Below are 59,949 nucleotides of genomic sequence, written 5' to 3'. Positions count from 1 at the left end.
CACACTAAAGATCAAGGATACACAGTCCCGTAATTTCAAATGAATAAATATCGTATGACTTATAAATGAAGTTTTATTTTTTATCCTATAACTTTCACTTTTGTTATTGAAATTATATATATATATATATATATATATACGTGAAAATGAGCATTGCCGACCCAGACGTGAGAGAAGGAGGAAGAAAGATGAGAGAGGAATGAGTTAGAGTGGGGAGGACGGTGAAAAGAGAAAAAGTATTTTTTTTTTTAAAAAAAGTCTTAAATGACTTCAATATAACTAAAACAAAAGAGATATAAGTTTTTTGTGTCCTAAAGTGTTGGTATCAGATAGTAAATTACTAATATACTCCAACTAAAATATAGGCATGAGTATGTTACCAATCCCCTTGTATAAAAGTCCTTGTTTATTATTTCACCTTAAATTCATAAAATTTGACAGTTGGTGATCATTGTCAAGGATGTTGAATGCATGCGGTGAACTTTGACAAATAGATGAATCCTCAATCCTACCTCAAGTGGCATGAGTTCTATATAATAAAATATTTCTCCAATCTCTCTCATGAACGTTGAAATCCAGAATTATAATATGTTATTTTTTTATCTACAAGAAAGCCAACTAATATATATATATATATATATATATATATATATATATATATATATATATATATATATATATATATATATATATATATATATATATATATATATATATATATATATATATATATATATATATATATATATATATATATATATATATATATATATATATATATATATATATAATATATTTATGTGAACATCTGAGAGCTATAGTATATAAGAAGCCAGGCTCGTAGAGAAAATTTGTCGCCATAGAAACTAAACTTTGCTCTTCTCCTCCGAGATATCATATATATACGGTACTAGTAATGGAAGATAATAACTTCTTGGATTCTAATGGTGATGAAGAGATCAATGTGAAGGTGTGATTTTCTTTGCTCTAAAATCTTTTATTGAATGTGTTTCTTTCCAAAGAACTTTGATGCTTTTTGAAATTATATATCTATTTCACATTCGTATTCCATTTCTGGGTATCTGTATATAATTAGCTGCTTCAACTTTTTTTCCAAAGTAAGGTAGTTAATTTAATTTACTTATAACTCATTCACACGTGTGGCTGCAGGAGTGAACGATCTTTACAGTTAGGAATTAATGGTGCGTGTATGTCGATTTTAATTAGCCTAATTTCTATCATAGGACCATTGAATTTGATCAATAAATCACCTCAAAATTCAAAAAGCATATCTTGATGTGTTTTTCGGATGATTTGTTTGTTTCTACACATGGTGAGAATTAGTCATTTTTCCCATTATTGAGTCAAATATCTCATACTTCAGATAGTGTTAATGAAATGTTTTGTGAGCTACAATAATGGGTAATAGGTTCTTCTAGAAGATTGAAAAATTAGTTTGTATGTACTTTGCAGCGTGAATTATATAGTAGCCAAGGTATTGGATTGAATCCTACTATGAATGAGGAAGCAGACCGACTCACCTTAAACATTTTAGCGTGTGTTTTGTTTTTAATTTTTAGAATTAGAATAGAGTCTAAGTAATAACGTAAAAAAAAAAAAGAGAGACTAAGTAATAAATATTTTTAGGTTAACGCAAGGATTTTTTTGGTTTTATGCTTTTTTTCTTCTCGTAATTAATGTATGTAATGAATATAGGCAACTTTATTTTTTTGACTTAAATATGTTTTTATTTATTATATATACTCGATTTTTGTGTTTGATTTCTGATAAATTTTTCATTCGAATTGACTTCTTGATATTTGAAAAATCCTGTTTTAGATCTCGATCGTTAGTTAAGTAATGACATGTCTATTAAATATTTGATAGCACGATTTGTGGTGACTCAAAAATTGTTTTTGTTCTAAAATCAAATTTAAATTTTTTGACGGTTAAAAACCGTCAGAATCAATTAAAGTAAAAAAATAAATGATAAACTTCTCTTAATCATTTCGTTAAACACCTCCAACGTCTCCCCCACCATATGTAGAGTGAGAGAGGATGTTGATGATGCTGACATGGTTCGCGTTCGGGTTTCCAACGTTGTCGTCCTTGGAGGTGTCGAACTCCATGCCAACATAGTTTGAGACGTTGTCGTTGGCGGCAAGGACAAGGAGGCCGTGGCCATCACAGAGACAAAGAAGGAGAACTTCGTGGAGAGGGATGTGGGGTCGGAGAAAGCCAGGGGCTCGCGATGGCGGAGGATGCTAGAGAAGGAAGGGGTGGGGCGTGTGAGTTGCACATGGGAGTCGCCATTGTCGACAGCGGCAACAAAGACAACGTGGGCGTCGCAAAGGAAGTAGATGTTATCGAGGTCTAAATTGGGGGGTTGTTGGGTCAAAGAAGAAGAAGGTTGAACGAGGAGGATTAAGAAGCAGAGAATTATGTAAGGGTCTCTTTTGGATTGGATCGTGACGTAGAGGCGGGTGAGGTTAGTGAGGAGGAAGAATAAGAGTGAGAGAGGATGTATATGTAGCTCGAGATGCAGAGTGAGAGAGGTTGGTGATGTGTCACGCGTGAAAAATTTGTGTTGTGAAATTTTTACAATTTATAAAATGAAAGGCAAACACAAGAAGAACAAGAAGATGATGCTGGAGTTAAAACTGCGTTTTTCAACTTGTTATTCGGGCAAGAGAGAAGAAGAAGAAGAAGAAGAAAGAAATGGAAAATTTGAAAATTGTTTCATTTCTACTTTGGAAGATGAAGAAAAATGAAATTTTACCATACCTAGCGATTTTTAACAAATAGTGTCAATTTTTGAGCCGTCACAAATCGTCTTATCAAATATTTAATGGGCATGTCATCACCTAACTTGTAGCAAGAGTCTAAAATAAAACTTTTCAAATATCAAGGAGCCAATTCAAAATAAAAATTTATCAAAAATCAAACATAAAAATAAAATATATATCATGAATCAACAACATATTTAAGTTTTTTTTAAAGCAACTATAGGCAACTTTTTGGTATTGTGACCATAGGAAACTAAACACACGCTAAGAACATTATCCTATATGATAAAATTATGTTTGGACGTTTGGGCAACCGATCGATGGTCAGATCAGTATATTTTGGGGGAAATTATAAAAAAAAAATTAAAAAAATGCAAGTACACCAAAAGTAGTTATATATTTAAAGAGGTATTTAATGATAAGTAACTACTTTAATAATTGATTAGCTTAATTGCATTTTGTTGTCCTTTTAGTTTGGGCTATGTATGATTTTGATCGTTCAAGCTTCTTTTTTTCAAATTAATTTTCTCTATATTTAATTTTAAAGTTAAAAAAATTTGGTCCTTCTATTATTTTTTTTCCTACTTGAAACTCCCAAATTCTCATTTTTATCGTATCTAAATATTTGAGATTTATGATTAATTTGGGATATAAAGTCGTTTTATAAGTTTAAAGGTTAAGAATTTGGTAGGAATTTTGAAAGATTTTGTAGGAGGTAGGATTGAAGTTCGTGGAGAGAAAAATGAATTTATTTTTATTTCAATTGAAATGTGATATTTTAATTAGTAAAATTAAGCGGAAAAAAAAAGAAGATTTTGATCTAGCAAATAAAAAATTAAAAATTTTAAGTGAAAAAATTCCACTTGAATTAAGTGTGCTGGGGAAATTAAAAGACTGTATTATCGTGTCTTACATAAATTAATATACTATAAACAGAAGCTAGTATATGGAGAACCCCACACAAAGCACCAACTGTCTCTATTTTATGCCCGTGCTCAATTCAACTCATCATATGAATGAAAGTCAATTGAAATGCAGAATATGATTGTTCAGACAAACAATGGTTGTATGCATGCATATTGTCGACAACAGAAATAAGAAAAGTTGCGGTTGGCTCAATACATATTATATTACAGTACATGTATAAGAATATATATATATATATATATATATATATATATATATATATATATATATATGTAAGTCTTACTTTTAATTGATTAGTCTCACTAATGATTTTATAATTGAAGATATGTTGGAAAGTATATATATATATATATATATATATATATATATATATATATATATATATATATATATATATATATATATATATACCGGCCACATTTTTTTTATTTTTATATTTTACAAAAATACACCACGTGTACGTGGCTTATTATTACAAATGTTGCCCAGAATTGCACTGAGATAATGTACTTGAACTCCTATTATATCTTACGGGAAAAAAATTCTTTACCCAATTAATTAACTTTCTGAATTTCTTAAAATTTTAAGTTTTATTCTTTAAATAAAATGTTAGAATGAAGGTTTTTGAAGTTTTTAATACCGTTATAACGTTATAATGTATTGTTATATGGCGATATGATGGCCTCTAGAACTGCCATATATTATATTTTTAATTATTTAATGGGAGTTATTTTCTGAGGACTAAAAATCACTAAAAAAATATATCTCATAATAGTGTTTACTTTTAAAAGTTATTTCCTGCTATTAAAAACCTCCAAAACTGGTCCCTAACACATTCAAACTTGTATTCTTCCAAAATGAAACCTCTGAACGTACAAGACGATAAACTTGAAACACTATACAACTGAAACATCCAAATCAAACTTGTTTTCAACTTGAACCAACAAAAAAAAAAAAAAAAATAGAAACACATATCACGTTCATAACATCTGAGCTACAGGCGAGGGTTTGAGGGTGGAGTCCTTGGAGGAAGATTAGATTTAAAAGAGGGATACTGAGAGCGTGAGGGTGTTCCTTTTTGTGTGGGAAGATCAGATCTGAAAATCTTGCCCAGTTTTAAACTTCACTATTTTGATGGTGATGATGAGAATGGTTTTGGTTATATGTTTTCGTGTCTCTAGAGTTGATGACTCTTTTGCTTGATTCTTTCTTTTTTAATGTTGATCATGCAATCTATCTTGTGTGACCTAGTTTAGTCACTGCAAATAATGTGTGATTAAATTCTGGCAGTTAAAAGTCATAAGAAAATGAACTCCCAGTTAAATAATTTAAATACAACAATGATAGTTTCATAGCCTGTCCGGTCGTCATTTAACATAGGAACTAAAAATCGTGACACAAAAAAGCTTCAAGGAACCTTGTTTAGTTAATATTTTTTTTTAGAGACTAAAACTTAATTTTTTTTAAAAAAATTAAGACTAAAAACTTAATTAATCTTTTAAAAAATTAATAATTTAGAATATTCTCTTATAATATGTTCTTACACATCTTAATTTCTACTTATTAAATAAATAAAAAAACACTAATGCCTTTTATATAAATTTATTTGAATACTTCATAAAATATTAAAAAATAAAATAGAAAGTAAATTTATTACAATTAAATATACATTCTTACTTTTCTCCCATTGGAAAAAATATATTTCAGCTTCTCCTTTTCACTGAGGAACCGATTTTTCTAACAAAGGGGGAGGAGGGATGGAATTAATTAACCGTGTTTTTAGATAGACAAAAACAATTTATTTAGAACTAGAATATTGTAGACCTTAAAGCTGAAATTATGTTAGAATATATGCTTCTACTTTTCCTCCCTATTTTCTGGAGAAATGTTGAAAAACTAGCACACACGAATAATTTGGTCAAAAGTCGTCTTTATATGTTTTTGGTATAGGTGGGATGGTCACATCGACACTGGAGTTCACGAAAGGCATGATATTTGTACAGTATGTAATGTTTGTTTCACATTACTGTATTACACTTCTTTTATATTTAATTTCCTTATAAAATTTCAAATTAGTGCAATGATATTATAATTTTAGAGGACTAATAAGAAGGATTACATTTATTAATGAAATAAAAAAAACTTGTTATTGATTTATATTATCTTAAAATAATGAAGTTAAATTTAAATTCCTAAAATTAATTATAATTATAATAATTAGGTTAAAAGTTAACTCAGAACAAGATTTTATTAGTTGCCCTACTTAACCCGGCTCAAATTAATTAAACAATTAATGTGATAATTAAGTAGTCCTAAATCAAGATAAACACTTTCAACGCACAGTGTAGCTATGGAGTCAACCCAAAACCCAGAAGTGTAAAAGACGCATGCATAGTATACTATACACACACGCTTACACCAACATGATAACCGTTTTTTTTTTTTTTCAATGCACAAAAGTATAAAGTAATCAATTGCATTTTGACCATACGTGTTTAAATCTCATAAGAAATCTCATTTTTCAATTGCACTCATCACCCAGGAATTATTATATACTCGAATTACCTTTCATTCCTTCATCTCTTTTCCTCTCTCGATCTGATCACATAAAAAAGTAGTAATCACTTGCTAATATTATACTATATAGTCTTAATTATAAATATTTGTCTCTTGTATATGTGTTGTCATTATTTCATGCAGAATCAAGATCTTGAATCAGCTAAAGGGGAAACAATGGGAGAGGCTAGAGAAGAAAACAAGATGTTAGAATTCTTTGAGATTCTTCAACAAGATAAACCTGAAGATGCTACAAATGCTAAAGGTGTGTTTAGCCATGATGAGGAAAATGAAGAAAGTGAACTTGTGTCACTTTCTCTTGGGATATCAATATCAAAAGGCAAGCCTACCAAGGATGAGAAAATATTGAAAAACAAAAATGGAATTGAAAAGACAGAAGATGAGGATGTGCATAATAAAAGACTTGTGCTTGGGTTAGATATCAATTTGGACCCTGTAGATCAAGATGAATTGACTGCAAATAATTCCACCACTGAAAGTAGCTTTGTTGGTGAGAGAGGGAAGGAAGAGGAACCAACTGAGATGTGGCCACCCAGTAAAGTTTTGAAGACAATGAAAAGTGTGGATAAAAGTGAAGTTTCTCAACATGATCAGCCCAAGAAGACTAGGGTTTCTATTAGAGCCAGATGTGATACCCAAACGGTTAGTAACATGTTTATTGATTAATGATGTTATGTAAGATAGTGATATATTGCTTATTCTTGACAATATATGGCTAGGATTGATTTTATTGCATGAACACGTTTAAATGAAATATTAAATTCAAAGAAATCAATCCTAAAGAAAACAAATATTGGAAGAGAAAATAAAAGCGTAAGTTAGGAAGGTGTCAAGATGCAAGGTTAGTCTAAAAAACTTGCAACCGGATTATTATCATTTTTATAATATTGCGATATTGTTTTTAATTAATTTATAAACAAAAAAACTGAAATTAAAACTTGCATGATTTATTCAATTTTTATACAGATGAATGATGGGTGCCATTGGAGAAAATATGGACAGAAAATGGCCAAAGGAAATCCATGCCCCCGAGCTTACTATCGATGCACTGCTTCTCCATCTTGTCCTGTAAGAAAACAGGTATGAATCCTCTAATGACTTGTTTTGAATAATAAATAAACATAGCAGAATAGAAAACAATAAATTTTGTTTTCGATGGGCATATAGAAAACAATGAAAATTAACAATTAGTCTAGATACATATGATGCATGCATGCAGTCATGTATTTAATAATTAATTTTATTTCTTTCATTTTCTTTACTCTTTCAATTTGTTTCTCTTAAGTAGTATCTCAATTTTCACTATTTTATATATTACATTGGACTAGATTAGATAGATTAATAAAAATTGAGTTGCTAATTTAATTGTGCCATGGGATGGGAAGCCTAATAGCTAGTAAGGTACTCTATTTCCTCTAAACTTCACTACACTATCACACTTCAAATCTTTTTAACTTCTAGCACTTTGTACTTGGGCATTCAAGTGATTAGTTAGTAAAAGTAAAGGTAGATTTATCAGGTTTGAATAGTACTGGTTTTCTTAACTTTTTTATTGATGTTATGACATCAAATTAAGCTGAAATTAGAATCCAAAAATTGGTGTGTTTGATATAAGTTACTATAATTAGCTTACAAGGTTTCAGCTCTTAACTTATATAGCTTATAAGCTAATTTTACTAAACATGTTATTAATTAATATCATTTTCTTGTAATTAATTAATTTTCAGGTGCAAAGATGTGCTGAAGACATGTCCATATTGATTACCACCTATGAAGGAACTCACAATCACCCTCTTCCTATGTCAGCCACTGCAATGGCCTGCACAACTTCTGCTGCAGCTTCCATGCTCCAATCTCCCTCATTGAGTTCACAACATGGATTAGTTGATTCAGCTATATCCTCCATCATCAACTCTAGTGCTCCTTATTACAACCCTAATAATGCTCTAAACTTCTCTACACACCAAGTTTCAAGACCACAACAATTCTACTTCCCCAACTCATCCATTTCAACCTTGAATTCTCACCCCACAATCACTTTAGATCTTACAACACCTCCAACTTCTTCCTCAAACTCAAGCTTCACTTGCATGCCAAAATACTCATCAACAAACCTTAACTTTTCCTCAGGTTTCTCTCCTCTGCATTCTAGCATGCCGCAATCACCTTGGAACAGTTATAGTGGTTACTTCAACTCTGGAACACTTTCTCAAAATAGACACCATGGTGGTAATTACATGTTAAACACGGGAAATCAAAATCAACCACATTCTCTAGGGCATCTCCATCAACCTATTTACATGAGCAACAATAGTACCATTTCTCAGCATTCTTTCCCTAATCCCATTGTTGCTGCAACTGAGGCAATAATCACAAGCAACCCAAAATTTCAATCAGCACTAGCAACTGCTCTCACAGCATATGTTGGCAATGAAGCTAGTGGTGGTAGGTTAAGAGAAAATCATGTTCTTGAGAATGCAGAACTGATGAACTTAAAGCTGCTACGCAGTGAAAATAGTATAGGAAACTCAAGTATATTTCCACTACCACTACCGGAGCAATGGAAGTGAAACAAAACTTAAAGCATTGTGTATGTGTCTGTTTGTATAAGATGTTGGTAGAGTTGATTTCAATTTTAAATGAGAACCGAAGAGGTGAAAAAGGAGCTTGACATAACCTACAAAGGACATCCATGAAAGTTACATCTATGGTTTTCCAGGTTTTGTTTTGGCAAATAGAAAGGAATGACTCAATGTAATTTTAGTTTTTTTATTTTTTAAAATCTATAATTTTGATTTTCTTATTTTAAAATAAAGACATGTAATTTTTATATTTTTAAAATCCATAATTTTAGTTTTTTATTTTAAAATAAAGATATTTAATCCTCCAGTTTTATAAAATTTATAGTTTTGATCCTTCCATCAATTTTAAAAAGTGTTAATTGATAAAAAAAAGTCAATCAGGTGTGATCCCAATTTAGTAACATGACACAAGATTATTTATTTAATTTATGTTATGATCAATTAATATCTTAACAATCAAGGTTTCCAGTTTAGCGAATGACTAAAATTAAAGATTTTATAAAAAGTAAGATACTAAATACTCTATTTTGAAATAAAATAATTAAAATTGTAGATTTTAAAAAATAGAAAAATTAAATATCTCTATTTAAAAATAAGAAGATTAAAATAATAAATTTTAAAAAATAAGAAAGCTAAAATTGCATCGAAACGAATATTGAAGGGCATTGATCAGCAGTTTTCAAGGTTGTTTGATTCACAATTGCCAAATTTCCATTGAGATTATAGCACGGTGTAATACTATTTACTATTTCCCTTTGTATAATGAAGTTGTTATTTTGTAGATAACATTTATTTATTATTGTTGTTGAGGTATATATGGATGGGATTTTATATATATATATATATATATATATATATATATATATATATATATATATAAAGCAATCATTGCCCATGCAATTTGGCTTGATAAAGTTCCCTTGAGGTTTGAGGGGGAGTCTCTACTCTAGCATGCAGCTTCTAGCGAGACTCGACGTTAATTACGGTAACAAGTGAGCAAAATGTGAAAGAAAAACAAACATGGTAAGCATTTCGGAATGGTGAGAAGATGACAAACTGCTTATAATGAAATAGGATCAAACTACCTTTAGTTAACTGCCTCTAATTCTATGCATAAGATAGCTTTAAATTTTAATGGCTTCATGTAAGAATTACGAAGTTTTTTTTTTTGTTCATGAAGGAAAAGAAAAGCAAAACACAAAAACTACACTACATAACGTAAGTTATTTAATTTAGACAGAGATATTAAATTTGGTAATAGTTTATATAACTTTTCAGTGTCATCTTAAAAAATATTGAGATTCTATTTTTTTTAATATCTTTTTATCTAATTAATTAATATTAATACATCTCCACTTTAAAAAAAAATAGTTAATATAAAAAATCAATTATGAAATGAAAAACTAGAAAACACCCACGTAGTTGGTGCACTGGTTCCGTCCATGAGCCATTGGCTTACGGGTGAATTTTGGGCCTGCTAAGTTTTGCTGGAGACGTTTGTTGATGACAAAATCCAGAGGTAAGAGTGTCTGAATCTGTTTTCCAATAGCGGGTGAGAGTGATCATCTAAAGGGATGAAAAACAATTAGCAGTTAACAAATGGTTCAATCAGCCACTGACACATGTAATATAACAACACTTGGCATTGCTAGCAACCCCCAGCAGTCATTCAAAAAAACCACACATAACTGCTTTTCCAATAGACCACAGAATTAAAACTCCAACAAGGGTCTGAATCTGTTGGCATTCATTCACATACTGACAGGTACGTCATGTTCAATCTATCTCCATTTATTTATCTTTTCATATACAGTTTCATGGTTCCAAATCAAATTCTGTTATTCATGCATTATAACCATTTCAAGCACTAAGTTCAATCTATGGTTTCATGATTTCAAATCAAAATCTGTTGTTCAATCTACATTTATTTATCTTTCCATATATAGTGTCATGGTTCCAAATCAAATTCTGTTATTCATGCACTAGAAGCATTTCAAGCAGTAAGTTCACTCTGTCTACATTTATTTATCTTTTCCTGGTTTCATGATTTCAAATCAAAATCTGTTGTTCAATCTACATTTATTTATCTTTCCATATATAGTTTCATGATTTCAAATCAAAATCGGTTTCATTTTTATGCATCCTATAATAAACAATTTCTCAACCAAATATTGTAATTCAAATTCATCCGTTATGATACACGAATTATTTTGATTTAGCCATTCCAATCAAACATCATATTAGGTGGAAATGCCAATTATGGCCTAGTGTTCTATATGATATAGGAGATGAGTAATTATGATTACTAGTTCTTCCAGACGATAAATAGATCGAAGAGTTACATTGTTGAATCTTGCAGGGGTATCATACCAAGTCACTTTCCAATATGAGTATAACTTCCAACCAAAGAAAATGTAATACATAGAATTGCCACATGAAACCATACTATTAAGCCATCTAGGATTTCCAGTCACTTGTCATTCATTTTCATATTCGGGAGAAACAAAATCCAGGGGGTGATTAAGATGAGAGAGATGAATGAACCAAAATGACAACAGAATCTGTTCATCTTAACAGTTCAAAAGCATTGTGTTGGGTGTGGTTGCAAAAGCTGTTTAAAAATGTGATAACATCCCATGATTCCTGCTAACTTTTGACACCAGAAAGTGATAGCTTTATTTTTTATGTAAACCATGCTGAGGGTCTAGATATTTCTACGTCTACAATTCTGTAATTTCAAGAAAATTATCGAAACATTAATTAATAGCAATACATGTCTTTAGTTCCAGATATGGCGCAAGAACAAGAGTACAGAACCAGCACCACACTTCCAAAGTGTGATACCTATTTCGAAACCATACAATCCAGAAAGAAGCTACCACTGTCTCTGCAGGAGACCTTGACAGATGCATTTGCAAAGATTCCTGTTTCTTCTTTTCCAGCAGTTCCTAGTGGAAAAGGTAAGGAGGGGCTAACCATTAAAAAGCATTCATTCCATCACTGTTACCTTATGCATTTAATACCTTCATGGCCAAAAACACTAACATGTAAAATACTTTGGTAGTGATTGAAATTCTAGCAGACACGCCCATTGGTGAAGCAGTTAAGATTCTATCTGAAAGCAACATTTTATCAGCTCCAGTTAAAGACCCAGAAGCAGCTAATAGTTCAGATTGGAGAAGAAGGTACCTTGGCATCATAGATTATTCAGCAATCATTCTCTGGGTGCTGGAGGGTGCAGAACTTGCACACAAAGCACTATTGGTAGGTACAGCAACAGCTGCTGGAGTTGGTGCAGGAGCCGCTGGTGCTATGGGAGCGCTAGCATTGGGAGTGACAGGTCCTGCAGCAATTGCTGGGCTAACCGCTGCTGCAGCAGGTGCTGCACTGGCAGGTGGCATTGCTGCAGATAGAGTGGTGGCTAAAGATGCACCTCAAGCAGCTGATAACCTAGGAGAGGACTTTTACAAAATAATACTGGAAGAAGAACCCTTCAAGTCAACAACGGTAAGCATGATAATGCCAGAGATTCTGGAACTGCATATTCTTGGCTTTTATGCTTATGTAAGCATTTTCTCTCTTGGTATTGATGGGTTGGGAAGAAATATTTTTAAGTTAGGATATCTCACTAATAGAGGAGGCCAGTGCCAGCAGAGCTAGGCTAGTTAGCTATTTATTTGGCTTTTGTTGTGTTTGTAGTCAATCATATCCATTTCACAGAAAAATGGTGGATGTATTCTTGCATAATCCATTTGGGAATTTTTTTATTTATTTTTACATTATTGAGCTAATTATAGGTCAGCAAAATTCTTTCCTTACCTCCACATTGGAAAGAAAAAGATACATTTATGTTGATTTTTGGTTTCAGGTGCGATCAATAATTAAATCATACCGATGGGCTCCTTTTGTTCCAGTTGCAAGAAATAGTGCTATGTTGACTGTCCTGCTGCTTCTCTCAAAGTACAGGCTGAGGAATGTACCTGTGATAGAAACAGGTAAGCCTGACATTGTAAACTTCATTACTCAATCAGCAGTTGTCCAAGGTCTCGAGGGATGCAAAGGAAGAGATTGGTTTGACTGCATTGCGGAAAAGCGTATAGCTGATCTGGGACTTCCATTTATGTCTACTGATGAGGCAAGGATTGGTGTTTTAAATTTTAAGCTTCCCTTTGCTTAAAGGTTTTAAAATCTTCATTTTTCTTCCTGTCCAGGTTATTAGCATCCAGAGCAATGAATTGATTCTTGAAGCTTTCAAGCAGATGAGGGATAATAAAATTGGTGGTCTTCCTATAGTAGAGGGGCCAAAGAAGAGAATTGTTGGAAACTTGAGCATACGAGACATCAGACACTTACTTCTAAGGCCTGAGCTTTTCACCAATTTTAGGTAAGACGAAGTAAAAAATCTTGAATCTGCATGGGATACTTCTTTGACAACAATTAGTAAGACATATATGCCACTCTCTAACAACTCCAAAATCAGATGAAAATGTATTTTACAGTTTCAACAATAAAATTCACTTTGGGAGAAGACGAGAAGCATATAAAACTGGTTATGAGGGAAACTCAAAAATACAAGATAGTTTTCAGTAAAAACAAAATAGAAGATAACCAAACAAATTATGACAAATTTAAATAGAATATAATCAACCAGGGCTATATGATTATCTACTTAATATAAAAGGGCATGAGTGTGTCTGTATGAGGTGATTTTCATTTTTAAAATTGAGGAAAACAAACAATAAGTGCACCTCTGGTCATTACAGAAGCTTGTAACATGTAACTGAACTAATTGCTTAACTGAAATGTTCTCCTTTACTGCTCCTCTATTTTGACTTTCAGGAAGTTGACTGTGATGAATTTCATGAACAAAATTGTCTCGTCATCCCTTCAAACTGGAAAAGTTACCCAATCCATAACATGCAAGCCTGACTCAACACTGCAGGGTGTGATCCATACTCTTGCTTCTCAGTCTATTCACAGGATTTATGTAGTAGATGGGCAGGATGAAGTAGTTGGAGTCATTACACTGAGAGATGTGATCTCTTGTTTTGTCACCGAACCTCCTTACAATTTTGACGATTACTATGGATTTGCGGTGAAAGAGATGTTGAATCAGTGATTTTATGGAAGTTTAAATAGATGAAACATTCCAAACGTAACAAACTCTTATGTTATCTGAGAAAACATTTTATTTTAATTTTTACTGTTTAAGTATTTTTCATGCAAGTTCTATCATGCTAAAGCCAGAGAGTTTGTCCAGTCCCTTATCCGTGATCACCCCTCTTATTCTTTCTACTTCCTTCCATCTTCCCAGTCCAGCATATATGTTAGACAATACCACCAGAGGAGCAGGGTTTTCTGGTTCTACATCTAGAAGCTTCTTGGCCATTTCTTCCCCAAGATTGGAATCTAGGTAACACCTACAAGCACCAAGCAAAGAAGCAAAAACAGATGCAGGAGGCTCTGCTAATTCCTCCATCAGGTCTTGAGCTTCACTCAATCGACCAGACCGACCTAAAAGATCAACTATGCAACCAAAATGCTCAGGCTTTGGCTGCAAGCCATACTCTATTCTCATCATTCTGAAAAAATGCAACCCTCTATCAACCTGACCCGTGTGGCTGCAAGCAGATAAAACACTGACAAATGTTGCACTGTTTGGTCGAACCATTTCTTCCAGCATTTCATCAAAGATTTCAAAGGCAGACTCATAGTCTCCATTTCTTCCATACCCACCAATCATTGCATTCCAAAATGCCGGATCATCTGGTTTTGCATCATACTGATCAAAAACTCCTCGTGCCCAAGAAGCAAGCCCACATTTCATGTACATATCAACCAGAGCAGTTACCAAAAAATCATCCCTATTGATATCAGTTCTTAAAGATAACCCATGTATCTCTTTTCCATGCTGTAACATAGATGAATCTGCACATGCTGACAAAAGGCTAGTAACAATTTTCAAACATGGAGCCACACCAACAGACTGCATTTGCCCAAAGTACTTAAAAGCTTCCCCACACTCCCCTAGTTGTGCAAACCCACTGATCATGGAATTCCAAGTAGCTGAATCAGGCTTCAACCCTTCAGATTCCAGCCTTTGAAACATATCAACAGCTCTCTCACTCTCTTTATTTAACATCATTCCCGCAATCATGGAATTCCAAGTGATCAAATTTCTCCTATTCCCTTCCACCCCTGTGAAAACCTCAAAAGCAGAACGCCAAAAACCACACTTTGAATACATATCTACAAGTGCAGTCATCACCATAACCCCATCACCTGCTTCAAGTTTCACAACAACCCCATGAACCTGCCTCCCAAAACGAATACTTTGTAGACTACCACACGCAGAAAGAACAGACACCAACGTCACTGAATTGAGTTTGCACTCCACACACTCCTCCCCCCTCATCATCTCCTTAAACACATCCAACACCAAACGAGGAACCCCATTCTGCAACAAACCCGAAACGAAAGCGTTGTAACTCACCACACTCTTAACAGGCAACTCCTCAAACACCTTAGAAGCCGAAACCACCTCTCCACACTTACAATACGCAGTTACAAGCGAGGTGGCAACATAGGCATCAAATTCAACCCCTAACTTCACCGCGCAGCAATGCATCATCTCAACGTGGTTGGCACCCACACGAGGAACGCCGAGCATGCACGCAATAGTGACCGAGTTGGGCCTCAAGGGGCCCAACCCAGCTCGCCGGAACACCCGGAGAGCTTCTCCGCGACGCCCGTTTCGCGAGAAGCCAGAAAGTGCAGCATTTAGAGATGCGACGTTTGGTTGGGGCATTTCGTCGAACGCCTTGAGTGCGTCGAGGAAATGGCGAGGGTTGGCGGCGTAGGCGGCAGTGAGGGCGGAGGAAGCATAAGGGTCGGAATGGAAACCGGTTTTGAGGAGATGGGCATGGAGGGTTTGGGTGTGGGAAGGGGAACGGAGGTTGGTGCATGCTTTGAAGAGAGTGGGGAAGGTGAAAGAGTGAAGGGTGTGGGAAGAACAAGAATGGAGGTGGGAGAAGAGGGAGAGTGCTTCTCTGTAGAAGCCATCTGATACGAGTTTTGCTAATGTTATGTGATCTCTCCTCATTGACTTTGAGTTGCTAATGTTATGTTGCATGTTTTGTGTCCATGCAACTCTGATTTGGCTCTTTTCGTGAGTAAACGAATGAATCAAGGGTGCATCTCCTTAAGCTATGCCTTGGTAAATAGTCTTGCATAAAATAAAATAAAAGGAAATAAAATATTTGGACATTCTGTACATTCAAAAAATGGAAATTAAGAGAGGTAAGTAATTAGTTATACCATTATAATATACTATAAATTTTGAATTACGAAATAATATCATTTTTACTAGATAGAGATCACGAATATTTTTTAAGTCAATGATTAATCAGGAGAGGCCAACTTTGAGAACTTGGGAAGCTTCAATTAAGAATTAACTAAATTTTGTAGATGACACAAAATCACTAAACAGGATATATAGTCATTAATATTTTCATCCTCAAAATAAAATAAAAAGCCATGATGGAGTATCATAAAAGAAACAAAAAAAAAAATCCATGGCTAAATTGGTAGAAATTCATCCATATAAATCTAAATTTTTTGCTACATCTATCCATTTTAGTTGAAAAGAGAAATGGCAGTGTAATATTAATTCGCACCTTTTTACGGCTTATTCTGTGTTGATGACTCAAATTATAGTACTGTTATACCCACTTAGAGAAGATATAAGTCTAAAAAATTACAAAAGAAAACAAAAAAATATTATAAGAATATAAGTAGACAAATTTTAATATATATTATTAATATTAAATTCCACTTGTGTAAGGCACAAGTTACCATTAAAGACGTAGTAATTAATATGTTAAGAAGAAAAAGATAAAAAGATGTTAAGGAAATATTTATATATTCGGATATTAAAAGTCAGGACTCAATATATAATTAACTAGGGAGTTGTATATGTGCATTTGGGTGATCAAACTGACCCTCTGTATACAAAATTTAAATAATTATCTTGAGCACATATTTAAGAATTATTTTTTAATGGATTAGGTTAGCTAGGTTGATCCGTCAAAAATTGTAAAAAGATTAAATAATAAAAAGATATAATTCATGAGAGTTAACTCATCAAATAAATAAATAAATAAATCATTATTATATATTTCAACCATAAAAATATAAATAAATTATGCTAGTAATATAATAAAACATTCAAATATTTTAATTTTAAATTTTTAAAAAAATATCAATAAGACAAGTCAACCCAACTCGACATTGACATGTCAAATTAGTAGGTTGAATTCAATTGGGTTATGTGAATTGATGGGTTTAAGCATACAACAACCTAATCAATTTAGGTGAGTTAAATAGGTTTACTTGAGCTCAAGAGGTTGATTTTGAAGCATGGTGAATAGGTTGAAATTTATTTTCTTTCATTGGGTATCTAAAGAGATTTCAAATGGGATGATATTAGAAAGATATTTTTAATTTTATTTTCATATATTATTGATTTATGACCTGAGTGGTGAGTTCTAATAAAAGTCTTAAGGTTAGGTTAATATGTAAGGCATTTGAGCCAACAAAAACTATAGTTAAGTGATATATTATATTGAGTTCAAAATAAAAAGTGATATATTGTATTGTTGCTTATTTTTCTTTTGTTATTTAATATTTTTATTTTATATTAAGTTTAAATTTAACCTATAGTTCCTACTAACAACAGAAAAAAAACATGATTGAAAATGTTGGCCAGCCTAATAGGCTTTATTTTTAAAACCTGAAGCTTCAACTTTTTACTTTAAAAAAAGCTTCTTAAAAAGACTAAATCTGATATTTTTAATAAATAGATCAAATTAGACTAAGCTTTAGGCTAACTAAGTTGTAAGCCCCTGACATACTGATTGACCTATTTCTATAGTTCTTGATTTTTTTTTTATTTAAGATTTTTTAATATATTAATTTGACAATTTAAATGTGTTTTTAGTCTCTAAAATTTAAATTTTTATATTTTTAATCCTCAATTAAAATTTATATTTTTTAATCTCTTAAATCCACAAAATGTTTTTTTAGATGCATGGATGTGCAAAATAAAAAAGGAGATAACTGCCTCAAATGAAGCGATATAGATCATTCCCATCCAACAATTAATAAACATGTCACATTAATTATCTCGACCAAAAATTCAATCTATAATTATTAAAGAGTTGAAATCGTTTCTCATAAAATGAACTTAATTTAAGATTCGCGCTTGTACTTGAATTAATATTTTTTAAATTAATACTCAACACTTGGCAAAAAAATATTTTATACTAAAAGGCTTTAAAGAAATTCACTTTTGTTTTATTTGTATGTAACAAAATTAATTATATACTGGGGAGGTCTTTTTAAGATTTCGAATATTACAATTAATCCTTTTAATTTAATATTCTCATAAAAGTATAACCTTATGAGATTGGGTGAATAGCATATATATATATATCAACTTGTTCATTTTTTCTTTCTCCCATTCACAATTCATGATATGTATAATGTATCCCCTATAATATTATATATTGCTGTCATGTATTGCCCCATGCAGTGCCGAAAGCATGAAGCAGCAATAGCATATATATCAACTTGTTCTGCACCAATTTAATTGTCTGAAAAGTATCAAAGATATTCTCTATTAATTGCATGAAGCAGCAATAGAAGACAACTGTATAGATTCTTGGATGTTCTTCTGCATGTATCTTTCATTGCTGTCCAAATATAAGCCATAATCTATGATTTTGATTTGTTTGTGTGTAATATATAACGTCTTCTAACTCTGCAAAGGGAATCTAATTAACTCCCATAGTTTTCCAATTGAGGCAAAGTCTTCGTGTTAGTTTTTTCTTTATCTTGGTAATAAAACTTCAACTCGACAATACATAAGAAAGTTTAATGTGCAGTGATTGTTGAAACATTTACAAGGAGGGGGTAATTTTTGTGAGGTAGTTAGACCCTTCTAAATGGAGTACCCGAGCTGAAGAGGTGAGAAATTGTTTTAGTACTATTTTTTTTAATAAAGATTTTATTCTATATTTTATTCATTCATTTTTAAACGAACTTAAAGACACATATAAGCGGTTATATTCTTTAATTTATTACCAAACACATAAATCGATGTAATTAAAAGTCTCAAATTCAAATCTATTATTTTCGGTGGAGATTCTTTGGAAAAAAAAAAAAAGAGAAGTGATTATATGTGTTATAATTAAAAGATGCAAGGGGTAATAAATAATTTGATAAAAATATAGTGTTTAAAGAAGAATCCCAAAATGTTATTGTAAGGATTTGCTTATACTAATAACACATAATTATATGAGAGAAAAATATAGGTTTAATTATACAATTAATCTTTTAATTATATAAGATTTAATCTGATACTTTAATTGTTTAAAATAAAATAATTATATCTTTTATTGTCAAATATGTTATAATTTGATGTAAAATGTTATTTTTTAAAATTAGTTATTTGACAACCAATATAAAAGAAGGTTCTTAAACTTTAATTAAATTAGATCTTTACACAATTAAAAACCAAATTGAATCTTTTAATAATTAAGTCAAAAATAAATGAGTAAATACATTCTTGTCTTTCAAAAGTAATGTGTGTGTTTGGTACTTGAATGTTTTGTTTATATAAATTAATCTTCAAAGTGATAAACTTAATACAATGTTGATAATTTTCAAGATGGCATGAGATATTAAATATAAATGTTTATTGGAACCGTGATTGGACTAACTCCTTCCTACACCTAGCACCATCATGACTTAAGTTTTGCTACAGGCAGTAGTAGTTAGTAGTTACGCACACACATGCCGATTTCTATTTTCACACAAACAACGAGACATCGCGTGTATATATAAAAATCCATTACAACGTGTGAAACCCTTCAGTCATGAGCAGTTCAAGTTGCCAAGCAAATGAGTGGTTAGTGGTTGCATTAGTACAATTTACAAGAGAAAAGAAAGCGACACAACCTTTTTTTTTTTTTTTTTTTTAATTTTCATATACATATCATAGTACTAATAATAATAATGATGATGATAACAAGAAGAAGAATCTCTTTCTCTCAGTACTGATAAGCATGGAAGCACTTTTCAAATGATCAAATCAAATTCTCTGTTCACGTTCACATCTTTTATAACCCGTTCCATCTTTTGCTTTCTCCTGGGACTGCACCCTTCACTCACAAGTCACCAGTCTCTCTCTTAGGTTCATCTTGTTCTTTTCTTAACCCCATTTTTGCTTAAAAAATTGTTTTTGATGTTCTAGGAAGGTTTGTTTATGAAACCAAGTGATGCCCATTTGCTTTGTAGTTAAACGGTTGGTTACTTTTTACAAATCCTGCGTTGGAATTTTTTTATGAGAAAAGTGGAAGAATTGATCTGCCGAGTGAGGATTTGGGCTTGTGATTTTTGAGAAACCAAGTTTTTGTGTATTTTGGAAAACCTTGAGTATGTTTATTTGTGTTGTGTAGGCATGAATTTGCTTCCCCCCACTTTGTGGTTTTGACTTTGACAGGGAAATGAATCCATCTTTAAACTCAATAACACGTCCTCTGTAGGAATTGGTTTTCCATCATACGTAATTTTGGAAATTATGAACTTTGATCATTGTGTACCACTGTACTAGCTTGATTGTTGTGAGCCACTGTAGAAAAATCAATTTTATCTCTCATTTTGTGCGGGTTTGCATTTCTTTAAACTTTTAATGTGTTGTGTAGTAATTTGTTGTAGATTGCTACTGTCTTCAATCAGTTGCTTGCTGATGTTGCTCTCTGTTTATCCATCTCTTGTTTCTCTATGCACAATGGCTTGTCAATTACTGATTGCCACTGCTTGTGTTGGACTTGATTGGAATATAGGTTGTGACTTGTGAGGATGTCAACTCCTGCAAGGAAGAGACTCATGAGAGATTTCAAAAGATTGCAACTAGATCCTCCTGCTGGCATCAGTGGTGCTCCTCAAGACAATAATATTATGCTTTGGAATGCAGTTATCTTCGGGTATGTTAGTATACCGAAGAATTTTCTTTCCTTAAGGGTTTGTTCCCTTTTGTGGTCTAATTTTGCTTTTTTTGTTGTTTTTCTAGACCGGATGACACCCCCTGGGATGGAGGTACAATAATATCTTCTACCTTATTTACTCAAAAAGACTTTATTGTTTCAATGTTCACATGAAAATTTCTTTGCATGTCCTAAGATACTGTTTTGTTTCCTCTCTCCCCCCTCTGCGTCACTCACTAACCAAAGATTGTGCAGTCCTTTTCTTGATGAACCTTTAACATTTTAAACCAAAGATTGTGCACATTTAACTGAAGTTTCCATTATTAAGATGATCAGTTGTGATTGTTTTGTTTGTAATTAGCCCCTAGGCATAGCATCTTTCTATTACCGTTGATATGATAGCACAACCTTCACCCCTAATAATTGAGAAGAAGAAAGTTGAACTTTGCATCTATCTATCTATCTATCTATCTATTATTATTATTATTATTATTATTATTATTATTATTATTATGTTGCTGTAAAGTACAATCAGATGATTTTTTTAAGATGCAAGTACTAGAAATCTTCAAGAATATTAGTGTTTATATCTGTCATCCAATTTGAAAAGCATCTAGAAAGATGGTGTTCTTTTATTTGATTCAAGCAAATATTTATAGTGCTACAGGTTTTGGTATTGATTTTAGGCATCTTTAGGTGATTGATTTTACTGTTTGATAGATTCTTCAAGTGAGGGTATTTTAATTAGACATGGTTACTTTGTCTTATAATTTCAGTATGGCTTATCTGATCTAATTTGTGCGTCTTTCAGGCACATTTAAGTTAACACTTCAGTTCACCGAGGATTATCCTAATAAACCACCTACAGTGCGCTTTGTTTCTCAAATGTTTCATCCCAACAGTAAGTAGGAAACTAGAACTTGCCTTCTTGCCTCTCTTTCTGAGTCAACATGTGTAGAACCCTGCAATCACATAATGGAATTGAAATAGCAACCACTTGAACTATTTGTATATTCAGCACCCATGACTTACAATCCAACTTCAAACAGAACAGAAAATCATTATTTAAATCTACCAAATAAATTTGGATTTTGGAAGTCACTGGTGAACCAAGAGTTTGCTTTTTTGTTTCTTTCAATGGATTAATGAATCTGTATGGAAATAAGTAATTAAGTACTATTTGCTTTTGTCAAGTTCGGTAATTTGCAGTTCTGAGCCCCTTTTCCTTTGTCAATTTTAGTTTATGCAGATGGAAGCATATGTTTGGACATTTTACAAAATCAATGGAGCCCGATTTATGATGTTGCGGCGATACTTACCTCAATTCAGGTCATAGTGATTCTCTATATTTTGGTATTGCCTTAAGACTATTAATGTGAACACTAATTTGATTGTATCCCATCCCAAAATCTGTGTACCTTTCTTTTGATAGCAGCGATTCATTGGAGTCATCGTTATACTTGTGCGAAGTTATGAGGGTGTAGGAGCCTTTAGCTGCCTTGTCTGTTAAGACTGTGAAATAAGAAATATTGCCTTTCGATTAGTTTTGCATACTCACAACAGTTCAAGAGTGTATCATATGTAGATTCATGTGCAAGTGCCAGATTCGTGTGTCTACAATACACTTATCTGTCAGTTTTGGTCTTGCAGTCTTTTATTCTTTCCATTTCATCATCTTATTTTTCAAGTAGTTATGTCTTTGCATGCCTTCTTGTTTACTAACAAAAAAAAGTAGTTAAGAATCTAGGAATTTCCACAAGGTTCAATAACAACTGGCTGTATTGTAATCTCGATTTTTTTTTTCTTTTTAAAAGAGAAAACTGTTGTAGTAGGCTTCTAGAAAACAAATAATGTCCTCTTTAAAAAATTATATTCTCTCCTTTATGTAAGAAATCACTGTATTTATTTAGTTCTATCACTGTTTTCTTTAAGATAAGAGATGGAAAAGAGCTAAGTACAATATAAGAGGATTATATATCCTCCAAAAGCCTAAGTAAACTAGAAATACACTTGACTAATTGGTAAGCATTAAGAATATAATGTGTTACTTGTGCTTTGCTTTGAATATTTTCTGCTCACATGAAACTGAGTTTCTTGTTGCAGAGCTTGCTTTGTGATCCAAACCCAAACTCTCCAGCGAATTCAGAAGCTGCTCGGATGTTTAGTGAAAACAAACGTGAATACAACAGAAGAGTACGAGATATTGTTGAGCAGAGTTGGACTGCTGATTAATTATCTTGGAGCCTCTATTGCTGTTAAAAGGTTGTCAAAGGATCTGATTGAATAACCATATAAGTACTTAAAAGAACAATTGTGTTTTGTAACCCTTGACAATGTGTTTGTTCAGACTTATATGAATGGATGCTCCACCTTATGATCTCTATGTTGTGCATAATCTTGTTTTGTTCAATACTTGTCATTTTGTTTCATCATTGTCACATAGGATAACTACATTATGATCTAAACAAAAGTTATCCCCCGGAAGGTTCAAGGAGGGGAACAAGAGATTGCTTGGTAGAAACCTAAATAAAAATTAGATAGGTACTTAAAATAATAGTAATATTGAAAAGTGTTGGCCTGTTTTAAGAAATTATATATTTACAATTCCATTTTAGGCTTTGTTCACTGTTTTCAAAAACAGTTTTTTGTTTTATTTGCATGGTTGACCCGAAATAATATATATATATATATATATATATATATAATAAACATAATATTTATTAATAGTATAATATAAATATACTTTATGATAATTATATTATCTACATTTATTAAATATTAATAAATATTATGTTTATTATATATATATATATATATATATATATATATATATATATATATAGTGTATATTATGTGTTGGAGTGCTTTCGTGTATATAATAATATACAGGGGATTATTCAACATATATATGCTTTCCCCTTCCCTTGTGGGATTCGGGAGGCACTACTGAGAGAGTGACACTAGAAGCAAGGCAACCTATTATTTTCCTTTTACACCATTGTACGTAAAGAATGACAGGATAAGTTGAATCTTTTTGGCACACCGTAGTTGCATGAAAATACACACTCACACCATCAAAGTAAAAGAATTGTGTCGTATTGGGACATCTTTCTCCGTATAAAGCAAAGGGCTTTGCCTCCATGTCACGCTCGATTCCAAACCCCTCTTTCTCTCAGTTCGAGAAAGTGCAACATATAATCCCCCCAATCTATAAAGAAAACCACACACACCCTTAATCCTTTGCAGTAAAAAAAGTTCTCATTGCCTTAACTCCACCACCCCTCTCTCCTCTTCTTCTCTTTCCCTCTTCTTCTTCTTCTTACCCTATTCCACTTCAATTAATCATCATGCAATCATAGATAGCCTTTTCTGTTTTTTCTTTCTTTTCTTTTCTCTTCACCGTCCATATGTCTATGTCATAGACATATCTCTCTATCTTCCTCCTATGACATAAAAATATACAAATATAACTCACATAATTAGCAAGAACAAAACAAAACTTACATATGGGTGGTAGTAGTAGTAGTAGTTCTTTCCTTCCAAGGTTCTTTAAAGCACTTCTTGTGGTGGGGCTTGTTTGTCTTCTTGGGAAGCTTAGGTAGTGGTGAAGGAACAAGACATCCAACTACACAATGGTCTCAAGAAAGGGTCAAGCATGAACGAGTGGTTGGTAGAGATAAGCCTGTGGACAGTGCAGAATTGGATTTCAACTACATGAGCAAAAGAAGAGTTCCCAATGGACCAGATCCTATTCACAACAGGTTTGTCTACCTTTTCTTAACCCAAATAAGATACACAGATTATATAGTATTTTGTTTATCATCCATGCGTGTCTTTTGATTTCAACTTATGTCACTGTTCTTTACTTAATTAGATGTGTATTATGTTTGTTCAACGGTTTCTGCCACCAAGACATGCATTTCTTTTGATAACAAGACATAGTAGGCATATATGTAGTAAGTTTACTATATGATTTATATTATAATATTGTTAGAAATTCAAGTGTGTAAGAGAAAGAATGTGCAAACTAAGTAAGAAACATATAAATATATACATATATGTTTGAGGTGTTTTTGGCTCCCCTGTTCCTATCATGGATATGAGGTCACCCCTGTTACTTGGCAAATATTTATCTTTTTCCCCAACTCAATTTAAAATTTCCATTGGATTATTTTCAAATATAGTAGTATTATACTACTATTAAGGTGTTTGGTTCCACGTCTCACACGTGATTTTTTAAGTTTACTAAGAAGCTAATAATTCTAACTTCAATATCCTAGACGTGAGCTTTTACTTCTCAACGGATTTTCAGACATGTTTCATGTCTCTTGCGAAATAAAACTCATCAATTTCAAGTTTAGTGGTTCCTGCCAAAGTGAAGCTTAACACAAAAGGATGAAAAGCCAACTATGGGGGATTGATTACCATGCTTTTAACTGTTACATTGAATTGTTGATTTAAATTCTTTTAACATGGATACTTCTTTATAATAGATTAATACATATAAAGCCATAAAAAAGAAAGATAACTCCATCTAACAACTTTATTCCACTTCTTAATTAATCATGAGCAACTAAAGTTATTCATGTCATTCGGTTCTCTCTTCATTAAGAAACTTTTTTAACCTTTTCTTGGTTGTCTTTCTTTATTTCTATTAGCACAAGGGGAACAAGGGATTGCTTGGTAGAAACCTAAATAAAAATTAGATAGGTACTTAAAATAATAGTAATATTGAAAAGTGTTGGCCTGTTTTAAGAAATTATATATTTACAATTCCATTTTAGGCTTTGTTCACTGTTTTCAAAAACAGTTTTTTGTTTTATTCGCATGGTTGACCCAGACTTTATATATATATATATATAGAGAGAGAGAGAGAGAGAGAGAGAGAGAGAGAGTATATTATGTGTTGGAGTGCTTTCGTGTATATAATAATATACAGGGGATTATTCTCTGATCTAGGAAAAGAAAATAACCCGGTCATTGAGTCTTTTTTTTCTCAATAAAATTGACAAACATAAAATTAATGTATTGAAAGGTGGGAATCTGTGAACTTGGACAAGTATTAAAGCTGTGAATTCTAATTGACAGATTAGGCGGTGTGCAGTTTCAACCGTAGAAGCTAGCCTTCAAAATTCAAGTTACTTCTTCTTCTTCTCACTTTACCTCTTCTATTCTGTGTTTCAAAATTCAAACTTTCTTCATCTTCTTCTCACCTCACCCCTTCTCATTTCCGACATCAACCATGGTGTCTCAGGTGAGTGAGGGTTCAGGGATTGTTTCGGGACCGTCATTTTAGTTTCTTTTTTTTTTAACACGTGTCTTGGACCGGTTAGGTGACCGGTTCCCGGGTTAATGAGTCAACCCGGCCGGTCCGAGCCGGGTTTAATAACACTGCTTCAAACCATAAATAACATTAACATAGGATAGAAAGACAAGGTGCAAGATGTCGCAGATTCAGTCCATTACCTTGAAGCACCTCTCACTACCAACCCACACTTTCGTTCCTTCAAAGTTCAAAATTCCTTTGAACCGCAATTTTTCTTTAACACCCAGATTCACATTCTCTTCATCACTCTCTGTCAAATGCTACCACCCCAACCTCGTTCAACCCAAGCCATTCCCTCCACTGCCACAACGCCCTCCATGTTTGTTCTTCAACTTCACAACAAAATTCAACATGTTTCTTTCAAAAGCTACGATTTTGAATGATGGGTATGTTCGTGTGTTCAGTTGCAGAATTGCCGCAGCAAAGGGTGTACGTGGGTTACTCCGTTTACACGAAGAAGGGCATGCTCACCGTGATTCCTAGACCTCCGGAATTTGAATCGAAAAGTGTATGCTATGAGTTTCTGATTTTTTTTTTTCTATTTTGTGTGTTGGAATTGTAGATTTAATGTTTGGTTATAGAAGGTTCTGGTGTTTGTTTTGTAGTCTGGGGCGTTCAAAGTGTCCAAGGAAGGTTATGTTGTGCTCCAGTTTGCTCCCTCAGTTGGTGCTGATGAGCCCATATATGATTGGAACCACAAGCAGGTAACTTAACTTGTGCTTCCTCTATGGAGTCTATACTTTAGGTTCTGTTTGAATAAATTTCTCACAAGCACTTACGAGAGAAGAAACTAACTAGTAAAAAATGAAATTAACTTATCCCATACTAGCTTCTCTAAAAGCTCATTTTCACTTATATATAAGCTAATTTTAACATATGAGAGATGAAATTGGAGGTGTGATTCTGGGGGATGATTTCAACAGTACCTCCACGGATGTGATAGAGTTTGGTCAGGATTGAAATTGTGATGGGAGGTTTTAAAGTCGTGATAATGGCTGCTGATGAAAATGGTTCAAGGAGTCCTGGTGTGGGTGCGGTGATGATGTATATATAAAATGAACAAAAAATGTAAGAAATAGGCGTGATTGAAAAAATTTTGTAAGAAATTAGTGGTGGTGTGAAACAAAAAATGAACATTTTGAGAGAAACCCACACATTGGTTAGACTTAATTTAGAATAGGCGTGACTTTAATTTGAAGGAGTTCAAGACAAGGTCATTCTGTAAAACTAATATTTTATTTGTGCAGGTCTCTGTGTTTATGATTTTGTTTATGTATGAAATTAAGGAAATTTAATCTTTGTTTTTGAATGAGCCTTGGGTTGGACATGTAGGCAACCTCACCTAGTAGGATAAGGTTTTTGGTGTTGTAGTTTTTGAATGAGCCTTAGAGCAGACATTATCAAGTAGTCATAGTAGATTTTATGAATGATTTCTTTTCTCATCCTATGACTAACAAGTAGCAACTCATCAGAATATCATTGTCTATTGCATTCATTCTTCTGTATGTGCTCATTGCCAACTCAACTGGATGATTTTTTCCCCTTCTTTGAGAAAAATAAAGATATGATTCTGTTGTTCCTTTAAGGCAGTGTAGTGGGTATAGCTATCAGCTATGAGATACGCAAGGACTGTGCAGGTTCAATTTCAAACCTTGCAATACCCTCTGCCTCCATTTCTCTCTCCCCTTCTTCTCATGGGACCTCTTGTGGGCTTCCCCCAAGGCCCATCAGTGATGGGCCCTACCTTGAACCAAAAAGAAAAACAAATGTGATTTTGTTGGAATTTATGATTCTGTTGAACATAGTCTTATAGTTTAAAACGTGAGGTAATTGTCCACTTTGCTTGAATGCAGACATTCTCACTATCAGTGAGTGAAATGGGAACTCTAATTATCCTTGGTGCAAGGGATTCTTGGGAATTTTCTCATGAGACTGTTAAGTTGAAAAGGTAGTTTCTGTGCTGTATCTTCTAGTAATTGTTAATGAACAATCCAACATATCAACATATTGACAAATTTATGATTATTGCTTGCTTTATCTTGTGATACAAATTGGATTTTCTTTTCACATGAGAAGGGTATCTGATGGTGTCTTCAAACCATGAAACAAATTAAACATGTACGATGACCATATATGTTGATTCATGTGAATTAACTAAATCAGTATCCACTGTACTTGTTGAGTTTTTTTGGGATGTGTGTATATTATGCCATAAGTAATGGTGGTATTATTTCATCCTTTTAAATCATTTTGGAAATTGTCCTTTTATGCAGCAGCAAAATTGATGTTAGAAAAGTTTTGAAGGTGGAGCCACTTCTGGATGCTACTGGCCACTTATTTAGCTTAAGTAATTCTCTTTATTCTTAAACTTTTGTTGCTGTTATTGGTATCAATTTGATTTTATTTTCCTGCCATCTTGAAGTTGTTAGGATACTCTGTACTTCCGGTTTGATTCAGTTCACAAATCAGTTGTAAACTGCAAATAGATTGCTTAGTGATGCAATATTTTAACAGTGATATGTACTCACTTTAAGGAATAGTTTACCTTACCCATTGTTATTCCAATACCTGCAATATAAAGGAAAAATATTAAATGCCATAAATATTAAAGCTGGTGGGGGCTGTGAAGGATTTTTCATGCCAGTGGAACAATTTAAGGGGGAGTCTGACATATCCTCTTTCTGGGTGGATGTAGGGATTCAGAGTTAAGAGACCACAGAAAAAGTAATTGGTGAGATTGGGTGTAAAAGAAATGGTGAAGGAGGTATCGTATTTTTTGGTATTGGAGTGTGTAGTGTGTGGAGGGTGAAGTTTGTTCTTTTATTTTGTTATTATTAGGAAAAAGTCTGATGATGAAATTTTCTTTAAGGTGCATTTCTGGAAAGTTTACAGCAGTTTGGAGTTGGTGTGTTATTGTAAGTGTTCAGAGGTTTTCATTGAACAGATGGGGTGCAGGTGGTTTTGGAGATAGATAAATGGTTGTGGGGAAAGTATTCGGCCCATATATTTTGAAATGCCATCTAAACAGACCAGCAATTTTTACTAGATAAGAAGTTGCAGTATGATGAAATAATTGATGACGGTATCATGCAGAGTTATGGCATTTTTGTTTCTTTGCATAGTAGCTACACCATATAATTTATGGCACATATGTTGTTTGTGGTGCTACATTGGTGACGTTTTAGCAGAATGGAGAACGGAGTAAATTCTTGGAGTCTTACTTGCTTTTGATTAAAGCTTAGATCTTATTTGTATTGTTTTTTTTTTTTGCTTCATTTTACACATTTGTAATTTGTTGCAGCCAGCTTGTATCACAACTTGTGACCATGCTAGTTTTTTTTTAATAAAATGATTCAATTTGCCTGTAAAAAAAAAGTGCTGACTTTGTTGTGTGAATATTCAAAGGGGTTCTGAAAAAGCCTGCGAACATGGAGGGAATTCAGAAAAGCATCTTTCTCCCTGTTACAAGGGCAGATCTAGAAGTTTTAAGGTCACTTTTCAATGTATGGTCTCTCTCTCCCCTCTAATGGTAGAATATTCATTGCCATGATTCTCTGATAATGCAATGGGAATATATATAGTAGCAACAAGATAAGGTTGTCAGAGTGTATATGCCTGATTTAATTTAAAGTGTATTGCATCTTAACCCACTGAAATTCAAGGGTAGATACAATACAACCTTACTTGCTTACATAATAGATCTGAGTCTTTTTCCATTGCACAGAAGAAGAGATCAAACTTTCTCATGCTGTAAAATTCTGTGTAATAGTAACTCAGTTTTTTAGTCAAGAAAATTACTTGGCATGAAATCTTCAAGGTTTATAGTTTTTTCTTTTCTGTCAGACAAATAATTTGTAATTTGGAAAAGAAAGTTCCTGGTTATGTTTATTCAATAAAGTGATGTAGCATTTAAAAACAGGTTGCTCTACAACATTTTTTGTTCTTTTAGTGATTCCAATTTTCTTGTGCACTCAACATGATTAATATTTTGCTCATTTTGATTGTACTTATGCTTCTTTTCTATGCAGTATATCATGCCATACCTTCTAGGTTGGAATGCCTTTGGAAACTCCATAAAGCCAGAGGTATATAGTCAAGTGAATAGTACTAACCCCAGATATGGAGCAGACAATGAATGGAACAGATAGGGATCACTCTTGCAATTATTTTCTCAAGACTGCAGGCAGTTACACAGCCCTTTGCTACCTTCTCAACTTAAAAATTTGTTGAATGTCTTCATCCGGTAGCACAGAATTGTTTGAGAAATTGAGTGTCATTATTAGAAACTCATCTTTAATTTAATTATTTAATTATTTGTTAAAATAAATTATTTGTTCCTTTCCTTTTTTTGTGTGGCTAGTGTTTTTCCTTTTTGTTTTTGAATGTAATTAGAATGTGTTGACAGCGTAACAGTTTTTTGGATCTGATTGAAAACCATACAAGTAGTTAAAAGATCTGATTGTGTTTTGTAACACTTGACAATGTGTTTGTTCAAACTTATATGAATGGATGTTCTGCCTTATGATCTCTATGTTGTGCAGAATCATGTTTTGTTCAATACTTGTCATTTTGTTTCATCACTGTAACATACGATAACTACATTATCAGCCTATGTTGGACCTATGATCCAAACAAAAGTTATCCCCCGGAAGGTTCAAAGAGGGGAACAAGGGATTGCTTGGTAGGAACCTCAATAAAAATTAGATAGGTACTTAAATAATTATTGAAAAATTTTGGCCAGTTTTAAGAAATTATATATTTACAATTCCATTTTAGGCTTTGTTTGTTCACTGTTTTCAAAAATAGTTTTCTGTTTTATAAAATTTGTTTGTTTCCTCATGGTAAATAACATCTCTGAAACTTTTGTCTTTAACCAAACTGAATCATGTCATGTTGTCCATATTTTAAAATATGATGTGGATGAGATTACCAAGTACTGTAGAATTATTTTAAAAAACAACTTTTTAAAACAAAAAGTGAGGAGTGAATCAAACTAGCCCTTATTCTTTATGATTAAATACTTAAGAACTCTGAAAATCAGCAAACCATTTTGTTACAGCAAGTTTACATATCTGTAAAGAAATGTACACCACTGGTCCTTGGCTCTTGAACTTGCATGGAGTACTGCAAATTCCAGAGAATATCCTCTATTGAAGGGCGGTTACTTGAAACCTTGCTGAGACAACTGATGGTGATCTGAACTGTAGTCTTCAATGATTCATGCACACAAGTATCCCGGAGGGAAGAATCAGACATGCCCTTTAGTATCGGTGATGTACCCTTTAGTGATGGTGTTGCACCCTTTAGAGATGGTGATGAAGCTTCTGCTAAACCTCTCTCAAGCTGAACAAGACAAAGAGGACATTAGAGATAGGAAAAACAAATCTAATAGTACATATCTGGCTAAGAATAAAATGTCATGCTCATGCATACATCATTCTTCAGCTCCTCTACTTCACTGGAAGATGTAATTAGTTTGCCAGTGATAACTTCAAGTAGAATAACACCAAACTGATAGATGTCTTCCTTTTCTGCATCATTAATGCTGCATATGGGGACAACATGTTATAGTTTGGATGCATCAGTGGAAGAAAGATATAGATTGAACTGAGAAATACCTGCCAATTTGATTGAGTGCTCTTTGATCATAAAGTTTGCTGTCATGACCTTTCTAAAAATCGACAAAGGCAGATTTCATTAAAGTTAGATACTTTGATTGAATGCAAATATTACCGAGAACTAGTCAAATTTACACATATTCTTTTCTAACTCTAACCTTGGATGGCCATGGAATGCTGTATCCGCTAACTTTTGCATTGAGGCAATCATCCAACAGAATATTCTCAATCTTTATATTGTTGCCAAATATGCCAGGATGAACTCTAGTGTGTAAGAACTGGATTCCTCTTGCAATGCCTATGCTGATTGCCATTCTTTGTGGCCATTTCAGCATTTCCCTTTTTCTCCTATCTGTGTTACATGGAATTTCCATGTTACATCTTTTGGTCATACAAGTGTTAATTTGCCTTTGCAATTAATTCTGTGTTAATGTTTTTGTTTACCTGCAAGGTAATCCCTCAAGGACACGTTTGAGACATGTTCGAATACAATGAATATTGTGCTTATCATTTGGGGATGGTCATGATGAGTAATGACACAGTGTCCTAGAACACTCACCAAATGCCTGTGCCTTAAATAGGGTAATACCTTCAAGCTCTGAATACTGTTTTTGTGCAAACTTTTCTGCTTTAGTTTATTGCGATTGACCATAACCATTGAACCATCTATGAGCCAACCTTTATATAGCTGTGCAAATGCAAGCAAGAGTATAGGCCATTACCACTTGGTCTTGTAGAGATTATCATTATGAAACTATTGAACAAAAAAAAAAAATTCTTTTACCTGTTCCTGTGATCCTTCTGCTATAAGATTTGATGGGTCAAAGTTGTTTGTAGCATCTTCAATTTCTTCTATTGAGAAAATGCAGTATGGTGGGAATCCAAGAACAGGTTGCCTCATTGGTAGAGGAGGACGTCCTATTTCCATAGGGGAAAAATTAACAATTCGTGCATGAGTTAAATAAAGGACTAGAAATATGTAAACCACCACAAGAGGAACGAAAATTATGATCTGAATTGAACATGTGCACGATTTATCATATCATCATACAACAGCAACCAAGCCTTTTGTATCATACCATTGTATTCAAATAGAATAATAGATAAATAAATTGCATTCCAGTCCCCTAATAGATGTTTCAAGTATATAGTCTCTAATTTTAAAGATTACTCTCTCTTTTTGAGAAATGAAATGTACTACATTTTAATCTATTTGAATGTAAACAAATGTCTTAGTAGTGATAAATAATTATAAAATGACAACTAATTTTAGATACTCATTATTGATTTTAGAACTTTAGGAAATGAAGTTTCAAAATTCCTTTATTGTCGACTTGGAAACTTTACTAAAAAAGACTTCATTTATATTCTCTAGTTTCAAAATTGATAATAGGGATGAAAAACTAGTTGTCAAATGTCAATAACATCAACAATCACATAAAGGAAAAAATGTCCCTAACAAGTTCATTTATATAAATATGGATCGAAGTGAAATACATATTAATTTCACACGGAGAGAAATGCAGTGTAGTGTCAACTTACCTCTAGAGATGAGAATGTAAATTATAACAACAATTATAATAATAATGTCCTTACTTGCATTAATATTTGGTCTTGAATATGCACGGATGGAAAAATTATTTGGAGCAGAGATGCCTATGCTATAATTACTGTCTGCTTTTTCTAGTTTAGACTTTCTGAAGATGCACCAAATGAGAAGAACCATAAGCCCTGCAATTCCCACAACACCTCCAACAATACCAATAATTTGGCCTAGTTCCATCTCTGGTTCCCTCTTCTGGCTTTTAATTGATGGCTTGACAGCTGCTAAGGACTCCACTTTCTGGCAATAAGAAGATGGATATTGGTCACTTAATAAGCTTCTGGTTACCAAACAATTCCCATAATAAAGTGTTGTTCGGTTTGAAGCATTTGAACCGATACAAGATGGCAATGTTCCCACCAAGAGGTTGTGTGAGATATCAACAAATGTGAGAGAAGAACTACATGACACATTCAAAGAAAGGTAGCCACTTAATTGGTTTGAAGCCAAGTTTAGGTACTTTAGGGAAGGAAGAGAGAAAATAAATGATGGGATATTTCCAAATATCACATTGGAAGAGATATCAAACAGCTCAAGTTTATAAACATGAATGAGTTGAGGAGGGATTCTACATCTCAATGAGTTGTTTCTCAAGATAACCCTCACAAGATTCTTGCTCAATGAAGGGAACTCAGGGCCTAATTTGTTGCCACTCAAATTGAGCTCTTCAAGAGAAGCTAGTTTTCCAAGATCAGGCACACTCCCATTGAAAAGATTATTAGCCAAAACAAGACTTTTTAGATTCTTCAAAGAGGAAACTGATGGTGAAATTTCCCCATAAATGAAGTTTGAGCTAAAGTTCATCACTTCAAGGGACCAGAACCTGTCAATCTTGGAAGGCAAGGGACCCCACAAACCAAGTGACACCAATGACAACACCTTCATATTTGAGAGCTTTGTCAAGACAGTAAAGAAAGACTCAATGGAGAATCTTTCTGAGAGAGTCCAAGATGAATTGCCAACGACGGTTAACTCGGTTACATGGCCATTGAAGCACACAATGCTGAGGGGAGGAGGGAGAGAGCAAAAATTGGTCAAGTTGGTCCATCCTTGAAGAGCTTGAGGATATTCAAGAAGCTTCTGAACTTGGAGAAGGATTCTGTTCTCACTTGTTGTTAGCTGTGCACTTGGAATTGGAGTGAGCAGCACAAGAATAATTGCAATGATTGCAGGAAACAAGTAGTACAAAGAAACCAAGAAATTCTTCATTTTCTGATGGTGAAATTGACACCTGTGTAGTATAGTAAGACAGAGGATAGTGAGTGAGTCTCAGAAAGAACAGTGTATAACTATATATTGCAGTTTTGAAGCTAAAGAATTGAAATACTATGCCACCAAGAAGCTTAACTGTAACAGAAGCAGTTATTGCTCAAAATATTAATGTTCTGCAAAATTCTTGACTTCTACTACTATTATTATTACAGTCAACAACATACTTTTGAAAACATTTATTTTTATTTTCTAATGCATTTCTTATTATCATTTAAAATTTATTAAAACTTACAAAACTATAAGACTCATCAAATATAAAGAAAAATCTTTTTTTTGATAATTTTTAATAAATTTCATTCAATGATAAAAAATATAAAGAATTTTTTTTTATAATTTTTAATAAATTTCATTCAGTGATAAAAAAAGTATGTTAGATAATGTGATGCTACTTACATTTTTCTCATTATTATTATTATTGCTGCTGCTGCAGCATAATGTAATAACTTAATTACACAGAAAAGCTAATAAGCAGAAGCAGAGAAGTTCATTTTCATTGCATATCGCTTCCAAGAAAAAATCTTGTTTGCATGATATGAGGATAAAAAGTTTCCATAAACGTGGAGCAGTTAGAAACTAGAAACTTTGTAAAGAGAATCTGGGATTCTAAAAAAGAGTGAGATTTTATGATTACATGTAACTGAAGCCACCAAAGTTGTTGATCAAAGAGTATAAGTCAAGAATCCTGATCAGATGCTACGCAGACTACATAATCTTGATTAGCAACCGGTTTTATACGCTGCCACGTGGCCCCATGAAGCACCATTTTCCACAATGCTAAATTCAACAGTTCAACGCAGATTTGTACTTTGGTGTTGGCATGTTATTGTGGACCTGCCTATACCCTATAGTATGTTATAATATTGACCCAATTTTTAGTTTCTAAAAAAAGAAATTATTCATGTCACCGCATGAAGCCACGCACGAGTATCACAATATCACATAACAATTTAGCATTACATTGTAAATCACGGGAAAGTTATGTTTTACGAGTATGAAAATTGGATACGATACAAGATTGTTGCAATTTTGAGTTTTGAAATTTACTGATTGTGGATTTGTGTCGGCAAGGTGTTAAAAGTCTCGGTTGCTACTTGCCACACATTATTACCTTGACACATTCTTTAATGTGCTTTGAATTAGTTACACCTAATCCTCTTCTTGATGTTTCCAGCATAAGAAACTAAACCTGAAATTTTGACACATTACTGGTTGCAGCATATATATATATCAGTACAACAACAAGCTGCCATAAAATATTGAAGTTCAGTATGGCAATTCTAGTACGGTCTTTTATGTCATTATTTATGGACACGAGATTTTGTCAACTTTCTATGACTTCCATCTCAATTTTTATTTGCGCAGAATAAGGCCACAACCAATAATTAATTTCCCACAGCCTCCATACATAGAGTGATTATCTTGATAATAACATATTCTTTCAAATACATTCAGTATTGTTTGACCAAAACTAAAAATTTTATTTGAAATAGTAAAATTAAATAAGTTTCACTTCCCTTTTAATAAGTTTTACTGTGATTTTATAATTTTTAATATATTTTAATCAATAAATAAATTTAAGTTAATTAACGAGAGTGTATTAATATTCCTCTCTAGCCAGTAATCTAATATTGGCATTCAATAAATTTAAAAAATTATATATTTATTAATTATTATTATTGTTAATTTATTTTATAAAATCAATTCCTCTAGTAAGAATATTAATATTTAAGTTTAGGCTAAGTTACTAATACAATTTGGGCACTTTAATTAAATATACCAATTTAAGTTAGTGTTGTGAATTATGAAACTTAAACTTTCTTTTTTTAGCCAGTTGATTAGCCAATTCACGCTAAATGGGACATTCCAAGACTTTCAACCCATCAAGAATAAGTAGCTTAAACTATCATGTCTTATTTTTGGCAAGCTAGGGACCGAACAAGTCAAAATGTGATGGACTGGCTCACCTTGTTACCCGTAATATGTAACCCATATAATTGCCTTTTTTTTTTTTTTTTCTTTTCAATTCCATATCTTTACCTTGCGAGTTTAATAGGCTGGTATGTCAATTATGGGTAGACCCTCAATTATTTTTAATTATTATTAAAATATTATTTTTTGTTAAAATGTTTGAATAGGTTGATTTTTGTTAATTATTTGCTTAAATATTGATTGATAGGCTCAAATATGTGGTTAGATTTTATTTATTAGTATATATTTAGTATTTAACTGAGACTTTTTTATAGTTATTTTGTTTGCATTTCATTATTATAAATACATATTATGAAATCTAATGAATTACTATTAATAACAAACTGTAGAAGGAAAATACAATTTTTTATGAATATAAAAAAATAATTCTTATCTAGCTTTCTTTAATTTCTTTTATTTCCAATTTTTATTTAATTTTAATATTTTCTTCATATTTTTTTATCTTTAATTTACAAGCCGACACATTTAAGTTTTTACTACAAATTTTGCAAAACAGGCATAAAAACAAAATAAAACACCAGCCCAACCTATTAAAATTGTGGGCCAATAACTTTAAATAGATCCAACCCGTATGACCCACCTTTGCTATTAACCCATCCTCAAACTCTAATGTCCACAACAGCCGCCAAAGATCTTATCACTCGAAACACGAAAGTCATTAAATTTTACTAGCACATTAATGAAATTAGTTTACGAATTGCCAACCAATCTAATCCGGTTTAAATATATTGTTTTTCTTATCATATTATAACTATAACTAAAGATAAAACAAGAGAAATGGTTGTTACATAACACTACTCATAAAATTATTTTAATAACAGTGTTCGATATTTTAATGATAATGTGAATATATTATCCAAAAAATGTTTTGTTACTATGCACCTAAAGTACAATTTTAAAATAGAACACAAACTAACCAAAGTTGTTAAAACATTATTTTTCCATCTCGGTTTCAACATGGATCCATATATATAATACTTAACTCAATAAGACAAAATATCATGTGCCATAGGCAGTTAGGCACAATTATTATGTTTTTTTTTTACTTAGAAGATAAATATTGGGAAGAAACATAAAAAAAAGGCATTATCCGATTATCATTGTCAAATACTACGAGAAGTGCATATACATTAAAGTTATAGTTATAGATTATCAAATATCAATCGGTAATTTGTTAACTTTTGTTTTTAAGAAAATTACTAGGATCTATTTTTCTTTATTCAAAATTTAAACCTCGTAAGAGGAATCTATGACGTTGTTGCTTTTCTTTTCAGCTTCAGCCATACTTTCTCTTCCTTCTATGTCCTTTCAGCTTCTCACTGTTCCCTCACTCTTCAACCAAATATAAAAACGGCAACTTTGATCCAAACCTCACCTTCACTTTATTGAAGAACCTTTCAAATCCCTTCTTCTTTCTCTCCCAAATCTCAATCTTCATAACATTCACCCATTTCTTCACATTGGGGGCTTAGGGTTCTATTTGTTGGTGTGACCCTCTTTCTCTTCCCTTGCTTTTGTGTGTTGTTGATCTGAATCTGTTGTATTGTGTTTTAACTTGGCTTCATTGGGTTGATCTTTTTTTTTTTAAGATAAAATTTATTGCTTTTTCTTATTTTTGAGATGGGTTTTGCTGATTTTAATGCTGTTCTTAAGGAAAGACTTGAATTGACTCATGGTTGGTGCTGTGTAGAATTAATTGCAGCTTTTGTTTGTTTTGACTTCTAGTTTTAGTTCTTGTCTTTTTTTGAAAATAGCCTGCACGGTTTGGTTTTGGATTTTTCATTTACTTTATGGTATTTTTTTTTTCTGTACATAACTGCTAACTCATGTTTCAGTTATTAATTATACTTGAAAAATGCATTTATGTTAGGGTATTAATGTCTTTTTCAAATTTAAAATTTATGGCTAGTGAATTTAATTTAGTTTGACATTTAATTAAGCTGGAATTGAGGGTCTGTTGTATATGCTTCTTGCAGATTTTGATGCTCGAGTTCTGTGGTTTCTAAAGCATTGAAATGGGGAAAGGAAGAAGTCCTGGGAAATGGTTCAAGAATTTACTCTTGGGGAAGAAATCGTCTTCAAAGTCTACTTCATCAAAGAAGAATGACATTTTTGTAAGTATTTTTGTGGTTGGCATTCGTTTGTGTTTATGATTTGTTATAAAAGAAACTATGGAAGGGAGAAAGTCTCATTGTTGTTGCCTATAATCTGTGTCTGTGAGTGCTTAGTCTTTTGAAATATGCATGTTCTAATTTTTATTTCATTTTGTGTGTAAAGAAACCTTCAATTGACAAGGATTTGCTGGTGTCGTCTGAGGTACCCGTGCCTGATCCAACCATGGATTCGTTGCAGATATCCACACCAATATCTGGAGCTAATGATTATAAAGGAGTGTTTTCCGAAAAGGAGGTAGTTAGTAGGTCATCACATGATAGGGATGTTCTTTCAACTAGAGTCAAAGAAGCTAAGGTGCAAGATGTTGCTAATTTTGGATCTCAAGAGAATCTTGAGAAACTCCAGCTTACGGAAGCAACTATAAAAGTTCAGGCTGCTTGTAGAAGTTATCTGGTAATAAGTCCCTTGTAATTATACAATTTTGTTATACTAACTGATGTGCCTAAGTTATAATTATCTGAAAGGCTTCATTGGCATTCCATATATAAATGCAGTAGAAATACTTACAGATGAAAATGCAACCACAGTTATTTCACTTTTAATATTTCAAATTTTTGGTTGTAGAGGAAAGAAAAAATATAAGTATTTTATTTATAGTTAGTGCCTTGTCTACCCTGCTTTTTTATTTGAAATTCTCTCTGTACCCATTGATTCTTAATTTGTATGCTATCGCATGCAAGTTTCCTAACCATCAGTTCTGCATTGGGAAGTTTCTTTATTTATGTTAATAAATTCATAAAGTGATTCCTGCATAACTTCATTGAAGGCTCGTCGAACATTGCAAAAACTCAAAGGTGTCATACAACTGCAAGCTTTTATTCGTGGCCACTTGGTTAGAAGACACGCTGTTTCTGCATTATATTGTGTGAAGGGAATAGTTAAATTTCAAGCATTGGCTCGTGGTTACAATGTTAGATGCTCTGATATTGGGCTTGCAGTCCAGAAAATTCGTAAGGTAAAAGTTCTTTAATTAATTCAACAGTTCAGTGTTCTGTGCATTATTTTCCCTGCCTTTCGGGTGGAAATGTTTCTCATTAAATTAGGATCAAGAGGTGTTTTCTACCATACAGTTGTCCCGCTCTAGTGATTTGTGGATCTTATTCAATGTGGTGAAGGAAAAGATGAATGCCTTCAATTGCATTCTGCTTGCCCTTCTATTACTTAACTAACTCCTTTTTTCAACATGTTTTTATCAGGATACTCATTGCTCAAATTCTGTTCGGGTAGTTTCGTCCACACAGGCAGAGAAGTTGTCTGAAAATGTCTTTGTTTGCAAGGTAAGAAACTGCTATATCATGCCTACATAGAGGATAAATAGATTCTTATAGCTACTTCTAGTATCTGAAATATGACTCATTCCAGTTAATTGAAACTACTAGACATTATCAGCTTAAAATGTTATTGTCCATGAAGATTTCTTCCCCTGATTATGTGTGAGCTTGGTGCGTTTTTCTTTCTCCTAATCTGGAGCTATTTTTTTGGTTACCAGTAGTAGGTACTTGTTGCCTTTAGAAAGGATAAATTTGTCTCAACTTTTGGGCTCATAAACTCTCTCTAGTTCTATGTGCTATGATATTAATGTTTTCAACTTGTTTTGGTTATATTTCTAGGGTTGTGGTCTTGTTTTACTCCACATTATATTAACTGTATGCTTCATCTGAAGTTTCTCCATCCTGTAATATCTGATTTTTTTCTCAATCTGGTTGTCTTTGCCATGCATTGTGGAGAATGATGTTAATGTTCAATGATGGTTCCAGTAATTATTAATGTTGAATGACAATGATAACAAGTTATTTTTGGTCACTGAATCAGTGAATCTCATGAGCATTGTTTGTAAGTTGATTTAGCAAATTTTTGGGTCAATTACCATTTTTACTTTACACACTCTTTTATTGATATGATTTTTGAATATGAATGATATGACAAAGGTTGTGAACAAATGGTGTACTTTTTATTCTTATCATTCCTTTTCAATTCTTATTGTTTTGAAACTAAGTTATCTCATCATATTATTTTGGTTTTGATTAAAGCTCATTACGTATGTTATCCATTTTAGCTTCTGGCTTCATCCCCATATGCAGTTCCTCTATCACTCAACAGTGATCCTGGAGAACCTAACATGGGTCAGAAGTGGCTTGACTATTGGACAAGGTCCCACTTTTGGGCATCTCTTCCTGAATTTAAAAAGAAACTTGAGTCAGTGTCTGATGAGAAAAATGGCACTTCTCAGACAGTTCAAAAGGGGCAAGTTAAAAAAATTACTCGGAAATCTCCTACTGTGAAAGCTGACAATGTCTCAAATTTAGGTTCTAACAAATCTAAACAGCATCTGAAAAAGGATTCAAGCCACCCATTGCCTTCAGCTCAGGAAAACCCACCAAAAGAAACTGAGAAAAGTAGTTTTGGAAAGACTCATGCGCATAATGCTTCAAATGGATCTGAGGTTGTTAATGAAAAAAGAAAATCCGGCAATAAAAAGATTTTGGATCATGCTGTCATTGATGTTTCAGAGCAGGGCCCAAATGCCTCTTCAGCGAAAGAGAAAGATTCGACTGTGCCAAAGTCAAAAGAGTCTGATCCTGAGAAAGGTCATGGACAGCAAACAAAAGACAAGAATGATAATGAGCCACATAATGATCCCATTGCTGTCTCAAAGACAAGTGTGAAGAAGGGTGGAAATGAAGGAATTCAAGTAGTCAGTGAGAATTTGAATGGTGGTGACAATTGTATCAGTAACAATAGCCAAAGAAGAGCTTCACTACCTGCTAACATTAATGAACAAGAGAATGAGTTATATAACACTCCTGTTACTCCAAGACTGCCCAGTTACATGGCTCCTACTGAATCTGCAAAAGCTAGGCTAAGAGGACAAGGCTCTCCAAGATTTACTACTGATTTGGTAGACAAAAACAGTGCAACCAGGCGGCATTCACTTTCATCCTCACTTAATGGCAAGTCAGGTTCATTTTCCCCGAGAGCTGAAAAGCTGATAGGCGTAAGCAGTAGAGGAGGGATAAGGTCTGATAGATCTCTGTCATCTTCAAGGGATGGGACTGGTAAGCATTTAAGATTTTGCTTTATTTTTGTTGTATTTTTTAATTAATTGATTGATGCTTTGGTTTATTGATTGGTTGATGCTTTGGTCCCACCATCAAAAATAAAACGAAATTGATTATGGTAGGCATGCTTTTGGAATACAATACAGTGAACATGCATAGAGACAAGTATCCATCTACATAAATACATGCTTAAATTATTTGCTTGCATGTTTTGTGGTGAGGAAAAAAGTTGCTGTTCTTATGGATGACTGACTACTACAAGACTTTGCTAGACTACTAATGCTCACTTGCATGTTTGAAATCTATAGTTTTCTTTCTTTCTTTTCTATTAACAAAAGGTTTTTCCAATCCAAGTTTCATTTTCATTTTCACCTTGCAAAGCAGGAATTTCACTATTCGTAATACTCTCATAGGAATGAAAACACAAAAACAATTTACTAGATGGAGGATACATTAAGAGTCAATTTTTGAGAAATTACTCTGGATATCTCCAACATCTCTAGCTTCCTCTTCCCTTTGGCTACTTCTCTAGACACCATGCATTTAACTTTTCCCCCCTACTTAACCATGAACTAGCCTCAGGTGTCTGCATATAAGATGTAGGAATTTTTCTTATCTTTCCATAGACTTCAAAATTAGCTCAATCTGAGGTTTGTAGCAAAAGTTACAATCAAAATAATATGAGGTTTAAAGGTCTCTATTAGAATTTTGGTAATTTGGCTTACATTTTCATAAAAACCCATAATTTTCTTGAAAGCACATTAGAAACACATTTAATTTAATGGGCATAAAGAATTCACTTAAAATAAGTTATTAGTGACATGATCTTCATTAAAATCACTTATGTTTCTTTTTTACTTAAATCAAGTAGTAGGTATGTCGAATTTTCACACGTATTAAATATTGGTGGTGTACTCTGATTTTTATTTTGCCCTTTTCTGATTCCCTTAATCACTGTTATGTGGATATTATCAATTTCAGAGAAGTTGATCCAACCTCAGTGGAGAAGGTGATTCTACCTTATTTTTCGAGGCAAGGATACTTGAAGAAGGTAAAAACTTGAATAGTAAAAAACATGCAGAGACTATTTATGGTCATGGATACAGAAAGGGATATGATATCAAATTTCTTTAATTTTCATTTTCATTACTACTATTTATGGTCATGGATACAGAAAGGGATATGATATCAAATTTCTTCTAATAGGAGTACTTTGGTGGGTATATATTAAGGATCTAAGCTTATGTGCTTCTTTTTCTAAGCTCATGTGATGTATTGCTAAAGAAATTGTTCAAACAGTGTCATTTTCAAAAGTTGAGAAATTTCTTCATTTCGAATTTCAGAAATATCAGAGGCATTATGAGCAATCGGAAGAATTTGTAGTCACATTTATATGGTTGGTTTGGTCTTAAAAAGAGAAGGGAGGGAGGTAAAAATTGTAGATTCGATTTTCTCCGCTAGCAAAAAAATCTAACAATTAATGACTAATATTAATTGTTTTTTTTTCAGTAGTTATTTTTAATTTATCAGAAAAGTAGCGAAATTGTTTTTTTTTTTGTTGATAAGTTTTTACTATTTTTTTAGAAACATAATTTAATTTAAAAACACATGGTTAAGAAACTGCTCTAATAAACGGGTTTTAGATTTAGCCACATCATGCACACTTGTAAGGATCTAGGGAAGTTGCCTTTGCTGGAAACTAAAATAAAAAAGAGTTGATGAGTAACAATTTGATGTCAGTTATTTCTCTTAAAAATTCACTTAGAAAGAATATGAAAGATGAGAAAAAAAGTTGAAAGTTTGATTTCGAGAAGAGTATTTTTTTTCTGTTACATTTTCTTTGAATCTATTTAATTTGTCAATGATTTTTATTTTTCCTTCAATCAAGTCTCCAATTTTTTAAGTTAAACAACTCTAGTCCTTTTAGTTTAAAAAAATGTGACGCAATTATTAGATGTGACATAATATTAAGTTGGGCTCCTCGGAGTCGAAGCATATATGTAGGATATAATTGCAATGGATTAATATTTTTTAAAAAAGATAAATGATGCATTTCATGTTGTAGATGATCCTGAAAAACTGCAGCATCAATATTACACTGACAAAGTCTACTTGCGGTGGTATCCATGCAGCACGATGATGTGATGCTCGAAATCTTCATGTTCTGCCAGTCAGAAATATGCTGGGAGGACCAAACTGGAATTGGCCTCTTCAAATTTTCCCAAATATTTTCATTACGCCACTTCCAAATAGTCCACAAAACAGAGGCAAATAGATCAGTTTTATTGGGAGAGAATTTTTGCAATGCTCTAAAAATAAACTCTCTGAAAATGAATAGCTTCTAAAAGTAAAAAGAATTTCTTCTTTTTTTTAATAGAGTTTCATGGGAGCCAAATCCTTTGGAACAAAGGTGATAATTGCTAAATAATTGTACTGTTGATAAAGAAAAATAAAGCAAAATTGTATTTAAAAATAATTATTTAGCATATTTGTGTCTAATTGTTAAAAGTTGATGTTTTTTCAAATTTTGACTGCAAATATAAAAACTAGAGGAAACAAAAGCAAAAAATAGAAGAATTATGAAAAAAGATGAAGCTTCAGCACCAGGCCAGTCCAAAGGCACGCTCAGCGCGCTCTGCCTGTGCTAAGGGCACTGGCGCTAAGCGCAACACGCACTAAGTGGGGAAACGAGCACCCGCGAGAAGAGCGCGCTAAGCGCATGTACGAAGGCCCAAGTCTATTTCAACAGCTATAAAAAGAGAGTCAAGCAGGGGAAAATGACACACCGAGTCTCAAAGCACTCTCACTAATACCCAAAGCCTGAGAACTCTTCCTTAGGGAATTCTCTTCTTTCTTTCACCATTTTTTCTATTGCCTTCTTCCATCCCTCCTCTTCCATCAATTCTTATACTCCAATTTCAGTGTAAGGTCCTCAATGGGCATGAGAGACTAAACCCCTGGTTAGGGCCTGTCAGGCCTAACAAGTCAAAGTGATGTATGATGTATCCCCTATTTATCAATGCAACATGTGTTTTCTATCCTATTTCTTTTCTATTTATATTCCATGCATTATTCATATTTACATAATTTTAGAGGGTAAGTGCTCGATAGAGGGTAACTCTTAATAAAAATATAAAGAAGATATGCATCTATTAGTTTTAGGGGTTAGACGCTCGACAGAGGATAACTTCTAATAGAACAAAAAGAAAAGATATCATAAGAAAATCATTACTAGACATAGGATGATAACTTTATGCCCATGCATTCAAGCACACATCTAGAATCAAGGCTTCATGCTTTTTATCTATTGACTATTTGCAAAGGCATTTTGGAGATAGATAGATAAAATATGCTTGTCATCGTGAGGCATTAGAGACAAGTAATTGAATAAATGTGGGTATGATAAATTCACCTAAATTGATAAAGAAAAATCCAAAAATCATACATCCTAGACAAATAAGGCATGTTAGGTCCTAACATTCACATTCCATCGAATTCCCTACTTCTTTGCTCTCTACTATTTATAATTTCATGTTATTGTTTACTGTTCTTTCTTCTACACCTCTCTTTAATTATTTATTCTCTTATAAATTGAAAAGTATACAATAAAAAGTAAAACACAAAATTCCTTTGGAATTCGACACTCGGACGTCCGAATCTTATTACTTGGACATTTGGTGCCCTTGTCAAATCGTTAACAAAAGAAAATCGTTCATGGCCTAAAGTCTCTTTGTTTTTTTAATTTTAATTTATTATTTTTATGTATTGATCTACTTAAATGTGAGATGCTCTCTTTTGTTAACACCGTAAGCTTTAGATTATTTTATATTTAGTGAGTTCCTTTGATTATCCACATGTAAAATGAGTATTTTGGTTGGGATCATAAATGATGTGGTGCTAATAATTTCTCCCGGAAAGAATCAATTCATAATTAAATTAAAAAGGGTAAAATAGTGTTTTTACTTCTCAAAATTAATATTATGATCATGATAAAAATTAATTTATGGTAAACAAAATTTAAAATTAGGATGGGAATTTCTCGAGAATTTTGAAATTAAAATAAGCTATGTATAAATACATTTGTGAAATTTAATAAAAAAAAAGAAGGGTAAACTATAATTTCAGCCATTTTAAGTTCATTTCATAATGTTAATCATTAATAATTTTATTTGGTCATGTTTGAAAGAATTTATAATTTCAAGATAAAAAGGGTTAAGGGAAAATTGTTTTTTTTTTCTTTACATAAAACATAACCAGAAAATTCTGCAGAAATTAAAACTGAAAATTGGCATCATTTTAGTCTTCAAAATAATAAAATTAAGCCAAAATAATGTAATAAAATCATATGGAAGCTAGAATCCACGTTGCATTTGAATCATCCATGTTCTAGTTTTCATCAGCCTTTAATGATGTAGTTTCGAATGTCAATTCTCCCTTACTAATTTTTTTGTCTTTGCACACTTCCAACTTTGGTAAAACTTCTCCCTTCTTCTAACCACAAACTCACTTAGGACATCCTTGTTTTTCAGGGCCTTGTTATTCCTCCTCCTCTATATGCTCCATAGCAAGATAACCATTTGATCCTTTCTTTCTTCTTACCATTTCAAAAACAAGGTGAAAAAAAATTCCTTACATAATTCTATTTGTAACAAGACTTCCTCCAAACAATGACTTAGGTTGAGTTTCGACCAACAATCTTTATTTTTTGTGCACATAAAAAAAAACCGAGAACAATTGTCTAAACTTCAACTTCACATAGCAAACAAACAATTAGACACAACACCCCTCTAGAATTTAAGGTTGTTCTAGTTGGAATGTTGCCTTCACATATTTTCCACATCAAATTTCTTACTCATGGAGGAACATTCACTTTCCAAATCAATCTCCAATTACTAGATATTGCTAGGTGTTCATTATCCACTAGCTCATTCATTATCACTTTGTATGCACTCTTTACTGAGTAGACTCCATTCGGTGTATAATCTCATATCTTGGTGTCTTGTTGATCAACATTCAATAATGGTGTTCTCAAGATGGCCTCAACATCCTGCACTTCAAAAATTTGTGTAAGGAGTGTGTAGTTCCAACACAAAGCCTCTTTATCCATCAAAACTCCCACTTTCAAATCCTCCAAGCCATTTGTAGGTGGTGTTCAAATTATTGCATGACCCTTGTGCCTTAACCACGGTTCTCCCCAAACATTAACATTCTTCCCATTTCCTAGCTTCCACCCCACACTTTCCTTCAACACCGTTTTGGAAGACAATATGCTTCACTAAAAATATGATGAGTTATTAGCTAAGTCAACACCCATAAAATCCCTTTTAGGGAAGTATTTGGCTTTGAATACTCTTGCTAACAAAGCATTGTATTTTGATATAAATCTTCACCCTTGTTTTCCTAACATGACCAAGTTGAAAGCATAGATATTTTGAAAACCTAAGCCCCTAAACTCCTTTGAGACACATAATTTGTCTCAAGCTAACCAATTTGATTCCCTACTACTTGATCCCACCAATATGAGTTCATCATCCTCTGAATCTCATCACCAAGAGTTGTAGGTATAAGAAAAAATCTCATGCAATAATTAGGAGTTTGAAGAACATATTTCACCGTTACATATCTTTCCGTCGTCGTTGATCGGTTCCTCTAACTCCAAGAATTATATTTTTTTTCACACCTTATTCTTGATGAAGTTAAAAATAGCCTTCTTGCTCATTCCCACAAAAGAAAGGAAGCCCAGATATTTCCCTCCGCCATTTCCTTCAGTCATCCTCACATCATTCTTCAAACCTTGATTCACATTCCTACTAAAAGTGACTTCAAATTTTTGTTGATTAATATATTGCCCAGATGCCTCTGCATAGTCATACAAAATTTTTCTAACCACCACAACTTCTCTCTCATCATCTCTAAAAAATAAAACACTATCATCTGCAAATACTAAGTGAGAAACAACAAGAGCATCCATACAAATTTTAACCTCATGCACCTTAGCCTTCTTTTCAACATCTTTTATTAGCATAAATAATTCTTCAACACACAGTATAAAAATGTAGGGGCAGAGAGGATCCCCTGACACAGGTCCCTTTGTGGAGTAATATGCCCAATCATTTCATCATTGACATTAACATAGAATTTCACTAAAGAAACACAAAACATTATCCATTTAGCAAAGTCTGTATGAAGCCAACTTAAATGAGCATCTCATGCAAATAACCTCAGTCATGCTTTACTAATATCAATTTTCAATGCTACATCTCCTTTTTTTTTCCTTCTTTTGCAATTCATAAAATGCAAATTTTCAGAAGCAACTGGAGCATTATCAATAATATATCTACCAGGAACAAAAACTGATTGTTCTTCAGATACACAATTTTTCCATGACCTTCTTTAGTCTATTAGCTATCACTTTAGACAAAATTTTATAGATCACATTACACAAGGAGATAGGTCTGTAATCTTTCATACCTTGTGGATCATCAACATTTGGAATCAAAACAATGATAATATCATTAACAATAGGGGGAAAACACCATTTGTGAACCACCACCCACAGTCAACCATGAACTATTACTAACATATCATGTCATAGTTATGTGAAATGTGCCATAAAAAATTAGACTTGAATATAAGGAACAAATTTATGAAATATGAGTCGAGTGATGATAATTTATAAGTTAAATTTAATTTTAAATTATGAATTAATAAATATCATATTATTTTTTATTTAATTTTTCTTTATATATTATGTTGAAAATTAAAATAATATTATTTAATTGTTACTAGTTGAACAACAGTTAGACTGTTAACTCTTACACTGGTGGGTTTACTGGTTCAATTATTGGTTTGATTTTAAAAACATTTTGGTGATGGATGGGTGAACATTATGAAATGATAAATCCTATGGACAACTGCACCGACTATATTACTATCTTTTACAATATTATATCTGTATTTAATGAATAAAATTCACATAAATTGATATACAATTTAGCAATTTAACCTTTTGTAAATAGTACTATTTTTGTGAGTATAGTTTTTCTTCTAACCAACACCCCGGACAGCAATGATACCTTGCTGTATCCTTTTCTTTGTGTAGACACTCTCCTTACTGTTTAGATACCACTTGTTAGAAAAATCAATTGACAAACCGCAAAACAATATTCTACAGAGGATCACTAAGCATTTAAAGTCTAGCACCTCTCCACTTTCAAAGAGTGATCTTATAAAGATGTTATTGCAGGATTTTCAGCTAAATGGGCACATTCCACACCCACACAACATTAAAAAAAAAATGAACAATTCAATGATTAAACACTAGCATGCATTAACGAACAAAAATTGATCCAGTTGATAAGAAAGAGACCTATATTCTAAAAGGATATGAATTCGATTCTCATATATTAATGTGAAGATTTTGTTGGTGAGTCATCTATAAATACTTCTGTAAGTGCTCTTTAAACTTGAGATCTGTTCTGTCTCTGATGAGCCCCTGAATCCAACTCATTTAAACTTTTTGTCATAAAAAAATAGCATGCATTTGACTTGCAACAACAGAGAAAATTAGATAGAAACTGAGGAACTGACAGAGCTTTCAAGTTGAGACTTTGCTTGGTGTAAGTAAAGGAAACGGATGGCTATGCTGTATGTAGGGTCTACATTAAATGTAGAAGTAGCTTAAAATGTATTGATAATTCCCTCACATCATGATCCAGCCAAGCTAAGGTTTTAAATTACTGTCGCAGTTTCATTATGATCATTGACATTGTGAGAAATGGAATATCTGCCATGTTTGTTTTATGTTCCTGTACATGTACTCCGGTCCATTCAATATCGGTTATTCCTCGATCATCTTCAAATGAAATCTCAGTTCTGTGCCATTCATTCTCAATGTGTAATCTTTCAAATTTGAGCAGCAGATCAGACAGAATTGTATAATTTGTCCAAATTGAATATTTTGTAGCAGTAAATAAAGTAATTTCTGGGACATATGTAGTATGGCAGTTAAGATCCGGCCCAACTTACATTTAAGAAACCTACCAAAAACTCCAATAACACATAGAGTAATTGATGTGAACTTGTTAGGAAGGGATGGACCCCTACATCTGTAATTAAACCAATTTGGGATAGCTGATCCTGGGAATTTAATTAAAATGTGTACCCCCAGTCTCATGTAGTATCTGTAAATCAATCACATGATTTAATTCTGAAAGTTAGTTTTTATGATATACCGTTGCTGGTGTATATATATATATATATGTGTGTGTGAGAGAGAGAGAGAGAGAGGAAATTGCTATTCTTTATTTTTTAGTGTAGAAGTAGATTATATCTTAGTTCTTTATTAAAATGGGCAATGAAAGGTCAAGAGGGTGCTCAATTTGCTCATCATAAGCTTCTTCCAATGCTTTCATTTTTCAAAAACCATTCACCATTTCTAAATATACCAGCAAACCTGCACTCGATCAAGACCACAGCCAACTTGTAGACTAGACACAATTAAAGAACATGTTGAAAATATAAACTCCGATTTTGGATTTTTTTGGTCTAATTAAATAAAAGCCCAATTTCTAGAAACATGTTTAGTCCAAATTCTAGAAGCATGCTGTACAAAAATCTACTATTTTAGAAGATAATTCTAGAGTGGCATATAAAATATTCTAGAACAGGTGAGTAGGTTTGTATTTTTGAAAAAATTTTGGAGAATCATTTATAACCATTAAATTAAGTTTGTGTTGGTGAAATTTTAATCATTGATTTAGGAGGAGTCATTAATATAAATAAGAATTTGAATCAAGTCAAAAACAAGAAGTGATCAATTATTCAAGTAGTCTCTTTTTTCAAAACTTTTTAATCTCTCGCATCCTTAAATATTTCATTCAATACTATTCCAACACAATGAAAGCTTTTGATTAAATGAAAGCTAGCATGGCAAGAGAAAACTAAAAATAAAATAGAGAACAATAATGATGCAAACTGAAATACTAGTACAAGACATGCACTTGATAAGAAAACTACACTGCAAACTTGAAAAAACCGATCATATTAACTAATAACACCCTTTCTGTTAAAAAGCATCAAATGGCTCCTAGAGTTCCCCCAAACACTTCAATATGGCTAACTATAGGGCCTCACTGGTGTCAGTGAAACCTAAGGAATTGCTAATGAAGTGTTCAGGGAAATTCAAGGGGACAACTGACCTTCCTTTAATTCTTGAATTTGCTAGCATTCTTTGCAAGCTGGCAATAAACTGTTACTAAAAACATTCTTATTTATAGTGAGATGTAAATTCGTTGCTAGCTTCACCTTCTATGTGTAGTCACAATGGCCTTTCGGTTGGGGAGCAGTCACTGACTGAGAAAAATTCTAGCATATAATTCATAAATTAAAAAAAATTAAAGAAATTATTGTCAACATGAACCTAGTCGGATTTTGTTGTCAAGGGAGAAGTATATTTAGTGATTGCAATGTCCTTATCATTGCTTTTTGACATATTATTCACTGATAATTAAATGAATACATTAATATTGCTTTAGCTTACCGTTGTGGAAAGATGCCCAAGGAAAAGTGAGGTCCATGTTTATGTTGCATTTTCTCTGGCTCATGAGTAGGGACTAGGGAGAAATATTCAACAGGGCCATGGAATTCTGAAGCTTTTTTCTGTGTGTATATATACCAGATTCTTTTAAGAAAAGGGGTTTATTCTTTTGTCTCAAAAAGAAGCTGAATATGAAGGGAAGGAGAAAAGAGTCTAATTTTGATATAACAATAGTAAAATATTATCAATTAATTAGAAATTGTTTTAATATAATTTTAAAGTAATTATAAAAAAACAGTAATTTTAATTCATATATAAATGTATAGTTGAATAATAATATAAAAAGTTTTTAGATGTGCATGCGTCTATATATTATCCTATTAAATTTAGAAGTAAAGAAAAAGCAAAATCTGTTTGACTTTGGTACTGGTCTTGTCATCTTCATTATCCACCATAGCCCACCTTTTAGTCCATGTTCACTATGTAATAATATTATATTTTTCTTATAAAACACAGTCAGAGCAGCAAATAACTAATTGAAGTCGTCATATATGTATAGTATATTTAATTGACACGTGAACCTTTCGTTGTCATGCATAATATACCAATGTGCCAACAATAACCAAGTAAAGAATCAGAAATGTAAGCATCGATCTACTCTAGGTGTTCCATAGAGTTAATTTCTTGAACATTTCACGACGGACTCATTTTCTATTTTTCCGTATATATTGAAGTGTTTGGCCGCGGGAACTCCTGGAATCACACTGGTAAGGGTGATCGTGGTTTGGAACTGTCATGCATTTTGCTGCTGACCTAATTATTTGCTAGATTATTCCTGGTTCATTTTTTTACTGTGATATGAAGCTGATCGAAATATTCAAGGGTTTGGTTTTATAACCTTTGATGAAGCAATTGTTTATGCATTTGGAAAGGAAATAAAATCGTTCTTTCTTTCTTTTTCCTTCTTCTGCCCGTTTATGTTGCTATATCTATATTTAAGAAATCTCAGTAGCTTTTATTTTGACCAAATTGAAATAATTAATGGAACATAAGAATTAATCTCTGAGAATGACCAAGAACGGAAACTCACATAAAGTTACATGTTTCAAATTGGTTGCTTTGCTAGCCAAATGACACACTAGCGCTGTTACACACCCCATCTCATGTTTTATGGAGTATAAATTACTAATGAGGAAAATAAAATTAGAGAAAATTTTCTCCGATAACATTTTAAGATGACATTTGAGAAATATAATATATCGTGCATGTTACTAACATTTTAAAAATTTGCCCGATAATATTAATCAATCTCAATTTAATTTTTTTTTAATGTAAAAAAGTTTTAAAATAATTATTTTAAAAATAAAAAATTTATTATATATGAAAAATTGTGATCAGATAACTGAGTCAGTACATAATCCTTTTTCTCATTAATAAATATGACATGTCTTAATTTAAATAGTTTATTTCCATAATTTTTATTTTTAGCTTTTATCTTAATTTAAATGTGTTTTTTTTAGCACATCCTTTATTTAAAAATATGTAATAATATTTAAAATACTATGGTTGATTCTACCTGTTGAGAGTAGTAATAGAGTAACTAACTAGGAATGTTAGTTACAAGCAAACTCATACTAGGAATGTTAGTTTCAATAGCCCAACTCAATTAATGAGGAGATAAAAGAAAAAGAAGAAAAGAACCTTAAACTCATACTTATATATACAGAGAGACAATGTCAGTTGGCACCCGGAGTTTCCCAAAACACTTCAGTGTTGCATGCATGCTTTGAGAATTTTGATAATTCTTTGAAGCCACAAGCAAACTCAATGAAGTGATCAGAGGAACTCTAGGGGATATAGCTGACTTTTTTCATTCCTCATTTGCATGTTTTTTGTGTTTGAATGACAACGTGGCCCTAGAGATGAGTCCTACCATTTATAGGAAAAACTTGTAATGTTCCTTCACATGATGGTGTGGTACCACATGAAGGAGGACCACTGAAGCTAAAAATTACGATGTTAGTGTTGATGTAACTGTAGCTGAACCTGGTCATAGTCTAGGGTCAGATAAAGAATAATGGAGAATACTTTAATGTGGCGTAGCGGGCCGAAAGCTCTCCAAATATTCTACATGTCCATATGCCGGAGTCATAAAGCTTATGAAGGTGTGGTTAAGTTGTTTCTAATTAATGCTGATTGCACTATAGTTCTGAAATTTGATTATCACGTGGGAGTACCATGATGTTAACTATGAAATATTAATTATTTGAGTTGTGTTCATTGTTTACTTATATTATAGAATACAATAATTATCATATTTTTACAAAAAAAAAACCCTTAATATCACAAAAGACAGAAAAAGAACCATTTATTATATACTTTAGTATTTAGAGCAATGAATTATATTAGTTATCGTAAATATTTTATTTTATTTTTTCAAAAATATATATAACTGCTGTTCTACTGATAAAAAAATATATAACTGATGTTCTTATTTTTATATAAATCAATTAGTAGCAACTTCTTGTTATAAGATTTTAATTCATTCAGAGTTAAGTTGTCAGCAAAAGGGAATATAAGACTGGATTGTTTTGTCACTGATCAACTTGGCGAAATTTCTTTTAGCTGTAAAATCTAAATGGTGCTTTCCAAAATCTAGATATGGTCCTTGCATGGCATCAATTCCTGAAAGCTGGGAACAAAAGCTCCATACGGATGGTATAAAGCGAAAATGGTATCCAAAAAGAAAATCAGGATAAGAAAGCAAAGGAAAGAGAAAAAAGAATGTTAATTCCGAAACCGCACAATGCATATTGGTACGAAAATGCTATATATTCGAAACCCACATATATAGTCACAATGAATCCGTTCTTTCGTCTAGGTTCATGATGATGGATAGTGTAGTGGCTGTGGCTGGATCTGTGGAATGTGCTCCAAATTTGGTGTGAGATTAGAGGAGTATGTGGGTCTCATTGAGTACTAAGATTTGATTGTTGAAGCAGGTCTGAGGAGAACATTTAACATTGATTATTTTATAAGCCATTTAAAAAATCCTGACTTACTACATCGATGGGATTTACATCGGTTGAAGAATCCCAAACAACCACATGCTAGAGTAATATTTTGTGTATAAAGTATTGAAAAGGTTAATAAGAGTAGTTAATTAAGGAAGATACATAATATACTCTTTAAAATTATAGTATCTCATATAACAAATATAATTCTCTTTAAATTAACTATAATCTTATTCAATTTAATTAGTGGAATCAAATGCTAATATATATAGCAGTAACCTAATTCAGCACATAAAAAATAAATTTTTAAAAAAATTAAGGAGATAGAATTGATGTTGACATACTCAAGTTAATAAGTGAGTCTCAATTTAATCAATTTAGGCTTAATATATTACACATTTTACTATTCATCAATTATCATCATTTCATGTTTTACAATCAAAGTTAGCTTTTACACATTTTATTATATCATGTATCTTTAATTTTCGTGCATTTTATTGATGTTGGTGTGTCCCTAAAAAAGAAAAAAAATGGTGTTATTTTTTTTATTAACGTAATGGTAAAATGTGCGAAATTAAAAAAAAAAATCAAATGGGAAAAAAAACTTGTATTTAAAAGGCATGGAAATTGAAAACATAATGGTAAAATATACAAATAAAAAAATGAATGATTAAATTTATAAAACAATGATAATTGGATAGTAGAATGTGTTATTAAGTTGTTAATTATACATGCATTTACTATATATCCTTTGTTTTAGAATTTTTAGTACTGTTGTTATCTATTTGAAATTCCAAACCTGTTTTAGCTGCATAAAAATAAGCTTAGTTAACCTTGAACAGTTGAACTACAAACTTTTCCTTTTAACATAGTAATACTAGCTATATTAAACCACAAAATCATGAGTGAGACTCTTAACAAATAAAGAGTATGTTCAAAATAGTGTACTAGAGTGGGTGTTGCTAGTATTTTTTTAATGGTAATATAATAGCAAGTTCAGCCCAAGTAATTAACTTACAGCCGTTTGATAATATTATAATATTAGACTTTAAGTTTCTTTTTTTTTCTTTAATAAATCTAAGCAGTCTGTCTATAATTTGTATACCAGTATATGTTAAACTATATATGGCTTAATCCTTTTAATTAACACCCTTAAACAAATTTTCATAAAAACAAAGATTTAATTAAGCAGAAATTTCAGATCGAGTATATGGTAAAAAAAACAAAAAAAAGTCAGAGAGATTCTAGAGTAAGGAAGGTTGAACGAATGTGAAAATTACCAATGAAAACTCACAGCTTGAAGTTAGATTATCCAAACTTCTCAACTCTCTGTAAGCCCAATGGACCCTAATTGCACTGATAGGACCTTTGGGACTCTAGACATTTAGTATTTTTCTTTTCAAGAAACTTCTTGCACTTTAACAACTGGCTGCTAGCTATATTTGACCATTGTGTGTTAATTCAGACTTCAGTTTGTGTATTTAAAGCCTTTTATCAGCAGTGAGAAGCAGGAAGCAGAAAGTATTTACGACATTAACTTTGAGAAACTCAAGCATGGTTTCTGGGGTCACAATGTCAATTATGACTGCATCTGCCCGTAATTTCTCACAATGTCAAAGATCGTGATAAAATTGTAACTACGACTGCTATGTAAAACTTTATTAGGCATCTATAGGTAATTTAAAACCTTAATGTTACTGTTCTTCACATGGATAGCCGTTCCTAATTAATAAAGGCAATCTAGCCTAACCGCCAAAGTTATAGCTGCATGCGCTTAAGTTTATCATATAAACACTCTTTATAAACAAAATGGTTTTCCTTGACCTAACTTCAAATTAAGGGGAATGTTTTGGACAATTAATTACTTAAACTGGCACAAAGATAGCAAGTTTTTTAATTTGACAAATGCATGCTCATCAGGAATTTGCAGATCTTAATTATTCCCATTTCAATTCCCGATACGATAGCAATTGTTTTAGCTGCAATTTTTTAAAATAATTGAATAATGTTAAACATCCACCACATTTTGAGGTGGATTGATGAGAGATAAAGAAAAAAAGAAAAAAAATAGAAAGAGAAAAAGATAAATATGATATACGTTGGTATCTAAATATATGATGTGATAAAAATAGAAACAGAAAAAAAAACAAGATAGAAAAAGAAAAAAAAGATAAATATGATATATTACCAATCATTAATTAATCGAAGAAATTTGTCTTTCAGCTGAACTTGTTCTGCTCAACAAATTCTCATAAGCTTTGACAGACAATGGAACCAAAGAAAATGCGGAATTGAAGGTAGTAAGCTAGTAATTAATAATAGTAATATTAATATATATATATATATATATATATATATATATATATATATATATATATATATATATATATATATATTCGTGTACAAGGTAATTAACTTGCATGCTTCTAGAGTTTTGTTGAACATGGGGTTCCCCTCAAACACTAGTCAAATAGTTATTAAAGCTGTGGTTGGGAATTAATGAAATGAATTCGAATGATATTTTTGCTTAATTTGCAGTGTTAGTTGAATCCAGGAGTTCCCCCAAACACTTCAAGTTGGAACAAGTAATTAATATTAGGCCTATAGCGGGTACAAGTTTAGACTAGCTAGCCTATCAATATTTGAAGCGTTCAGGGGAACTCCGACAAACAACCAACAGAAAATCCCTGAAGTAACATATGCTTCTCTATACTTGTCTGGCACAGTAATTGTTCTATTTAAGGTGGAGAATTTCGTGTTCATTATTGATCAAAATATTATGTTGACATGGAGAATTCTATACGTAATGAATGTATTTTTTATATTCTCTAAACTAGGTCAGAATGTTTGCCAAAAAAGGGATATATATCGAATCTCTGATGGAGTACGTGGGCTCGTTGCTGCTTAAGTATTCAAAAGTTAACATAATATATATAGTAAGATCTTTGCATAGTTGCCCTTCAAGTCATTTTCACACACAGTAGCTTGAATAACCTTTTAGTCATTGTAAAATAAGGTATTTTTAAGTCCTTTAAAGATTTTTTTAATCTCTGTTTTCAAGTTATAACATTATTAGTAATTTTTTTACTTGTAATATCATCAAACAATCAAATAGCATACTCACATAATTTTTTTTAATAAATTAAATTTTTAAATTCTTCATAAATTAGTCATATGTTATGTGTTTAGAATAAATTAATGAGAATTTAAAAAAAAAAATACATCTCTAACTTTTTGATGACGTAACATGTTAATGAGTTACTAACGTTGTTATAATGTCTTTATTTAATGTTATTGAACTAAAATATCCTTAAATTACGAAAATCAAAACAACTTTTTTTTTATTTGAAGAACTAAAATAATAATAAAAAAAACTTCCTATATTATAAGAACAAAAGGTTATTTAAGCCTATATATAGTTATAAAATTTAAAGCTAAGGCAAATAAAAGAGGTGATCTTATGTATTTAGAAAAAAAGGAATTTGTTTAGAATCCACAGACAATCAGATATTACAAATAATATTTAAATTTTGAATTATCAACCAACAAAAATAATCATTGATATTAATTTTAAGATATGTAGTTATATTTTAAATATAATTAAATTTACGATAATAGTTTATAATAAATAATAGGATAAATTCTTTTTACATTATCGCTACATAGACTACATAAACCCTTGGAGTATATGTTTTCTTTCCGATAAAAATAAAATAAAATCAGATAGTGCGTTGGATAATATATTATTCAATCTCATCTTATTTTATTATTTATAATTACTGTGATCCTTCAACGTCTCAATGTGATCTTTTGTTTTTAAAACTGTCTCAAATTCTTTCTATCAGAATTTGCAACTTATAATCGCTAGTCTCAATTGGACGGAAAAGACTACACAATGAGACATTTAAAAAAAATAAAAATAAAGAACTACTTTGAATGATTTTTTTAAAAAAAGAATTGATTGAAACTTCTAAAAATAGAAAGATCTAACTAAAAATTCTAAATAAATAAAGGAACCAAATTGATAATTAAGTAAAAAAAATATTATCCATTAATTAAAATACCATTTTTTATAACTGAAATATTAATAACATAAAATTTAATTTTAAAATTAAACAATACATAAAATGCAATGAAGTTTTATGATATATAGAGTTTTGAAAAGTGCGCTCTCAAATGATGGCCATGCGCCATTGAGAATTTTTTTAAAAGAAAAAGTAATTCCACTTGCTTGTTCTTGAATGGGAAGATTGGCCACTATAATAAGTGGTGGGATTGCTTTCTTTTGTTGTGTACAGGGCGTGGACGAATTGCTTGGCTGCTGCTACTTATATAAGCGCAGATGATATATATGGCTTTAGTGTTATGCCTCATTCCTCTATGGTTTTGGTCCTTTTTTTTTATATTGCAAATGGAGGATTATTCCAATTTACTATGTGTATTGCTGCTAATTTGTACGGTAAAGTGACCACCAACACCAATGACATTGCATCTCTCAAGTGCGTCATCTTTAGGTCCAAATGCAGACCTGGATGTGCGTCATGAGTTTTTGGGTTCAAATGAAGACCTAGATTGTTGAGCTTTAATTTGTCCAATCATTTTTGAGTTATATAAATTCTCACGTGATTTCCTTTACATAATTAATGGTGTCTTGTCCGGTTTTGTTGCGTGTAATGCGATTACTTTGTCTTTTTGTCAGTTTTGCTGTGTCATTTCTCATTTATTCAATTCCTTTGTGGTGGATATTGAATTGCCTTATTGGGGTTATACAATACTACTAAATTATTGGAGTACCATGCAATCACACTGTTTTAAAAACTGAACAAATTGTGTTGAACTGATGAAAGCAAATGTTCAAGGATGAATGTTCCAATTATAGGCAAACAATCTTTGAACTATCAATATATACTAACATAATATTTTTATAATTTTAATATAATGAATATTAAACAAAAAATTTAAAAAATATTCATAATTTCATAATATTAAAAGTTAAGTATCACTTAAAAATATGGTCAATCATAACATACAACATGGAAGGAACACAAACCATCCTAATAATTTAGTTGGTAAAATCATAGTGCTTTCAAGTTGCTAAAACACACATACATCAAAGCATAGTAAATTGAGGTGCAATAGTATATTTCAAAGTGTAGATTTATTTTTCAATATTCAATTTAAATATGGTAGAGGTACTGATCGAGCTGTAGGAATTAAGTAGCGTGAAAGTAGAGGCAATGTCAGCCCTTAAAATGGAAATGAAAAGAAATGCACCTATGATGGTCACAACTGTTGGAATCAAAGACACTCCAATATAATGATAAGAGCGGCTGCATATATAATTATAACATGTAACACTTTCAAACAAAATTATGTTCGTATAGTTATGACCACGACAGATTATAAGTCGATATCAGCTAATTATACTGGCACATA

At 32.2% G+C, this 59,949-nt stretch overlaps 7 protein-coding genes across 16 annotated transcripts; 5 read left to right on the top strand and 2 right to left on the bottom strand.

Annotated features, from left to right (window-relative positions):
• The first annotated feature begins 846 nt into the window (after positions 1-846).
• Positions 847-9,653, top strand: LOC100809801 (WRKY transcription factor 72A). 2 transcript variants are annotated; one of them, XM_041010274.1, is made up of 4 exons: positions 847-970; positions 5,664-6,932; positions 7,257-7,370; positions 8,018-9,092. In XM_041010274.1, exons 2-4 carry the CDS (start codon positions 6,390-6,392, stop codon positions 8,858-8,860), a joined length of 1,500 nt encoding a protein of 499 aa, XP_040866208.1. In that variant the 5' UTR covers positions 847-970; positions 5,664-6,389; the 3' UTR covers positions 8,861-9,092. The 2 variants fall into 2 exon arrangements, with proteins under 2 accessions (XP_040866208.1, XP_014619828.1); XM_014764342.2 differs by having other exon boundaries at positions 852-970; positions 6,414-6,932; positions 8,018-9,653.
• Positions 9,654-10,509: 856 nt separating this feature from the next.
• Positions 10,510-14,031, top strand: LOC100779500 (SNF1-related protein kinase regulatory subunit gamma-1-like). Of its 3 annotated transcripts, none has more exons than XM_006574494.4 (6): positions 10,510-10,637; positions 11,656-11,832; positions 11,937-12,379; positions 12,741-13,007; positions 13,084-13,256; positions 13,712-14,031. In XM_006574494.4, exons 2-6 carry the CDS (start codon positions 11,664-11,666, stop codon positions 13,989-13,991), a joined length of 1,332 nt encoding a protein of 443 aa, XP_006574557.1. In that variant the 5' UTR covers positions 10,510-10,637; positions 11,656-11,663; the 3' UTR covers positions 13,992-14,031. The 3 variants fall into 3 exon arrangements, with proteins under 3 accessions (XP_006574557.1, XP_040866231.1, XP_006574558.2); XM_041010297.1 differs by having other exon boundaries at positions 10,560-10,637; positions 11,662-11,832; XM_006574495.4 differs by lacking the exon at positions 10,510-10,637 and adding an exon at positions 10,686-10,872.
• A 59-nt stretch (positions 14,032-14,090) lies between these two features.
• Positions 14,091-16,084, bottom strand: LOC100809263 (pentatricopeptide repeat-containing protein At2g02750). The gene has a single exon (XM_003519720.4). It carries the CDS (start codon positions 16,002-16,004, stop codon positions 14,091-14,093), a length of 1,914 nt encoding a protein of 637 aa, XP_003519768.2. The 5' UTR covers positions 16,005-16,084.
• A 4,005-nt stretch (positions 16,085-20,089) lies between these two features.
• On the top strand, positions 20,090-23,295 carry LOC100499775 (uncharacterized). Its single transcript, NM_001248928.2, is given in 6 exon segments — positions 20,090-20,126; positions 20,779-20,919; positions 21,006-21,031; positions 21,731-21,820; positions 22,160-22,248; positions 23,023-23,295. Coding segments are annotated over 5 exon segments (459 nt in total). The 5' UTR covers positions 20,090-20,126; positions 20,779-20,794; the 3' UTR covers positions 23,152-23,295.
• Positions 23,296-23,834: 539 nt separating this feature from the next.
• Positions 23,835-30,767, top strand: LOC100775220 (single-stranded DNA-binding protein WHY1, chloroplastic). Of its 6 annotated transcripts, none has more exons than XM_006574492.4 (7): positions 23,855-24,680; positions 26,650-26,753; positions 26,851-26,949; positions 28,099-28,193; positions 28,519-28,592; positions 29,651-29,748; positions 30,274-30,767. In XM_006574492.4, exons 1-7 carry the CDS (start codon positions 24,656-24,658, stop codon positions 30,391-30,393), a joined length of 615 nt encoding a protein of 204 aa, XP_006574555.1. In that variant the 5' UTR covers positions 23,855-24,655; the 3' UTR covers positions 30,394-30,767. The 6 variants fall into 6 exon arrangements, with proteins under 6 accessions (XP_040866447.1, XP_006574555.1, XP_006574553.1 ...); XM_006574490.3 differs by lacking the exon at positions 23,855-24,680 and adding an exon at positions 26,013-26,564 and having other exon boundaries at positions 28,522-28,592; XM_003519003.4 differs by lacking the exon at positions 23,855-24,680 and adding an exon at positions 26,013-26,564.
• A 470-nt stretch (positions 30,768-31,237) lies between these two features.
• On the bottom strand, positions 31,238-34,853 carry LOC100808724 (probable LRR receptor-like serine/threonine-protein kinase At1g14390). The gene is made up of 7 exons (XM_006574489.4): positions 33,460-34,853; positions 32,648-32,781; positions 32,308-32,551; positions 32,022-32,215; positions 31,864-31,916; positions 31,679-31,790; positions 31,238-31,588 (listed from the first exon to the last, which is right to left on the bottom strand). Exons 1-7 carry the CDS (start codon positions 34,673-34,675, stop codon positions 31,310-31,312), a joined length of 2,232 nt encoding a protein of 743 aa, XP_006574552.1. The 5' UTR covers positions 34,676-34,853; the 3' UTR covers positions 31,238-31,309.
• A 3,111-nt stretch (positions 34,854-37,964) lies between these two features.
• IQD5 (protein IQ-DOMAIN 5) lies at positions 37,965-43,298 on the top strand. 2 transcript variants are annotated; one of them, XM_014764327.3, is made up of 7 exons: positions 37,965-38,213; positions 38,704-38,841; positions 39,080-39,295; positions 39,669-39,857; positions 40,099-40,179; positions 40,959-41,958; positions 42,943-43,298. In XM_014764327.3, exons 2-7 carry the CDS (start codon positions 38,743-38,745, stop codon positions 42,972-42,974), a joined length of 1,617 nt encoding a protein of 538 aa, XP_014619813.1. In that variant the 5' UTR covers positions 37,965-38,213; positions 38,704-38,742; the 3' UTR covers positions 42,975-43,298. The 2 variants fall into 2 exon arrangements, with proteins under 2 accessions (XP_014619813.1, XP_003519766.1); XM_003519718.5 differs by having other exon boundaries at positions 37,967-38,213; positions 39,005-39,295.
• The last annotated feature ends 16,651 nt before the right edge of the window (positions 43,299-59,949 follow it).

This window comes from Glycine max, chromosome 2 (genome assembly GCF_000004515.6).
Source record: "Glycine max cultivar Williams 82 chromosome 2, Glycine_max_v4.0, whole genome shotgun sequence".
Taxonomy (NCBI): Eukaryota; Viridiplantae; Streptophyta; class Magnoliopsida; order Fabales; family Fabaceae; genus Glycine; species Glycine max.
Note: the sequence above shows the minus strand (reverse complement) of the source record. Positions and strands in the feature narration are given on the sequence as shown.

What these genes read in the sequence shown, in the direction of transcription:
- LOC100809801 (XM_014764342.2), top strand. Translation starts at nt 917, where the DNA reads ATGGAAGATAATAACTTCTTGGATTCTAATGGTGATGAAGAGATCAAT. An exon ending in CCAGATGTGATACCCAAACG is followed by an intron (nt 6,933 to 7,256) that starts GTTAGTAACATG and finishes ATTTTTATACAG; the next exon opens with ATGAATGATGGGTGCCATTG. An exon ending in CTTGTCCTGTAAGAAAACAG is followed by an intron (nt 7,371 to 8,017) that starts GTATGAATCCTC and finishes ATTAATTTTCAG; the next exon opens with GTGCAAAGATGTGCTGAAGA.
- LOC100779500 (XM_006574495.4), top strand. Translation starts at nt 10,761, where the DNA reads ATGATTTCAAATCAAAATCTGTTGTTCAATCTACATTTATTTATCTTT. An exon ending in CATTTATGTCTACTGATGAG is followed by an intron (nt 13,008 to 13,083) that starts GCAAGGATTGGT and finishes CTTCCTGTCCAG; the next exon opens with GTTATTAGCATCCAGAGCAA. An exon ending in GAGCTTTTCACCAATTTTAG is followed by an intron (nt 13,257 to 13,711) that starts GTAAGACGAAGT and finishes TTTGACTTTCAG; the next exon opens with GAAGTTGACTGTGATGAATT.
- LOC100809263 (XM_003519720.4), bottom strand. Translation starts at nt 16,004, where the DNA reads ATGCAACATAACATTAGCAACTCAAAGTCAATGAGGAGAGATCACATA.
- LOC100775220 (XM_003519003.4), top strand. Translation starts at nt 26,363, where the DNA reads ATGTCGCAGATTCAGTCCATTACCTTGAAGCACCTCTCACTACCAACC. An exon ending in GAGACTGTTAAGTTGAAAAG is followed by an intron (nt 28,194 to 28,518) that starts GTAGTTTCTGTG and finishes CCTTTTATGCAG; the next exon opens with CAGCAAAATTGATGTTAGAA. An exon ending in TTTTAAGGTCACTTTTCAAT is followed by an intron (nt 29,749 to 30,273) that starts GTATGGTCTCTC and finishes TTTTCTATGCAG; the next exon opens with TATATCATGCCATACCTTCT.
- LOC100808724 (XM_006574489.4), bottom strand. Translation starts at nt 34,675, where the DNA reads ATGAAGAATTTCTTGGTTTCTTTGTACTACTTGTTTCCTGCAATCATT. An exon ending in AAGACCAAATATTAATGCAA is followed by an intron (nt 32,782 to 33,459) that starts GTAAGGACATTA and finishes CTATGGAAATAG; the next exon opens with GACGTCCTCCTCTACCAATG. An exon ending in CTTGAGGGATTACCTTGCAG is followed by an intron (nt 32,216 to 32,307) that starts GTAAACAAAAAC and finishes CATGTAACACAG; the next exon opens with ATAGGAGAAAAAGGGAAATG.
- IQD5 (XM_003519718.5), top strand. Translation starts at nt 38,743, where the DNA reads ATGGGGAAAGGAAGAAGTCCTGGGAAATGGTTCAAGAATTTACTCTTG. An exon ending in CAAAGAAGAATGACATTTTT is followed by an intron (nt 38,842 to 39,004) that starts GTAAGTATTTTT and finishes TTGTGTGTAAAG; the next exon opens with AAACCTTCAATTGACAAGGA. An exon ending in CTGCTTGTAGAAGTTATCTG is followed by an intron (nt 39,296 to 39,668) that starts GTAATAAGTCCC and finishes ACTTCATTGAAG; the next exon opens with GCTCGTCGAACATTGCAAAA.